We start from the raw sequence: 55,917 nt of genomic DNA, 5'->3' as shown, positions 1-55,917 counted from the left end.
CACCAAAGGATGCTCTGACCTTCAGACTTGTGAGTCGGCTTTCAGAAAGCACTGCAATAATGAAACTCTATACTGGGTGTTTTTGTGTCTAGAAACATTAATATGATACATATGAGCGAATGTAACATCTCTGGTTTGCAGAAATGAACTATGCCAGCATCTTCTTCTGGCGTCTGGGATTGAGAGGCCTGCTCAGAGTGGGCTGTCACGCAAGCAAGATTTGTTGAGGTCTTTATCGTGTTTTTGCAGCCATAGTGCACCCATACGGTGGAGATTTGATGCTGACAGTACAAAGACATACCTGCCCTCCAGCTGGGCTAAATAGACTTGAATGTCAGAGGACTAACATGGGATCAGAGAGGGGCTTGTCTACTGGAAAGTTTAATGAAGAGCAAGCAGAAATATGTGCGTCTTCCTCTGAGGGTGAAGTCCTGCAGCACCAGCAGCTCTGTGATCATGGGACAGGTGGACAGAGAAGTTACTTTGAAGTAAACATACTTGCACTGAGGATGATGAACACTGGTAATACAGATCTATCTAGACTGTTCAATGATAGGTGGACCTTAGCTGAGGCCTTTTTTAAAACAAGAGATTGTTTTATGTATTTAGACTACCAGAGTGTTAAGTATGCTACATTATTATGTCATTTTAGGGGACATGTAAATTTGTATTATACAGTTAAATTGCTTTGAAACAATGCCTGGGGTGAGCTTTGAGATGGGGACATGTAACTCTTATATAATTCCCATTTTAACTGAACAATAAGAATAAATATGCATTGTCAGTATACAGGAGTAAATATTACTGCAAACATTAGCTCAGTCTGCTGATTAGAGGATGTGATTTTAAGCTCATGATAACTGTTCAGATTTTATATGTAGACTTGACCAAAACCAAACCAAAAACAGCGCAATATTCGACTGCATTTCATCTCATCTTGTTTAATGTCATTTTGCGTCATCTCTTCTCAACATATTCCCAGCTAGTCAAAAGCAGCAATTTGATCATTGGCCCTATGTGCAAAGGAGGCAGTCAGGTGACATAGTCCGTGTGGAGATGAAGTCAAGGTGGATGGATGGGTGACACAAATACAGGACTTTGATCCAGGATGACACTGTTCGTGTCCTGTGTGAAAGTATGAAAGCTGACTTGTGTAATGCACTTAACTTACAGTGCATCATGTACTGTATTTAATTCAAGTTAGGTTACGTACCAAGTTGCCCTCATTCCCATGTCATCAAATACCCTTTAACATCCGTATCAGACGCACAGTAGTCTCCTAGGTGAAACCATAAAACATGGCTTATGTGAAATGTTGCGGTTAGGTTAAGAACAACGATAATAGTTTGGGTTAGTATGTTTATTAAGGGGTTACAGTTAGACATAATGTGATGTAAATATGTGACATGAGATGACCTAACTATGTGATGTATGAACATGGCTTAACATAACATTATGTTAAAATAAGTCAACACTGACTTTTGGTTTCACACTAGGGTTGGGAATCTCTCTGTGATAGACGATTCGATACGTATCTAGATACACGGGTTACGATACGATTCAAAAACGATATATTTTTAATATAGAACGATTCGATACAGTGTAGAACCGATACGATTCGATACGATTCTATGGTTAACATTTGTCGATGTAGACATTAATCATACATTATAAAATAAAGAAGCCAATTCTATAAAAGTGACATTCTTACAGTATTTTCAGATTTGTAAAAGACCACATCCCCAAGCATTGTTGCTGTATGGCACTAGCAAAAATAAAATAAAAAGTCAAACAACAACAAAATCACATGTCAAATGTATTTATTTTTAGACATGGACCAAAAAAAGACTTGCTGAATGAACATCATTTTGTTGGATGGGATCAATATAAAAATGAGAAGAAGTTTTAAACTTTAAGTGAAGTGAACTTTAAGTAAAATTTAAGTGTTTTAAACCTACTTGTTGTGTTGTTTTTATGGTATTGTCTGTGTTTTTGTATGTATCTTATATGGACTTGAGTCTGGAATAAAGTTTATTATAATGCTGTACAATATAAACATAAAGCAGAATAAAATAATAACATGCAATGTAGGGGCAGAATCTGACATCTCCTGTTAATAGTTGATATCATGGGCTGTGATGACTAGCAGCTTATCACTGACAGCATGTCAGACTATTTCTCTGTGTTTGCTACACTCTGTCATTTATAAAAAGATAAATGACTTTTATATAATACATCAATGATATTTCAATGGAATAAATTACTTATTGACTTATTTATACTTCAAAAACAGCATCAATAAGTGATTAACATAAGGGGGGATCAAAATAAAATAAATAAATAAAATAAAAATCAACCAGCCACCTTCCTCCTCTGACAAGTAAAGAACAGTTTCTCCTCTGACACGTCACATACCTGTGTGCTGCCAGGGCTTGGCTGGTATTTTTGGGCAGTCATGACACCGACGAAGACTTCTTGGACCTGGAGCCGGGCTTCTCGGTCGCCGGCCGGTAAGCCGTTATCATGCATCGCCATATTTGACAGGAATACGTATTTCTGTCTGTGTCTGTGACCCCGCGTTCAACCCACAACCGGCAGGATTCGCCTTTAGTTTCTGCTGCGGCTTGGCTGCTCCATGGTTTATCCAACCATCATTAGCTTCTGTTCCTCATCTCCACCGGTCAAGCTGGCGCTGATGTTTACATCCATCATCATTGTCAGTAATGCCTGCTACAGAGCATGCCACCGGGCCGGCTCTCGCGTTGTTTTCGAGTTGCAAACTGTTAAAGCCAGTCAACCGATTGCTAGTCTCGCGATACCCAAATCCATGACTCTACAATCGATTCATCTAAGGATTCATGGCTGATTCGTATCGATTGAGGAGGCTGCTACCGACGTAGCCGTATGTCTCGCTTGTCAAACCGGATATCCGGTCGTATCGGTTAATCGTTCCCAACCCTATTTCACACAGGACACAAACAGTGGTCTTCTGGGTGAAAGTTCTGTGTCCCTAAGCAGACTTTTTCACTCTTTATAGCAGTTACTCTGAGTGTCTAATATTGCCGTGATGGGTTTACACTGGAGTTAGTTGAAAGCCTGGTGTGTTTCATACAGATCCTAAAGAGATCCTTGTGTATCAGGCACCGTGTATCTGGATTTCCAGGTTAGTTGTCACCAAGATTTAAATCAGTTACATTTTATTCATAAAGCCCAATATCACAAATTACAATTTACCTGGAGGGCCTTATAGCATACAACATCCCCCTGTTTTAAGACCCTCACAGCAGACAAGGAAAAACTCACCCCCCCCAAAAACGGATGAGTTTATAGGTCCACTGTATGTACTCAGTGAAGCAGAGAATAGCAACACCGGCAGAGGATACACAGTAATTGAATTATTGACTTTTATATTCCGGTCATTATTCCTCAAGGTGCTGTCTCCGATAATGTTGTACTCCTAATTGTTGTATGTGTACTGTAACCTATGACTGTAAGAAGACAGCTGATGTGTTTTATTGTTTAATAAACCAAAATGTCAGCACTCAGAGAAATATGTGTCATCTACTTCAGAAAGGCAGAAATAAATGTGAAAGGTCATACAAATAATGAAAAACTCCAAATGACCCATGCTAGTCTGGCAAATAAAGCATAAAAACATAGATAAATGTTGGTGTAGACATTCTCCTACCAAGAGTGACACCAAAAGAGCAATGAGGTCAGATGTGATCAACAGTTATTATTACAGTTGATTAGCCAAGGCCACGATAAACTATCTATTAAATCTGTGTCCTATGGGTGAAGAGAAAATGGATTGTCTTCTCAACAGATTAAAGTCACCTTCTGGGGCTACAAATCTCCAAAAGCCATTAGTGTGTCTACCTCCAGCAATATCTCTGTCCCTGCTCCTCCATTAGGTTTACGTGTCATTTTACGTGTGATTTTCATCAAGAAGACATACGTGCCGCTTTGTTTCCCAGAGCTATTTATTGTTTGATGCCCACGCCTTTTAGCTGGCCCACACTAAGGACAATGTTAATCTCTAAACATCTGTGAGGGGCTTTTCTACTTCTAACACTCTGCACTTCATTAAATGTTAAGGAGCATATCTCAATATTGTAAATTGATTTATTTAGTTTTCATTATCCTATTCTACCTGGGGAATACAGCAGAAAATGTACTTTGGCTGAACAAAATAATAGACACTTTATATTAGATCTGCAATACTGGGGTGTGTTGATGAGCAATATTCTCATGAGCCTTCTGGTGATTAATGTGGGATTTAGATTTACAGAGAGCAACTCGACTGCAATTCAGGTAAGACTGTTATCCCTGAGGAAATGACAACTCTTTTATTGTTTCTTTGGATCGTTATAAGAAATCATTTCTGTGTTTCATATTTCAGTCGTCTGTCTCATCTGGCAGAACAGACACGCTTCAGTGCTTTGAGCTAGATACTAATGTCAGCATGCTAAGGTGTTCACATACCAGGGGCGATTCTAGGATCAGAGGTTAAGGGATGCTGAGCACCCAGAGAGCTGCCCGGCCAGGCAAGAGAAATTTCACTGTTTTGTACATTTTAACTCAATTTCATTCCCACATTTGTGAAAGAAAAACACAACACTTTTTGGGAAGGTCTGTGACTAAACCATCAAATCTGATAAAGGTTATTTAAATGCTGAGCCACAGCAAAAGAGGAATGGATTGGAATCATAAAAGAAACATATCGTAACCCTAATTTCTGGGGGAGGATAACTCATTTTGATACAGCAGCTCCTCAACATACACATAAACAGTATGTTTGTTTCTGGAGTAAACCAGCCCCCTATAGTGAGTACCAAAAATACCAAAAACGGACCTTGGACTTATTTTTTGGACTTTTATTTGAAATGCAATGCACAACATATAACATTAACATATTAACACTAATTGACTTTTTCAATGTTTGTCTCTGCCGTTTCCCTTCTTGTCTGTATTATATAATACAAATACATAAATAAAAATACACTTCAAAAAAGAAAAGTGCTTGAAATCTACAAAATAATAATAATAATAATAAATACACACAATAGGAGTTATAATGTTAATGGACATCCAGTCAGTTAGCTAGTCAGTAGCACCTTGGCTTTAATATTAACACATGCACATGACACAACAGCTAGCTTCTCTCATTCCAATTCAAACAGAGGACAGTGGTACTGACCACCTGTAACGTTTCCTAGCTAGAAAAAATGTCAGCTAACTCCTACCTAACAACATAAACAGTGACCTACGATTAAATGCAGCAAAAATGAGGACTGGTAATGATAATAATGTGTTGGTATTGAGTGGTAGAAGTTAGGAAATGTGCCACATATCCTGGTTTAAGCCAGGTACTTACACCACTACTGCACATGGAAGGCAGCGCATTGCTCTGTGCAGATAGAGCTCTCAGAGCCCGAGTCGGGGAAAGGTGGGAGGGATGGGGTGGATCAAACCATTTTTGAGGCAAGGGGTGGGGAGGGTTGCTGCTGTATTTTTGTTGTTAAAATATTACGTTGCAACCAAGTACTGTATGGTTTTGATACTTTTCTAGCTTGTTAAAAAGGGACATACTGTAAAAAAAATAAAAAAAACCCTCAAATTTTAGGGGTGCTTCAGCACCCCCAAAAATGGGCTAGAAACGTCTATGTCACATACTGATATTTAACATATATAGAGTGTTGCAGGGACAATGCTTTTTTGTAGACTGACATGTAAATCAGTATTGCCCTGGTTCCCTCGTCAAAACGCCTATGGAATTTTTCCATTTGATTTTGGATTTTTGCAGAAATAAGCTCTGTGGCAAACAAAAGTTTATGATATTAACACATTTTGTTCAGCAAGATAATCTTCACAAATTAACACCACTTTTAGGATTTTTTTTAGCATAAATGCAATTGGCAGACATTAAACGTTAAGGCTATAAACCAACTGTCTAATAGCTGCCACGTCGCCATTAGGCTTTACACACAAGGCTGTAAAGCCGTGCTGACATTCTGCAGTCTCATTTAGCCACTTCTTAGCAACTGCCTTTTTAAAGACACATAAAAGCTTCAAAATTCACGAGTGTGGTACTTACTGACGTATTTTATGTCATAAAAAAAATGTGAAAACCTTATTCAGGTATGTAACCAAAAAACGTTCAGAAACTCATTAACTTCTGGATAAAGTAACCAGGAGTGGTAAAATACTAATTGCTAGATTTTAGGACTCATTCCTGAACCTCTCTATAATGTTTAACACAATATCTGTGCATAAAGATTTATGGCATGACAGCTCCACAAAAGTGAAGCCAAAGATCGCCCCAAGTGGCTGGGTCAGACAGGAGTATGAGCGAGAACTCAATACTGCAGCTCCACTTCCCTATCATAATTGCGCAGACCCTGGTTCCATATTACAAAGATGGTACCATCACCTCTATTCGGGATGTTTTTGGCTCCATCTTTGTACAGCTTTGGTTTTGCATTTTCCACCATCTACAGACAAAGTACATCTGAGGTTAGTTTTGCATATCTTTGTGGATGGAAATGGAAATTTTGACCAGAAAATAACTAGACGAAGGGTCTTCTCACCACTAAATTTCATGGCAATCCATTTGAGTGTTGTCTAGACACTTCACAAAGAACCATAAATGTCATCATCATTGTGGTACCAAAGAAAAGTCAGGTTAAGTGGGAACCATGAATGGCTGCACAATACTTTGTGCAAGTCCATTCAGTAGATGTTAAAATATTTCTCTTAATAATTGAAGATTTGATTTGCAAGTGGCTAGGTTTGAGCAGTATCAAGGTATGAGGGTATGCGGGAGTATTTACAAATCCAGTAGATATAATTTTCAATACCGTCAAAATTATACATACTCGTCTTTTATTAACCTGATACAGAGATGCTGTATTTAGGTAACGTATTATTGCAGTGCACAGCATGCACCACCAGAAGTCAGTATATACTGCTGGAACAGGCAGCTGAGCTAAGTGATGGGGATAACATTACAGGAGTAGTAAAAAAGAAAATGCCTCTGCCCCTGTTCGGGAGAATTGCCACAAACTGAGATGACCAACTGCAGAAGCAGAAGTCTTCAGCCACTGATGTGTCGGTATCTGCAGCAACAGCTGTCCTCCTGCCATGATATTTTCACACATAAATTAATTTAATATTCTTGACCTAGACAGTTATCACATCTTCATGGATGTTTGTCTCATTTTTAAAGTTTTAAATGGTCTTGCCCCACCACCACTGAATGACTTCATCCAGAAAAAAGACAATGATAGACGAAGAACTAGAGCGCTAACTAGAGGATACTGTAATGTACCTAGGTGTAGGACTTGTGTAAGACTGTTTTGATATTGTCTGCCTGTGTCTTGTTTTGAAATTGTCTATTGTATGATTTGTAGTTGTGAGGTTTTTAAAAGTCTTACTGTGTCTGTGTTATGTAGGTACCTGCCTTGGGACTACAGATGAAATTTAGCATGTATGCTAAGTCTGGTGCATTTACATTGATGTTAATTACATTAATGTTGATTAATGTGCATTGCCCCAATTCAATAAATAAATAAATGGAATGAAATGAAAGAAGGGTGCTTATTTCCAATCAATTTATTATTCTATGGGCCGTAAGTTTTTAGACCCAGCAAGACTCGTCTAAGTAGACTCACTGCATATTAGAAACAATGCATTGTAGGCTATTACATACATGCTACAGTGACTTCAGTCACCAGTAGCTCAGCTTTTACTTTACTTTACTTTTACTGTTTTTTTTTCTTTTACACAAATACCATCATATACCGAATACCCCGGCACATGTGAATATACAGTACAGGCCAAAAGTTTGGACACACCTTCTCATTCAATGCGTTTTCTTTATTTTCATGACTATTTACATTGTAGATTCTCACTGAAGGTATCAAAACTATGAATGAACACATGTGGAGTTATGTACTTAACAAAAAAAGGTGAAATAACTGAAAACATGTTTTATATTCTAGTTTCTTCAAAATAGCCACCCTTTGCTCTGATTACTGCTTTGCACACTCTTGGCATTCTCTCGATGAGCTTCAAGAGGTAGTCACCTGAAATGGTTTCCACTTCACAGGTGTGCCTTATCAGGGTTAATTAGTGGAATTTCTTGCTTTATCAATGGGGTTGGGACCATCAGTTGTGTTGTGCAGAAGTCAGGTTAATACACAGCCGACAGCCCTATTGGACAACTGTTAAAATTCATATTATGGCAAGAACCAATCAGCTAACTAAAGAAAAACGAGTGGCCATCATTACTTTAAGAAATGAAGGTCAGTCAGTCTGGAAAATTGCAAAAACTTTAAATGTGTCCCCAAGTGGATTCGCAAAAACCATCAAGCGCTACAACGAAACTGGCACACATGAGGAAAGACCCAGGAAAGGAAGACCAAGAGTCACCTCTGCTTCTGAGGATAAGTTCATCCGAGTCACCAGCCTCAGAAATCGCAAGTTAACAGCAGCTCAGATCAGAGTTCTAGCAGCAGACCCATCTCTAGAACAACTGTTAAGAGGAGACTGCACGAATCAGGCCTTCATGGTCAAATAGCTGCTAGGAAGCCACTGCTAAGGAGAGGCAACGAGCAGAAGAGATTTGTTTGGGCCAAGAAACACAAGGAATGGACATTAGACCAGTGGAAATCTGTGCTTTGGTCTGATGAGTCCAAATTTGAGATCTTTGGTTCCAACCGCCGTGTCTTTGTGAGACGCAGAAAAGGTGAACGGATGGATTCCACATGCCTGGTTCCCACTGTGAAGCATGGAGGAGGAGATGTGATGGTGTGGGGGTGTTTTGCTGGTGACACTGTTGGGGATTTATTCAAAATTGAAGGCACACTGAACCAGCATGGCTACCACAGCATCCTGCAGCGACATGCCATCCCATCCGGTTTGCGTTTAGTTGGACGATCATTTATTTTTCAACAGGACAATGACCCCAAACACACCTCCAGGCTGTGTAAGGGCTATTTGACCAAGAAGGAGAGTGATGGAGTGCTGTGGCAGATGACCTGGCCTCCACAGTCACCGGACCTGAACCCAATCGAGATGGTTTGGGGTGAGCTGGACCGCAGAGTGAAGGCAAAGGGGCCAACAAGTGCTAAACACCTCTGGGAACTCCTTCAAGACTGTTGGAAAACCATTTCAGGTGACTACCTCTTGAAGCTCATCGAGAGAATGCCAAGAGTGTGCAAAGCAGTAATCAGAGCAAAGGGTGGCTATTTTGAAGAAACTAGAATATAAAACATGTTTTCAGTTATTTCACCTTTTTTTGTTAAGTACATAACTCCACATGTGTTCATTCATAGTTTTGATGCCTTCAGTGAGAATCTACAATGTAAATAGTCATGAAAATAAAGAAAACGCATTGAATGAGAAGGTGTGTCCAAACATTTGGCCTGTACTGTATGTATCACCCAAGTCTACTGGTGGCATTAGATAATCCACTATTATTTGTGGAACAATTTTAATCTTGACCAAAGTGGTGGACAGACCGACTGGCCCCTAGTGCAGCTAAAAGTAAATTGCAATTTACTTTACGGTAAAGAATACCTATTCTGCTTTTTCTTTCTCATTTTAAGTTGTTTCATTAAACCATTTTTAAAATAGTGGATTCTTGATGAATAAAGTATGGCAGAGTATTCCAGTGAGATATAGCTCTTTATATAACTGCCTCCCTATTACACTGGTATTTGGTTGAATTATAAAATTATAAAATATTTTTAAATTAAAGTAATATGGTTGTTTTGGTTCTGTCTGGGTAAAATGGCATTACAACAAGCTGTGTTTTACACCTTAGATGTTTTAGTGGATTGTAGGTTGTTTTAGGTCCTATCTCTTTTAGGCAAACATTGGGTTCCTTATATTTAACTGCGCTTCAAAAATATGCTCACAAAGTTACAGTGTTGTGAGCAGGCAACCCTCATGTTGGTACATTGAAGGACGCTCTGACCTCCAGACTTGTGAGTTGGCTGTCAGAAAGCACTGAGATAATGAGCTATGTTGTCAAAATTTTCTCTGTGAGATCTCTGATGTTATTTCATCCTTTTCGGTCAACTCTACAGGCTGGTGACTAAAACACTTGAACACTGTCCTGGGTGTTTTTGTGTCAGTGTAAGGTTCTACTGATGGCATATTTTAAATTTAGAGAGAAAGTTAGTGTCACGTATGCTTTTATCAATGTGAATCAGGTTGAGCGTACTTGAGTCCACTTGACACATAGTTTTACACTTAACAGACTGCTTTCATGTAAAACTGTAAGATTCAACAGTACAGGTTTGAACCCAAATGCACGACAAAGAGACAATAAAGTTGCAGGGAAAGTCAAACCAGGAAATCAGTCCAACCAGCAAACAAATCAGACAAGGGGCAGGCAAGGAATCCAGAGTCCAAAAAACAGGCAGACAGGGTCAAAAACAGGTGATGAGGCAAAAAAAAGGGAAAGCATGCTGGATAGCTTGGCAGAAACACAAGACAATCTGGCAGAGGGCAGGGGAAAATGGACTGATATATATACTGAAGGACTGATGGGAGAATGACCCACAGGTGTGGCGATGGGCGAGGAAAATCAGGTGCAGGTAGTGAGCAGACTGAATGGGCTGAGAGGGAGGCATGATCTGAACTGACAGGAGAGTTAGTGATGAGACATGAGACCAAAACCAGATGAAACCAAACTAAGAGTTGGGATTCCCAACAAAAACAGTTCTTTTTGTAGTTCAGACACTCATTTAGTTGTGTCTACAAAGATTAAACACAAACTGTATATCAGTGTTGGCTTGTGTTTGTAGCCATGACCTCATGTGATACATTAAATCATCCGGGCAATGACATCAAGATAGCATGAGATTTTAATACAAGCACACCACCACTCACTTTTGAGTGAGTTCCCTCTGTTATGTGCCTGCATGCAGATATTTGACTACATCGTATATTCAGACAGAGACATTTTTAAACCCAGTCACTAATGAAACAGCAGCAGTTTGAAGCTCCAGTGAGTGATATTATTGATATTAACAATGACTCAAATAACTCCCTGAAATGTGGAAAAGTTGTATTGACTGAGAGTCCCACAGAGAGTCAGCTCAGGCTGCCACTCTGTGCAGCTTTCATTTCAGCCCATATGGGTAAATCCACATAGCTCTGTCTTTTATGTACAGCAGAACTGTGGGGAGCAGCTCTCTGGCATGCTCACTAAAGGTCACTGCCACCTTTACAGTGAGAAACAACAGGTGGCTGCTAAAGTGTGCTGAACATTTCGGGAGCAAGTGGAAGAGATCCAGTAGGTTTTCTCAGGAGCTTGCTGACCAAACCAGGCCTAAAATGCTGTGCATAGATCAGATTATTTGAGAGCTCAGAAACAGAATTGTGTTGCCACACAGATCTAGAGAAGGCTACAAAAAATATTCTGCTACAATGAAGGTTCCCATAAGCACCATGGCCTCCGTGATTTTTAAATGGAAGAAGTCTGGAACAACCAGAACACTTCTTAAAGGTAACTTGGCCAAACTGACCTCAGACTGGGCCCAAGGTTTACCCTCCAACAGCTCAACGACCCTCAGAACAGTCTAGTCAAAGCAGGAGTTTCTTAAGGACAACTCTGTAGCCCTTTTTACAAAGATTGTTCTATAGGGTTGTTACCAAGTCCCTTTTTTATGCCATCTTCACATTTTCACACAGAACCAAATAATGGCAGCATAATGCCACCCCAGTGTGTGATTTTACATAGCTTGCCGGCAGAGGTGTGACGGGTGTGACGTAATGTAACAGTGCTGGCCTCTAGTGTGACATATAACATACACATCAGCAGTGCTTTATTAACAATAACAGGGGCATTAACATGGCAATAACAATCATTCTGTCCCTGTTTTATGACGGTTGATCTCATTCTCTGCTCTGAGGGTAAAGAGCTCTTTGACCTCACTGTCTCCCCAGTTTACCGACATTTTTGGCTATCATTCTTCTTCTTTGAGTAAGCTGCTAACTGCTTCTAGCTGCTTTATAAATCTCCGGGCGGTAGGTTGCACACATAACATGCCTTCAAAACATCACACCCATCCCATTTATGGTCCCTCCTGCTGGCTGTTCCTTTTACACAGACATTGATTCAGTGTCGTTACTACTTCTGCTGCTGGCTCAAAGGCAAGACGACTCTGTTTCCCATTCCACGGTTGTACCTTTTATAAACAATGGTAAGGTGGAATAACAGCGCAGCATTCCCGCCTTGTAAAAGGGAACCCAAAAGAACAAGTGGTACCCCCAGAAATTTTTCATGGGAATGGCTAGATAGGGCCATTGAAAGTCTTGGGGTGGCACAAAACCAAAAGCTAGAACTTATTTTCAGGGCTTTTATTATATTGTTGTAGTGTATAAGCTAGTTGACAACCAAAGGGCCCCTTTGAAAATGGCCATGCCAGTTGTTTCCTCGCCAGAATTGAGCCTAAATTTGAAAAGTTACCTACCCCTCTACCTGACAAGCAGTGTCAGCATGGTTGGTACCAATGGATGCCTTAGGTTGTCTAGTTCCACAAGATACCACTATCTAGTTTTAAAAAATGAGCGCCCCAGATTGTATGAGGCACTACTGAATTAAACCTTGCTGGAGAAAAAATAGCTATCCACTGACGTCTCCCATCCAACCTGACAGCGTTCGAGAGGATCGGCCAGACAAATTAAAAATTCCAAGATCCAGGTTTGAAAGGCTTGTTGCGTCAAACCCAGGAAGACCTCAGGCTGTAATTACTGCCGAAGGTGCTTCAAGTACTGGGTTGTTGGTCTGAATACTGTTATTGTGAGATTTAGTCATAATAAATAAGAAAAACAAAAACAAATCTAAAAACCTGCTTTTGTATCGTCATTATTGGGTTTTGACTATAGATTCATGAGAGGTAAAATTAATGTAAATGATTTCAGCATAACTGCAACATAACAACATGAAAAAAATGTAGGGTTCTGAATGCACTGTGTATAATACCACCAGTAGATCAGGTTAAACTTTTACCTAATCATTTCTCAGTAATAACCAGACATCATGGTGTTATCACAATTATTGCATATTTTCATCATACTGACTTATTAAATACTCTCATAATATAATTCAATTCAAATAAACACAAGAAGTTTGTGCTCTAATAAAAAACAAAAAAAAAAGGGATCAGCACTCAGTGAATAATCCTCCTAAGCCCTACGATAAGCTATTATGGCAAGGCTTAACTATATAGACCCGTGAGCAGTGATAACTAACATGTCTTTGGGGTCATCGGGTGGGAACCTCCTTTCACCGGTGTTTCGTCTAGTTAGTCCCACGACACCTCCAGGAGGCTAGACAGTGATCTCTGGCGTCCCAGAGACACTCCCCTAATGCCAGGTCTCACTGCTCCCCACACTAACCGAACAACCTCCTTTACCTTACCTATACTACCACAGAGGAGGTAGACCCAGGGAAGGAAGCCTTGTTAGGCTATCACACTCCCCCGCCGGGTTAGGCTGTACAGTCTACCTCCCCAGGACGAGCCCTCACAACAATGACACCTCCAGGAGGCTGGACAGTGATCTCAGCCCAAACAGCACTGCCAACTTCAACCAAGCCCAGGCTCCGTTTATGCGAGCTCCAGGCAGAAGCAATGCTGATACTAGCTTTCCTGTCACATTCACCATACTCTATTTCACACACTACATAGCATAACTACAATATAAGCTAAAGTTAAAGGAGCTAACTGGACTTACAGGATCAGCAAGCACACTCACCTTGCCGCATGGCCTCAAACAAAATGGATTCCAATAGGCCACTCCCACACTTAAATACTTCCTCTTCCTGGATTTCTCCTGACAGGAAGTGGATCTCTCCACCTGATCTCAAGGAGTTATGTGCCCTGCTTAGTAGTTCCCCCTGCTGGCCCCCAGCTGACATTATTTCTTCTGTAATAGATAAACTGGCTGCATTTAATTGCTTCATCTGACATTTCCCTCACTGTCTTCCTCAAATTCTGTCCCCGCACTCCGAGTTCCCCCAGGAGTGAGACAGTTGATCTTGCTATGAATCCCCTACACCCCACTTCCACTGGACAAATCCTAGTCTTCCATCCTCGCTGCTCAGCTTCTGCTCCTAAGTCTGCATATCTAAGCTTTTTTCTTTCATAGGCTTCTTCCACTGAGTCTTCCCAAGGAACTGTCAGCTCAATGAAATAAACTATCTGTTGACTCACTGACCACAACACTAAGTCAGGCCTCTGCCTGGTACAGACTATTTCCTGAGGAACAACAGGCTTTCCCCCTAAATCTACTTGCATTTCCCAATCACAAGCACCTTCTAGGCGGCCACACCCTTGCCTCCTCACTAACTTATCCCTTCTGTATTTCTCTCCCTCACGGACAAACTGAATTACTAAGCCCCTATCCTTAACACCTTCTGAATTCACCTGTCTTCGTTTCCCTTCGATGCCTGCAGCTAAACATTTCAACACCTGATTATGTCGCCATGTATATCGGCCTTGTGACAAGCCAACTTTACAGCCTGACAAAATATGCTTTAAAGTTGCGGTACGTGAACACAATGGGCATGATGGGTCCTCATTTACCCACAGTTTTAGGTTCTGGGGGGTTGGTAACACATCGTATGTAGCCCCTACCAGGAATCTAATACGATTCTCCTCCATACTCCACAGGTCCCTCCAACTAAGCTTCCTCTTCTCTACACTTTCCCAATTCAACCACTGTCCCTGTTTAGCCTGGGCCACTACCTTTGCACCCCTTACTATCTCTTCCTGTCTGCGTATCTGTTCGGCAACCAACTTTCTTTTATCTTTGAGGCCTGCTGTATTCCATACCGGTTTACCTGAGCCAAGCCCCAGGCCTCCCCGGCCAAACTGAACATTACCTACAATCTCTGCATGTCTAAGAGCTGCCTCTGCCTCCTGAACTGCCAATCTTGGGTTCCACTTCCTCCCCTTGGTTGGATTTGGAACCACACTCCTAACTACCACGTCCTTACTCCCAGATAACAAGAGCTCTGTCCTGACCTTGGTACATTTAAATTCCTCTGTTAAACTAGATACTGGCAGCTGAAGTATCCCTTTTCCATACAATGCAACACTACTTAGGCACCTAGGAGCGCCCAACCACTTCCTAATGTAGGAGCTAACCGACCTTTCCATTCTCTCCACAACAGATATTGGAATTTCATAAACTGACAATGGCCACATTAACCTAGGATATAGCCCAAATTGCAAACACCACAACTTCAACTTTCCTGGAAGTTCTGATTTATCTATTCTATCCAATCCTTCAGCCACATCTTTTCTAAATTTCACCACCTGTTCCTTATCATTCAACTCTACATTGTACCACCTACCTAAGCTCTTTACTGACTTTTCCCTAATTGTTGGGATTTCCTCATCATCTACGACAAACTTCCTATCACTTAACTTCCCTCTACATATCGAGATGCTTCTAGATTTACTAGGCTTGATTTTCATGCTGGCCCACTTGAGGTTCTTATTTACCTTCTCTAGTAGCCTCTTTGTACATGGCATTGTTGTGGTCACCAGTGTCATGTCATCCATGTAAGCCCTAACTGGTGGAAGATGCAACCCATTCTGCCGTCTCTCCCCACCTACCACCCACTTAGAAGCCCTGATGATTACTTCCATTGCCATAGTAAATGCTAATGGAGAAATTGTACACCCTGCCATGATGCTTATTTCTAGCCTCTGGCAACCTGTTGTGAAACCTGCTGTACTTAGACACAACCTAATATCCCGAAAATATGCTTTCACTAAGTTAACAACTACCTGTGGCACTCTGAAGTAGTCAAACGCACTCCAAATGAGGCTGTGCGGTACTGAACCAAACGCATTTGCAAGATCTAAAAATATTACATGTAGGTCCCTTTTGTTAATCTTCGCTGCCTGAATCTGGTGCCGGATCATGCTAGTATGCTCTAAACACCCTGAAAAACCTGGTATTCCTGCCTTCTGCACCATGGTATCTATTAAGCTATTCCTTTCTAAGTAGCTAGCTAGTCTCTGCGCTACTACACTAAAGAAAATCTTCCCCTCCACATTCAAGAGAGAAATCATCCGGAACTGGCTAAGGTCCACAGACTCCTTCTCCTTAGGAATGAGGACACCCCCTGCCCTACGCCATGCTCTTGGTATAATTTGTTTTTCCCAAACTATTCTTAGCTGTTTCCACAAAAATTTAAGGGTATCAGGCGCACTTTTATAAACCCGGTAGGGGACTCCATTAGCCTATATAGAGGCAAACATGGGTAGTAAATCTTGGGGTTTCATACTTTTAATTTCTCATCAAAGCTCTCACAAAACTTTATTGCATAAGTGGACTTGCAGGCAGGTTTTTAATGTTACTTGCAGGTTATAGCATGTGAAGGCTACTCATCTGTCACATATATGTACAACACTTGTGTTTGGACTGGTGCCTCTTTGCCTCTAACTGACGTAAATTAGAAGCCTTTGAGGGCTAAGTGGGCACACATTGGCAGTGACATTGCCACAAATGGGCCCTTGTGACATATGATGTACTGTAATGCAGTTCAGAGAGAGACAATCATCAAACGTCTATCAACAATTGAGTGCATGAGAACAAATTGCTGTGTAATTTATGGATGCTCATTCTCTCATGTCTTGTCTTTGATGTAAATGAGACTATTGGTGTTAGTGCAACAACTGTGTGCTTTTAACTAACTGGAAACACTGTGAGCAGGTTGGTCTAGAGTAGACTATGGTCACACAGTGGTTGTAATTAAAAAACAAAAACAAATTGGTGCTGTATCTTTGTATTTTTTGATAGGTATGTTTCTTGAAGAATTTAAATCACTTGCATTTGTGTATCATTAATGGAAATAATAGTTTGTGTCACAGCCCAGGGTTTGGTTTCATCCACAAGTGCTGTACAAAACATAATGCTCTTATCAGTTACTGTCAATTTAATAGATCAATTTCATATATAGCTAGAAATGCTGCAAAGAACTATGACAAGCGATTAAGGAAGGGTATGCGGTTACACAAGCACATGCTTATGTATGTATGGCAACCAGCAATACTGAGACGATCAAACAGTTCTCTTGCACCACCTATTGGCACATTGTCAAAAATACAAGTCACAAAGAAGGACATGCACTCTAAATGGAATAAAGCTGACTCTGATAGGCACCTTTTTCGATGTTCTTAATGCACCAGTCAATTCTGAGATTTTGGGCTATTTCACTTCCATAGTCTTTCCATAGACTTCATGTCTTCTCTCAGACTAACTGGCAAGAAAACATCCAAGCTGCACATTAAGGTGTTTATTGTAGCTCAGATAGATACCACCATGAAACTTCCCCAGTTGATAACCTAGATTAAGACAATTATTTTTGTATAAAATTCTTTTTTAAACATGCACACTAAAATTTGTGATGATTTTCATACTTTAGACCAAAGATCTGAACATTGGATAAAGCCAGGTTCACAATTCTTGTTTCATTTTGTTGACAGTCAAAATCTTTTACAAGAGGGAATCTCCCTTTATCACTCCATTATTCAGAAAATACTGTCAACAGCCATTTAAAAAAAATCTATTTTTATCATGTTTTTAGGAATACAATTTTATATAAATCAGGCTATGAATGATATATGAACAAACCTGTCTGTAAAAACCTTCAGAATACAGATAGAAATAAAAGTGAAATGTTTGGTGTATGCAAAGTACATCAGCTACTGATGTGCAGATTTCTGTCTCAGAGTTTGAGAAAAAACTCATTTTGAGAACACGGCTTTTAAAGTTATACACTGTTATAGTCTATACATCTACAGGTGACAGGGCTAAAAACAACTCATCAACAGATATCACCATGAAACTACCCCAGCTGATTACTTACATTAAGACCATTATTGTTTGTGTTACAAGTTCTATTTGTTTAAATATACAAATGAGGCATCATTTAATTAAATATGTGCTTTTTGCATACATTTCCAGAACATATATCTGAACTAAGATATAAAATGAAATGTGTATTTCGAATGTTTTCTTTCCACTTGCCTGAAAGAAGATGTATATTGGAAGCAAAATAGTCTAAAATCTCAAAGTCACCCAGATTATTTTCTTAGAATTATTCTTTTTTTCTCATACTTTGAGCCAGAGATCTCCACTTCAGTAGAACCAACACATCATTGACACAAACCTTCCAGTTTTATTTCTGTCTATATTCTGAAGATTTTTAAATGAATGAATGAAGAATTTTAATTTTGGTTACATACTTCTGAAAAAACAAAGATTATTTCACACAAATTGTCTCACAGTCTGTAACCAAAAAAGGAATAGGCTGAAGCCCCAGGCTTATTTTTGCCTATCCTATTTTAGAAAGGAAAATAAATGAATTAATCCTCAAGTATTTTACAATTTGATCATTTTACATTATAATCCATATTCATTCTACATCTTAAGACTTTTTTAAAATTCAACAGAGAGCTACACAATTTCAAATCAGCACTGAGTCTATTCCATAACTTAACTCCCAAAACTGAAACACATCTGTATTTTACATTGGTTCTCACTTTACATGTTTCATAAATTAACAACCCTTTTAAGTTATAATTACCTTCTCTTAATCTAAAGAATTTTTGAATACAGACAGGAAGGTTTCTGTTGACAACTCAAGAAAGTATTTCCAATGTTTTTAAATACACGTCTGGAAATTTTAAGGTGTAAAGATGCTATAAACAATTGATTTGTAGATTCCCGATAACCTGCTTTATGTATTATTCTGAGGGCTCTTTTCTGAAGTTTAGTTATCGGATCTATATTTGTTCTGTAAGCATTTCCCCAAATTTCAGCACAATAGGACATATATGGCATTACAAGTGAACAATACAATATATACAAACATTTCTTGTTGAACAACTCCCTTGTCTTATAAAGAACAGCAATAGATTTCGATAGTTTCCGTTTAATATATTCTCCATGTGGCTTCCAACATGGTTTATGATCTAAAATCACTCCAAAACACATCATATACTCCTTCAATTTTAACACTAATGAAGTTCAGTTTCATTTCACAATAAGCCCGAACACCACCAAACACCATACATTTTGTTTTATTTTCATTTAATGATAACTTATTAACAGCTAACCATGTTTTCAACTTGATCATTTCCCTTTTTACCCTTTTTAATAACTCTGTCATGTCGTCTCCTGAACAAAATAAACTTGTATCATCAGCAAATGTTACAAATTTCAACATATTAGATACCTTACAAATATCATGTAAATTAAGAATAAATAACTAAGGTCCCAGTACTGAAACTTGTGGAACACCATAGGTTACTCTTCTAAGATGTGATTCAGTATTATTGATTTTTTTCAAACTGATATCTGTTATTTAAGTAACTTCTTAACCAAAGATGCACGACACCTCTTATAGCATAGCGTTGAATTTCTGAAGAAGGAGGGAATGATCAATTGTGTCAAACGCTTTATGTAAATAAATAAATACACCTACAGTGTGCTGTTTTTTTATCTACTGCTGTTGCAATATTTTCTACTAAGTTCATCACTGCTAAAGATGTAGATCAATTACTCCTAAACCCATATTGATGGTCACTCAGTAACTCATATCCACGTCAGCTGTCCCTGTGGGGGTCAGTCTCCGTACATATGGAATATGTAGGGTGGAGAGATAGTCTCAACACGATAGAGAACTCATATTTCGCAACAAAGTTGTCCACTCTGTTTACAAATAATTTTTCAAGTATTTTAAGTAGAAAACTGAGGTACCAGTGACACAGGTCTATAATTTGATACCATATGTTTGTCACTATTTCTATAGATTGGAACCACTTTGGCAATTTTCATTTTATCAGGAGAAGTACCTGTGAGAAAGGATTTATTACATATACAAGTGAATGGTTTGAGAACACAGTCAATTACTTCTTTTATAACTGACATGTCAATAGTTAACACACAACACATTAACAATATCATCTATATTTTGAATAACTGAGTTGTCATTTCCAACAATGTATGTTATTATATTATTTGTATGGGTTTGTAACAAATGATCATAGTAAACTGCCCATTCATACTTAATGTTAACTTGTTGTCCATTTCCAACACTGCAAAAACAGGCAAATAATCACTTACATCAGTTACTAATAGTCCACTTTTTTTATCTTTCCATCAGTTATATTTACAAAGATATTATCAATCAATGTTGCACTATCCTTTGTTATTCTGCTAGGCTTTACAATTAATGGATAAACACTCAAACTAAACATAATATTTACAAAATCAGCAGTTTTCATATGATCATTAGATTTTAGCAAATCAATGTTGAAGTCACCACAAACCAGAATCACCTTATCATTATGTTTTTCATATAACTCAGAAATCTTCTTATTAAACTGATCAATACAGGACCCCGGTGCTCTAATTTCAATGGTAACACATTCCATTAGATTATCAATAACAGTTGTTATATTGTCCCCCCCCCCCCCCCCCCCCCCCCCCCCCGTTGGCCCTATTTTGCCAAAACATTTCGTAACCCTCTAATCCATCCTGCAGCTCTTTATTCTAGCTCTATTACACTACATCTTTGCTGAAACTGTTGAAGGTAATCTTTGATTTTGGAGAAGTTACTGTAGAGACTTCTACTATTAAAGTGGATCACAGAAAAGCCCTTTCAGGATGGAACTTGTCCTCAGAATAATACCCACAAGTCATTCTAATGTCCTGGTAGAAGTGGGTCTCTGGGTCAATGTCATTTTCTAACTCATAATGTTTGTGAACTTGAAAGTCAAAAGGCTTGAAATCATTATATTCATACATTCTCTTATACCAGATTTGTCACTCACAAACAATATTTTGCCTCATATCACAGTGATATCAAACGATTTTTACACTGGTCTTTGTTCATATGTCATTCACAGCCTTATTTTCTTATTTTTAAAGTGATAAATAGAGACATTTATGTAAGAGGTAATTCCTCTGGAAAAACTTTGACTCTTAACATGTCAGTAAAATGAAACAAGAATTTTGAACCTGGCTTTATCCAATGTTCAGATTTCTGTTCTGGACATTTACAAATCAGTGCATATTTAATTTGCATATTTTAACATAACAACTCAGAAAACTTGTAATACCAAAAATATTAGTAATCAACTGGGTGAGATCTGATCGTGATATCTATAACTGAAAAAACATCTTTAGTGTCTCCAGTTAATATAGTGGTTTATATACTGTTATGTATATTGTCATATATGTATATATATTTAAATGACTACCTCTCTGTTCTGCAGTCATCATCCATGACTTCATGACTACTGCAAGTACTACAAAAATGGCCACTATAATTACAACTAATGATAATAATGATCATAATCACCAACCAATGGGTCTTTTGGTAAAATTTATTTCTCAAGTGTTTAAGTGATACATGTTTCCAGGGATTGTCTTAACAATGATGTATTCCTCCCCCCCAACAACCAGGAGAGTAAATGAAAAGAAATTTTGTATTTAACTTACTTTTCACACAAACTGTACAATATGTGAATATACTGTAGCACAAGGGATAAAAATGTTCAACTTGAGTACCCTTGATCAGAACCAAACTTTTTTCACCAAGTACCAGAAACAGACAAAAGGATTACTATCAGTAATACTTCAGTAAGACTTCATACTTCCACTGCTTTTTAAATCAAAGATTTATCATCTCTAAAATCACATTCATTTCCTTTAAAAACATCGTCCCATGTGCTTCGATTCTCAGACCCTGAACACGTCAACATTGTCATCAGTGGGTGCTACTCTGGAGGAGCCAGCTTCAGGAGAGATACATTTCATGCTCCAAGACATATGAAGGCATTTCATACAATCAAATATACTGATTAAAAACAGTCAGTGAAACTGGTGTTTTACATAACATTTGCAGAAGCAATCACAGAGACTAAGGCAGATAAAAGGGGAGTCATAATAAAAGACCAGCTACAGTAAATGAAATGAATAGCACTATGTGCAGCAAGACGTGTTTGAGTGGCATGAGTCATCTTATGTTCCATAAGTGGCTCTCTTTGAGTGGTCCTTCCAGTTTTATTTTCCTTTCTTTTGCTCAGAAAATGGAGAAACCAATGAAAAGGAATGTGGTAGAGAATAGACATGAACCAGAATACAAAAACATGGAGGGCCCTTTAGTTCAACCTTCATCTTTTGTGGTGTTATCCTCTAGATCCTCATCACTGTCTAAATCACTGTGGAGCCTCTTGGCCATGGTATTTCTGCTTCTCTCCTCCTTATTCCCTTTCTTTAGCTGGACTGGTAATGGTTTCACTGGTTACAAAAACACAAAAAAGGATGAGTCTATTTTCAGTTCATCCAAAAGTCAAGTTTTTAAACACAAGAGCATCCAGCAAACAGTAATTATACAGATGATCATTTTTAGCCAGACAGTGTGGGTCCTCATCTTCTTTTTGCTTTCCTGTGATCATTGTAAAAACACACAACCCCTCCTGATGTTAGCGTTTTAACTCTCACCTGCTGATGGAACAAATTGGTCTTCAGCTCCACCGCCATTATCGCTGTGACTGGCGCTAACCGTCTCTTTTTGTTCCTCGTCTGTGACAATTCGCTGTCTTGCGCTCTCGAAAACAGACTTAATGACAATTGAATCCTCATAGATCTGCAGAGGTAAACAAACAAACACACACAACCCTCCACGTACATAAACTGCATGGATCCTTCACCACATCGAGATCCAACCCATTTACGACTACAATAATAAAATGGAGACTGTGAAAAATAATTTTGTTGCATTTCAATGAAGAATTTTTTGGGGCTCACCTGAGATCCCTCCAGGTTATAGGTCTGAGCATTGTGACACAGGAGGAAAATATCCTTCTCCAAATCCCCAACACTTCTGTACTTGTGGTTACGCACACGTTCCTGTGAAGCAGAGTCAGTATTAAAACCTCAATGTGACAGTCACAATAAGTAATCAGCAGAAGAAAGACAGGATTTCCCCATAAGAAAAAAACAAAAAGTACATTCCCAAAAAACAAAGACACAAACCCACACAAAGTCTCACAATAATTGAATCTCCCATTTTTAAGCAATAATTCAAAATTTGACAGTTACTCATTTGCTTCCTTGCTGACTTAGATGAGAGGATGAGGACCACTCTCATGTTCACACCTGCCCACCACATCACCACACAAAAGGAAGCGTGCACCTACTACTAGCTTACCTAGCACCATTGATCTTGGTAATGTTACAGCTCAGCTGAGGAGGACACCATCAGTGTTACATCTTGTGCTGTCACGAGCACGAACCTCTCATCAGTGAGTAGATGCACTCTTCCTTCTGCACAGTGATACAGTAGGCGGGTGTACTTTGGTAGAAAGTTAATAGTTCCTACATGAAACTGCTCACAACAAGGCCTGTGGATTACCTTGAGTAACCTGGTTATAATTTCTGGAGAGAGACACTTCTATTGAGTTTCTCGACCATATTTTTGGCACTTACAGTAAGCACCACAAGCTGAGTGCCATCTAGTTCCATTATATCAGAGAAAAGGCAAACATCTTTACAGCTGGTATCTCCAACACTCGGCATCTCACTTCTCAAAACAATCTAGACTGATAAAACGTACTACAGGTAAAAGTTAAAATATGTGTTTTTGTTTTTGGGTGAACTGTCTCTTTAAGCTGATTATCTTAGCATAAAGACTGGCAACAGAGAGAAACTGCTAGTCTGGCTTTGTCCAGAGTTAGACAAAATCTACCAACCAGCACCTCTAAAACATATTCATTAACACATATTGTTTGTTTAATCCATACAAGGGCTGAAATTTGGGTGGGGCACTATTTCTTGGCTGGGCCCAGTGACTTCCTGGAGTCTCCACTGGTTGCCTGGCAACATCGCAGTGCCAACAAAACAACTCTCTGTAGCTGCATAGTTAATACACATGAAAGTGGCAACAATGTTCTCATCGAACTCAGGCTGCATTCACACCAAATCCGGCGTCAGGGCCAAAACACCATTACCCCCGTTCATTCAGAATATGGGTAGTGAACCAAGGCTGCAGTTCTGGGCCTGAGAGGTCCTCCAGTCCACATGAACAATACTGTCACTATTTTTTAAACATTACAGTAAGTAAAAGACATTAGGTATGTTGGCTATTAACAGTGTGTACTATCCTACAAAGGAGAGCGCTTGCTTTGTTTGTGTGTGAACACAAGTTTGTCTTTGTGGCAGTAAAGATACCACAGTAACGATCATCAACAGGAATTCTACAGGTCTTTTAAACCAACATACAAACTGACTGAAGATTCAACAGACTTACTGGAGACAAATACAGAGTCGCTGAGATGGGGATATTGTTTATTTTATGGTTTGTGTCCACCCTCCACTCCCCCACACACGCCATTTAAGTGACACTCCCACACCTCCGCACAACCCTGTAGCTAAACGCCACAACATCTGATGTGGTGTAAATGAAATTTTAAACAGCAAATACATGTATTTCCCAAAGTGTTGAACCAATTAATGGAATGTAGCGGTGAGGTTGCAGATTGCAATCAACTATATACCCCTCCCCTCAGTCGGCATGTAAAGAACCTACAAAGGCCTTCAGGTGACGTAAAAATGCAAAAGGCTCTATTAAGAGTTTCAGTGCTAACTATAGTTACTTTGAAGGTTTTTTTCATACTGATACACATTTCAGAAGTACATCATCCATTTGGCACCGCACTGTAGGCTACCTAAGCACTATTTATATCATTTTCTTAATCAGTATTTATTTAATAAAAGAAGCGTTTGAATATTTAATACAGATACTAGTGTGTCTTTTGATGTATTATGTATCAGCTGGAGTTTCATCTCCCTTTATTTGAGATTCTCTCAGCAGATAAGATAACAGTGATATCTGTATGTGAGTTCTGAGGGTGTTCAGTGACACGTACCCTGATCCTTCTGAAGTCGACAGGCTTTCGGATCAGCTCGTAGTACTCAGGTACCTCCTTCTTTGAGGGGAGCTGCACAAAGCCTTTGCTGATCTGTCGACCCAACCTGGAAGTACAACGTGATAGTTCATGTGAATTCACTTTATCAAGAAAGTGTCTGAAAAGCACATCAGCATGTGATTGACATTCATGGGACTGGCAAATGTAAGCAAGATTAGCATTAAACTCCAGCACCACTGTGCATAAGTGCAGCCTCACTGAATTACTCACATGACTGTACACTCTTAGTCCTGTTACAATATTCCACCACACAGACTACTTGCTAAAGAGAAAAATCAGATTAATATTGGACATTTTGAGGAACTGTATAATCAGCTTGTTTTATCGGGATAAAAAATAAATAAATGTGAGCATGAAAAAACTGATTTTCTTCTGTATTTTGGGTTAATGATAAATTAGGCTCGGCAACGTAACAATGTTAATATTAACTCCATGATATAAGACTATCGTTTTAATTATGTGTTGTCTTTTCCTAGTGTTAAAGGCTGCATTACAGTTAAGTGATGTCATTTTTTGAACATATAAGGCTATTTTAGATGTTACATTTGCCTCTACCACAGTCATGAGTCATTATATCCACATTACTGATGAATATTTATCAAAAATATTAAGTAAGTATTTTGTGAAAGCACCAATAGTCAACCCCACAAATCATCAGAATATCACAGCCCAGTTGCCAGAAGACATGTTGGCAGAGTACGTCTTGCAAACCACGAATATGTTACATTTGTTCATTCGTTTATACGTGAAGTAGGCTATGTAAAGTGATGTAGAATATGAGCTAACTGTATCATTCGGAGCTGGCAGGGATGGTGGATGGCCAATGCATCCTCATCCCATCTTGACAAATATCGCCGCTTGTCAGTGGACTTTCACATCTACATATTACGCACTAGGTGTCCTCCTGCATCTGTTGTTGACATTCCAGGACGCTGTGTCAATTTACACTTGTTACATGCATCGTATCTTTTCAAAATAAACTTCTGTTTTCACAGGACACGTACAGTTTCTGCTTGTTAGTCTTTTTTTCAAAATAAACTTAAAATGTTAGTAAAACACTTCGTATTTACGTTTATTTCCTTGTGCAACAAAAGTATGTGGTTCAATTAAGGAAAAAAAATATAATGGTTTGGCTTTACATTCACACGTGAAGCAAACAGCGGGCTCCTGCGTGAAAGTCCGGAGTGTGTTGGACTCCTCCACTGCCCCTCACACCCAGCTGACAGGGACTTTCCAGCTCCTTATATTACCTTTTTACTGGCAGCGTTTCAAATTGCACAGTAATCTCGAACTGATGCTATTCCGGCAGCATTATACTGTAACACCACCCGGCGAGGTACAAAAAGTGCCTTTCTGTGTCAGTGCCTGACGCCCAAATCACTGACGAAACTGTGACATTTGACAACTTGGAAATTAGAGAATGGGCTGATATAAACTTGGGACCAGTGGATCGGGCAGTTTAGGTAAGCTTGTTAGAAAATATCAGACAGGCAGGTCATTAACTGACAAAGCACCATTCTGAGTTAGTTTAACTTACAGAAATATTGTGCAATAGTCCACCTTCCACCTTCTCTTCTTCTCTCTCTGTCTCTCTTAAACACACACAGCAAGCTGCTTTATAATCAGTGCTACTGCACTCAGGGTTTTTGATTTTTGACCAGGAAGTCCAAAATATTTAACTCTCTGGTCATAATGTCTGTTCAAAAATAGAATATAAATATATAAATATAGAGAATATGTAGACCTAATATCATGTCCTAGCAGCAAGCAAGCATCTCTCTGTCTGAACTGAATCTGTTATATGCATCCCTGTTATGTCATGTAAACAAACCACTGTACCTATCAGCTGTGTGCTCATGTAAACAAACCACGTTGAATATCAGCTGTGAGCTCAAGATCAAACTTAAGATGTAACCACTTAAAAGATGGGTGAGCAGGCTTCTTGTTGTCTTCCCACATTTGTACTTCCCAAACACAAAACATGTCTTATATTGTGACAGGCATTATAACCAACAGCAGTAGGTTGTTGTTAGTGATGGTCATTGACAGAAACTTTTAGCTTTGGTTTGCAGCTTTGCAAATCATGTTCAGGTGATTGATTAACACATATGTTTCTTGGTTGGGCAGGGCAGATTGGCTCTCATAACGGGCCGGGTTAGTGACAGTTTTAGAAAACCCTGACCAGCGCCTCACTAACGACCAAGCTGCAGACCACTGCAGACCGCTGTTTGAGACCAAGGAACAACACAACCAGATGTGATTTAGTGAGTCTTTGCTTTGTTCCAGTGGCTTTTTGGCACCAAACATGCTGCTTTGTAGCGACCCATTGCTGATGCTTGCTCCAATGGGAATAGTGCCACAGACAGCATTTATTTTTTTACTGAGAAGAGGCTGCTTTTCCAGCAGGGATTGTGAATTCAAAAGTTTTTTAAAGGTCCAGTGTGTAGAATATAAGGGGACCAGAATTGGAATGTAACACAATAAGTATGTCTTCTTTAGTTTTTAATTACCTGAAGAAAAAAAAATTGTTGTGCTTTCTTAACCTTAGAATGAGCCGTTTATATCTACATAGGACGCGAATCCTCTTGTACGGAGATTGCCATGTTGCATAACCATGTCTCAACAGTAGCCTATAACGTACAAACCAAACGCTGGCTCTGGGTAGGGCCAATTGCGGTTTTGGATTTGCCACCACAATTAGCGGCCCCTCTGCAATAAGAGTGTTAAAAAAACACTGATTTTTTAAATGTGAAACTGCTTTACACAGTGTTATACCAGTTTAAATCATCGGGTCTGTTTATTTTGGAGAGAAAGAGACCTCTGCAGATAATTCATCTCCTGCGAAAAACCTCCTGAACATCTGGATCTTAAATTATCATAAAAAAAGGTGAGCACACATTAGCAGGTGCTGGGCCAACAGCCCATCTCTGACATGCCAAACTTTATCAGAGAAACACTGATTTGTGACATGAAACTGCTTTATTCCGTGTTTTTACTGGTTTAAATCACCAGGTCTGTTTGTTGTGAAGAGGAGGATACCTCTATGGAGGATTCAGCTCCCGGTGAAAAACTTCTGAAAGTCTGGATCAGCAATAAGATGAACACACATAAAGTTATCAGAGAAAAAAGGTGGACGCACATTAGCATTGTGAAGCTAGCGGCTGCAACGTGCCAAACAGTGTTGGAGAAACACTGATTCGTAACATGAAACCGCTTTATTCAGTGTTTTTACTGGTTTAAATCACCAGGTCTGTTTGTTTTGGAGAGGAAGAGACCTCTGCAGATAGCTCAGTACCTGGTAAGAAACACTGAAGGGACAATAAATACTGAAGGGACTCTAACCGGGAGAAGTTTCAGCTTGTCCCAATCTGAAATCCTCACGGCTAGATCCAGCTAAATCCCCCTAAATCGTACACACTGGACCTAACCACAGCCTTGTTGAAAAGTAAAGTTTCAATATATCTACTACATAATAACATGCAACCATAACATATCCATGGTTTGCAGAAACATATGCTGCCAATATTTTGTCTGGCATCTGGGTTGAATATTGATACTGAGGTATGTGGTCAAAAATATCATTAAGTATCATCAAATATCATTATTTGATTTTCTCAATATTGCCCAGCAATACAATGAATTCATGTTCATTTGTTTGGGATAACAATAAATCTAGTTGCATAACAGTGTCATTACATGATCCAAAAAGAAGTGAGCGCCCTCACCCGTCCTTGTAGTTGATAACCATATCTACCAGTGTGCTCAGCGTTCTGGTGAGTTCAGGTGGGTTCGGAGGCAGTTTCTCAGCAGGTGGACGTCCTCGCTTCCTTTTGACTTTTTCACCAGTTTCCTGCGTGGCCTGCAGTTCTTTCTCTCCATGTTGTTCACTTTTACGTTTCTTCAGAGTGATGTCCTCTTCCATCTCCTCCAGGGTACCGTTTGCTCCTGCCTCAGGCTGCGGGAAGAGGGAGCGACACCTAACAAACTTAAACAAACTTGTAGCACTGGGGTTAGGCGAATGAAACACTGTGGTATAAAAATATGTACCGTTTATACTGAAAGCCTGTGAGGCACTTCCCTTGTTGTTCAGTTTATACCTCAGCATTACAAGGACAATAATAACTGGGGAATGGGAGGGGAAATGGAGAACTGTGACCGATTTCCATTCTAAACTCTTCCTTCCCATTTCTTGTAACTTTCATATTGACAGTTGGGACGCTCACAAACTACATGTTTTCGAACATTCATTTTCCACTGAGAGAGAAACCTGAAGCACTTCAGACAGCAAGCTATAGAATCCAATCCCAAAACCCTAAAATTAAAGCACTCACAGTCTCCAGCTAATTAGCAGTACTGGCTGGAGTTTAAGCATTCAGAATTACAGAGTATGGTTTTGTATTCAAATGAAAGAGCGTTCATTTATTTATTACAAAAGCATATGAATTTGCATGGACTGAAGCGACCCAACTGCTGTGCTGTCTCTGCAAATTTAGGACAGATTATTTTATCTGGAGGCTTTGATGTCAGATGATTATCGAAGGGAGGCAGAGTTTTTTAAAATGCACAATGGATGCGAATACGTTTGACACATTTGGAGAAGCCATGTTATACCAAAGCACAGAGTCTAAAAATGCTAATAAAGCAATAAATATTAACCCATATTTCCCTGGTTTTGCACAAAAAAGAGACAGAAACATAATTTTAGGTGCGCAGTGATCGAGAAAGGATGCCACTGCTGCATCCTGAGTTATTTTCGACCATTTCATCGCTCGTTTTCAAATATCTGCTGCAACCACTGTATTTCCCACAAAGGCAATTAGAGGCCAGAAACATGAGTATGCATGCAGCAAGAGCAGCTCCAGCAGCAGCAGCAGGAGCAGCAGCAGCAGCAGCAGCAGCAACCCGGCTGGAGAGGAGAGGGAGGAAATAGAGAAGGCATGCTGTCCAATCTGAACAGAATATTGATGCATCAATAGTACACACACTAGCATTCAAATCATATAATAAAGCATGCACTTGTGGAAATGTATTTCTCAAGGACAAAGATGAAAGCATGCTGAATGACTGTATATTGCACACAGTGGTCTGAGGAACAGGATGCAGAATTATTACTGAAAATAATTTCATCCAAGCCTAGAGAAAGAAAAGGACTGATGGTGGCAAAAAAGCAAACAAAACGCATGCCTGCACTCCCGAACCAAAAATACATGGCAGAGAATTGAGTTAGAGGAGACAACAACACTACAGAGGTAACAATAGAAATCCTGTTCATCATCGCTCGGCTCAAATGAAGGCTTTAAAAGCCCCGCTGCTCTCTCTAAGGGGCTGCAATCGTTCCAGCGGAATACAGGAGGGATAGAGGGTAATCCTCAAAGATGTCTAACACAGCTGAGAGCTGCCTGATTGACTGTACATGTGTGAGTGGAAGGGTGTCAGTGTGTGCATGTGATGCTCCATGCCTGTGCTATCTCCTAACAAGCCAGCCTCTTTCCTGACTAATCTGGCAAAGATTCCCTCTCATCTGTTACAACACACACCTACACACCCCCTCTCTCCCCCCCCCCGCTCTCAAACACACACACACACACACACACACACACGTGCGCGCGCACACGCTTACACAGACAGACGGGAATAAGCTCACAGAGATACTCGCTCTCTTTCCCTGGCTCGCGCGCACGCACACACACACACACACACACACACACACACACACATTTTATCCATCTCTTCCTCTCTTCCCATGCGATGTAGCCTGGCTGAATCCTGAGCCTGAGAAGAAAGACATGGAGGAGGATATTTACCTGAGTGCAGTCTGCAGGCTGGCTATCAGGATCGGCTGCAGCTGTGGGGGAGAGAATTAGCAAGCCAGCATAGCGGCGAGCTGCTAGTCTCTTCATCAGCTGATCACTCAGAAGCAGAGCCCAGAAGGGGGGAGAATAAAAGCGCTATGTTTTCATATACAAATCAATGGGCTGGGGGAAAATAGAAATGCCATACCCATCTCCTGGCTGCGGCTCTCCGAAGTCTTTTTCCTGACTCTGGAAGGCCCCGAGCTTGTCTCCCTCTGCATGTTTTTAATATCGACTGCTGCCAGACGGCTTTTTTTTTTCTCTTCCTACCCCGCTGTTAAAGTTATCGGGTCCATTTTTTTTTTAATTTTTTTTTAAATGCTGCGTTGCATTTCAGAGGGAACGGGATGTCAACAACTGCAGGGATCTTAGAAACACGAGTCCAGCCTGCAGCAACACGGGACGTGCATATGTGGGCACTTCATACAGCGTGCACGTGTGTGCAAGCGCGCAATCGCCACGGGAGACGGGGGTCATGTCCCCGCCAATGTATAAATATGGAAACGTTGCTCCCCCTCCTTCTCCAGTATTTATAATGACCAGACACGTCATCAGAAATAAATGTATTAGTTCACCCCCATTGTTAAACCCACTCCAAGTTTCACTCAGTCACGTGTCTTTTGGAAACTCTGCCTGCAGTTGATTTGTTACCAAACTCTGTCGCAAACCGACCATCAACTCTAAAACATGCATGTGCGTCGAGGCGCAGACTGTCTCTGGCGCATGGTCCCAATAACTCCGTGTACTTTTGCTCTGTGTTTTAATGAACATCTGACATGTAGCTGATGATCAAAGAGAAACACAAAGCGTTTGGTCGTTATTACAAAAGGTGGACTTCGCGCCAGACGTGTGCGCATTTGGATACAAACAGCCAGACTGACCAGTCAGACAGTTGGTGACTTCCAGATTCCAGATTGCGTCAGATTATCTAAAGAGCCACACCGACCTACTGATTCTGTTGTGATGAGTATAGCCAAATAACCATCACTGACACACACACACACACACACACATATATATATATATGTGTATATATATATATACACACACATACACACACACACACACACACCCTACTCGCTCCCCCAGTATTTCATGTCTAAGATTTCCTGCTTGTTTGTGTGCAGCCGCAGAATTCCAGCAGGGTGATTAATGCATTAATATGGACTCAGATTACACTCAATTTCTGTGCCAAGACAGCAACAGCAAGGAAAAATGTCTCTGTAACACTGAGCTGCTGAGCTGTAACAATTGCAGCAATAACAGTGGACTTTTTCTAGTTTGGGCTGAAGTTCAAACACATCTGGTTTCTGTAAATCAATTAGGGTTTTCTTTCCCTCAACATAAGCTAGAAAACAGCACACAAAGTCAGAACTCACACCACAGGAAATTAAAGATAGACAAGAAAACAGGATAGAAATAAAAGATCCTGTTGCATGTTCTTCAAATGAGATCAAACTCACAATGAAGAGCGCCGCCCCTTTGTAGGATGCAGAGGCTTGTGTGGCTGGAATTCTGTAGAAGCAAGAGAAATCATGATACACATGAGTTGAACAGGCGGTCCACAGCCGTGCTGTCATACCAGGCAGCTAAGTCAGTCTTGTAGCAGCTGGCCAAGGCTATTTGTCATACTTAAATTTAGCAAAGTGTGTTTCTTACTCTTTAAGCCCTACAGGTCTTCATGCCGAAATAAAAACAGCTTTCAATTTAACTGTATTAAACACGTTGAACCTTTTTTATATTAAAGCCCCTGAAAATGTGCTTTCACTTCCTAGGTATTTCTTTATAACTGAATAAGCATCAAAGGTAAGGGGGGGGGGGGGGGGGGGGGGGGGGGTGGGGGGGGGGGGGGGGGGGGTGGGGGGGGGGGGGGGGATCACAACATTTGATTTTTTCCAACTGAGCTCCACCCATTTCAAAGAGAAATAACCAAAATTGTTCCTGCACTGGCAGAAAATAGTGTTTTCTTGTAGGACAACATTGCTCATTGTAAGATCCTGCATGAAAAATTTTCAGAGCCTTTAAGTGACTCTGGCAATACATCTTATGGTGGCCACTTGCTGCAGTTGAGCAAGTTCATTGTAAATCTAAAGCTCACATTAAATGACTCTCTCTCACACTCTGTTGGTATGACCTCATTTACCAGTTGATAACACGTCAAAGATACAGCAAACATGATTTAATCAATAGAGATGAAGTCTGTAATGAACAATTAAAGGTCTAACTGAGATCACATTAAGTCATCTGCTTTTGCAGTAAAAATAATGTCAAAATCTTTTTTTAAATGCATTATTATTTTACATGGACGAAAAGAAAGGTCTGGGGAAATATTAGCAATGCACTTCCAAACTTTTTTTCTTAAAGCAGAACACACAATATGTGATTTACAGAGCAGATACGTATGCTGGTGTGGACAAAAAAAAACTACAATACACAGTAAGCTGTAATGGGATATGACAGGATGATACATCATGTCTTTTATTATATGGAAGACATTTGTGTATTCATAACTTCATAACAAAAAAATGTAAGTTTTTCTCGCATGCCTCCACGGTGAAATGAGAATCCAAAAAGGCAAACTTTCTTAATGAATTGAAGTAGAATGAATCTGCCTTTAACAACTCCCAAACTATAAGTCTCAGTTATCCAGTCGTAGTCTCAGCATTTAAAATACTTCTGAATAAACTGTCTCGCATATGGGCGAGAAGTGTGCCTGCGCAGTTTATGTGTAAACGTTTTAAATCGTAGGGTTTAAACACAAATGCTTATTTGGAAAGTACTGGTACCCTGGCTGGATAAATGAGACTTGGATTACACTGCACGAGTTGTGTGAATGTTTGTAGATTGATGTTTCTATATAGTTTTGCCATTGTTAAATGTGGACCCCTTTCACTCCAAGTCATCAAGAATTTTCTCAGTGTTGGGACTCTCCGTCTACCATAGAATAGAGGCACGCAAGGAAAACACCCCCCCCCCAAATTCAGTGTAACATTAGTAACTGATATACACATGATCATTTGGGGGGTTAGGTGTTCCTTTAAGGTGGGACATGATGTACAGCAGAGGAATTAGACACAAACCTTGACATATTCACAGAGACAGGGAGCACCACTTCTAGGCTTGAAATAATAAATGATTGGCCAACAAATTAATCATTAGCCAGCAAACGTCAAGAACATGCAACATGCTGTACTGTAAACAGGAGCGCTGTGCACACTGAAACAACACTGTTTGTGGATGGTATTTCTTGGCTCAGTGTACACAAGGATTTCCCTTGCATGCCACCAGTATCACATGACAGTTGTAATTGTTTTAAATAATGAAAAATGAAGGGTGCCTTCATTATCTTTTTATTTTTTTGCTTTTGAAGATGACTTATATGAAAATCTATTCTTGCATGTAATAAGGTGTTGTGAAGTTTCGACTCAAAGAGCGTGCTAATGTAAAGTGACTGGATTAGATGAAACAGAGATATCATTTCAGTGTTATGTTCCCAAGAACCACTTGCTCAAAACTGCTGCTCGTTACCATGGCAACAGCAAATTTTGATGGTGGACCTTGTATATTGTATTTTATTGCTGTTGCTGGGAAATGACTCAGAGTGCTCTCAGTCACACATGCTCTCAGTAATGGGACACAGTAACATGCTGGGGGGGGGGGATCATGAGGAATGACAACATAATTTCATACATCTACTCCGTCTTTTCATGGAAGCTTTCTATCTTCTACACCCAATTACAGCTTTCAAAACCTTTGCGAAGGAGGCAAAATGTAAATCGTGCAGAAAACAAGAGCAAAGGGATGGAAACCCATCTCACTATGTCACTGCATGTTTTACACACACTTTGGAATAAATACAGGAAAAATTCAAAAACTGGTCTATGTCTTATTTAAAGATTTCTTATAATTTATACCTTATCACATATTCATTCACCATCAGTGTTCTTATGTAAAATTGAACATAGTGATAATCTCCATTGCAGGGCTGATACAGAACCAAATTACTGTTCCACATTTAATTCTAACATCACCCCACAAACTCTTTTCTCTGGCTAGCTCCTATGGAATATTCATTACAGCAGCCTGCACTGCACCATGGCACAGGTTATTCTGAAAGTTTGATAAATTCTTTATAGCTGATTCAAAGCTGAAATTCAGTTTTAATTTGCAGTGGTGTGAACACAGATGGAGCCAAGCCTACTTTGATCAGGCTGTGATTTCAAGACACAAAGCCAACTAACAATGAGCCGGTCGTTTATATCCGCCTTCTGAAAAGATGCTTAAAATATAAAGTATGCTTGCTGTGCTGTCCTTATGAGATAGTCAATAAAAGCTTACTGAAAGAATAATGGTCAAACAAGTGGGGACAGGATGGAAACAGAGGGGAGGTGAAAGAAAAAGAGCGGCAAGAGAGGCAAGGAGTTTCTGTCTTACAGGAGGAGCAGAGAGCTGTGTGTCAAGGGATGAATCAAACTGGTGTCTGCCCGACTAAAAATAGGAGAAAGTTTCAAGAGCCATGTTTTTCCAACTGGTTGAGTCACTAAGTATGAGCAATGTGAGAAAACATCCATCAAGAAACCTGCTGAAATCAAAACCTGTTGAATGTAGAGAGAAAGAATAAGTGCTCCACAAAAAGCTTTAACACACTTTTCAGAGTCTCTGTGTACCTTTTTTGGAGCTGTCTTTGCTTCACTTGATCAGCAGCCAACATTAGAACAGGTAAGAAATAAACCGAATAAAACAATCCTGAGGTCACCTTACTCAGTGTAGCACAATGTCAAGAGTTTTGTTAATTAACATCTCTTCTTGAAATTGATATAATAGATGCATTACTTACATAAAATGTGATTTAACAGAAGTCACTGTAAATGTTTAACACATTAACTACTACATTTTAAATTGAAGATTGTTTCAAATTCAACAGAGAGAGAGAAAGAGTTGCAGTCAGTGATGAGAAATCACTTTATTCATAGCAGAGAAGACACTCAGCTGGCTCAGCCTCCATCAGGGTCAGAGCTATCCATAGTAATGTAGGCTCCACTTAAAGAACAAGTTTGACATTTTATGAATTACACTTATTCACTTTCTTGCTAGATGAGAAGATGAGATTGATACCAGCGGCCCATTAGCTTAGCTTAGCTTAGCATTAAGACAGGAAAAAGGCAGAAACAGCGAGCCTAGTTCATTCTAAAGGTAAAAAGAAATCTGCTTACTGGCACCTCTAAAGCTAAGACACTATATATCATTTGCCCGATCTGTACCGAACCAAGCTAGCTTCATGTTTAACAGCCCTATATGAGCAATATCAATCTTATCGTCTAAGCAAGAAAGCAAAGACATGCATTTCCCAAAATGCTGAAAATTGCTTTACAGTACATGCCATCAGCAACACAACCTCCTATGTGTGGCACTGTTTACACCTGGTATTGACATGTGTCTGATCAGATCACAGGTGGACAGCTCTGAGTACAGGTGTGAATCATAAACTATGAAAATAATGGAGGCAGCTACTGTGATGTAACCAATAGGTTACATCAATAGGTTACATCACAGTAGCTACCTGGCCTTCCCTTTATTATGCATAACTTACAGCTTTAATAAAATGTCAACAGGGGAGCTGTAATAAGAATTACTTCCTGTGCCGCTGTCATGAATGAGGAAATTAGCTTTAAGGACCAAAACTGTAGCATGGGGGTCTATGGGGATTTACTGACTTCTGGAGCCAACCCCTGAGAAAATGAATGAGAAAATCAATGCCCTGCATGTAGCCCTGTGATGAAATAAGATTTTATCCATTTTGAATAGTAAAAAATATAACATAAAATGATAATATGGGACAGTCAATGTTGGCATAGTGGCAGACTGTCGTAGAGAATTCAATGTATGAGAAACACTGCACAATCTCCTGCAGTTCGTCCCATTGAACCAAACTATAACTGGCGCTTAAAGGCTAGTTCACATTACACGATTTTCAACCCGATTTTGACGTCGCAGAGGAACTTGAGAGCCACCTTGGGTTGGAGGTGAGTTGGCAGATAGTCTGCCACAACTAGTCCTCATGTGTCAACAAGCCTACGAGCAAGTCGCCCCCTTGTCTGTGACTGGGACTGGATATCTGGCATGCTAGAAAACTGGAGAAGTCTGACACGACTGACAAAGAGCATCAGCCAATGAGAGGCGGGATACATCCCAAGTCAGCACCCAGGAGGACGGAAGAAATGTGAGGAGGACAAGCAAGCAGGCAAGCAACAGCAACAATGGCGGCATCCACAGGATCACGGGGAGAGCGTTGTATTTGGACCCAGGCCCTGGAGGCAGATCTGATTCAACACTGGGAAGAATATCCATGCCTTTACGATGTGTTGTCTCCAAGTTAAAAAACGTAGTTTGGTGACGTCACCACATTATCTGGGGCTCTATCGGCGAGGGCTTGGTGGAGAAATCTTGTGGTGTGCACACACAGGTCATAACGCAGTTGGCGAGACTCCCGATGACAGAAACACACGTTGCCAGATATGAACACTCAAAAGATTATGATAGTCTCCGTGACGCAAAATCGGGGTGAAAATCATGAAATGTGTACTAGCCTTAAGTGTGTGTATAGCATGACAAACCTCCCGTAGATTACAAAAAAACAAAGCATTTGGTCTTTGCAAACATAAATAATGTACATGTTCAGTTGTGTTTAGAGTGAGGAATTGAGATCTGATCACAACTGGTCACTCACGCATGTGGAGATGCATTCTAATGCCAGGTGTGAACAGACAGATTTAGAGCTGTCCACTTGTGATCAGATCACACAAGACACATGTTGGTACCAGGTGTAAACAGGGCCCTAGAAAGAGAAGTGCTGCAGTTATGTGTACTTGTATGTAGCAGTAGATTTGGTGTTTGGTAAAATGACAAAGTGAAACATTCAAAATATCAACATCATGCTTCATAATTTTTCTAATTAAGCAGCACAGATACAGCAAAAGTATCTACTTATAAATACATACTTTTTTATATTACAATAAAAATATGAATGTACAAAATTTACCTATTTTAAGGTTTAATGTTTTTTTTTCTCAGAACAATTGACAAAATCAAGATTATTTGCAGATATTTATGATCTTTTTTAAATTGATTTACATATTTACTCACACATCTTTATGAGTTTGATGCTATTGTATACTTTTTGTATTTTCTTATTTTCTTTTGGAATTATTAATATTTCCAAAAATTTGAGAAACTTTGAGATGACAATATACTGTATAATATATGATTGCAGGGTGCATCAATAACTATTAACGCTTATGAATAAAGAATAGAAATATACTCTGCCATGCATATATTACCTACTTAGCTACAATATACATTAATACACACTATGTAATGTTATACTATGCAGATGCTAGACTAGAAGATGCAGATCATTGGAGAATATCTAGCATTCTGTCAAATGGAAAAAGGAATCAGTTTGACGAATTTGGTATCCAACTATAAGTTCAAAACTGATCCTATTAAAATTCTTCAAAACTGAATCACCTCATGAATAAGATTCAAGACGCAATTATTCAGGCTTTGGGGCATCACCTCATTCAAGGAAATTTCTGCCACCAGAAGAGGAGAGGGACTTGCCACTGTGACGAGCAGCTGCCTGTTAAGACACACAAACATAATAAACAAGTTTTTGGAAAACTATGCACATGTATACTTAGTTTAAGTGTTAGTGTGAAAATGTTGATCCACATACTCCTGTCTGTCCTTTGGAGAAGTTAGCATGTGCATAAAGGAGCACAGCGATGTCATTATGTCCTGCCTCCAGTGCAATGGACAGGGCTGTGCTTTCATCCTGTAAACACATATGCATAAACACATTTTCAGAGTTTTTGTTGTTTATTGTACATTTACAAATGGACAAAGTATATTGCACATATTTAACTGACTGTATGTCTCCAAAATACAACCACATAGGTCATTTTTACATGCAAAAATTACAACTTACATTTATGTTTTTTGTCAAGTGCTGACCTCTTGTGGTCATGGTAATTATTACAGGAGCAAAGGAGAAAGTCAGGTGATGTAGGTGGGTGGAACAAAGGGGAGGTAGATGGGTCAAACAAGCAAAGGACTTCCATCCAGGAGATCAGTATTCATGTCTCGTGTTAAACCAAGAGTCAGAGTGGAGTGATTTTACCATTCTAACGTGGTATGTTGTAGTGTGTGTAACATGATGTTTGTGATGTGATGTGTGTGATGTACGTCACGTAAAATGTCACCCTACGTTACATTACGTTACGTTAGGAACAAACGTATTCATAGATATGGATTTCGGGGGCTACAGGGGACACTTGCACTTTGAACCACCCCTAATAAAGTCATGGGAGATGAACTTTTATTTTGACAAAATTGGAAACATTTACACCATAAACTGGTGCAGAAAAGGCATGGCACAAATTGGTGTGCATAAAAATTCACCAAGGGATTTCGTTGCCTTACCCCAACCACGTAGGTTTTATGCAGCTGCAACTGTTTCACATCATCAATCATGTTAAAAGCTGCGACCGTTCACAGTCACATATGAGCTATTCTGTCGTTCACCTGTAGGTCCGCTAATTTAGGAAACACTGGTGGGTTGGAGGACTTGTTGATTTAATTATACTATGTCTTCGCCTTTGTTTCCTTGACATATTAAATGGAAAATGTTCACTCTCAGCTTTCATAAATATGTGAGACAAAGTTGGAATGCTTCAGTTTCACAGCTTGAAGCCACCACATTTACAGAAGCTGCACAGAGGGGCAGTAATGACTCACGTACGCTATCAGTCAGGGTGGCATCACAGTCTGGCTGTGCCAGCAGTAGTCTAACAATGTCGGCATGGCCATGCTCGCTCGCACACATCAGCGCTGTGGAGCCCTCGTCGTCCTGGAGGTTGACCTCCGCCCCCTGTGCCAAGAGCGCCTGCACCATGTCCATCCTGCCGTGGCTCACAGCCAGCATCAGAGCTGTCTGACCTGCCTGGGTGGCAGAAGACAGAGGCGAAACACAGGACATAGGGTTAATGATGGTGAGTCAAATATAGAATCATAACTTTGTGGAATCAGGCAGGTCACTCTTTCTCCCTTCTCCACTTACTGAATACAATTTTGGAAAAAAACATGTAATTTAGAACTTATAATTGGTTAGATTAATTTATGTCTATGCAGGCAATTCCAATCAACCACAGCCTGCTATCTATATTTTCAAATTTAAGATTTGATTTAAGATTTTTAGCAAATCAGCAACAGCAATTATGTAGTTATTTCCCACAGCAAAATGTAGACACAATTTAGAGAATTGCAGGACATCACAATCACTACCATTACCTGGGAACAGACTGACCTGGCTGGCCTTGGCATTGACATCTCCTTTTGTGAAGAGCTGCTCCACAACTCTCATGTCCTCTGGACTGTCTACTGCTGCGAGTGCAGCCAACATGATGGGTGTGTAGCCTGCTTTGTTCTGCTGATTGACATTACACACCTCTGTAGCAATGGTGGTCAATCAGGTTGAACAGAGGAAACAGGAGAGAGGACAGCAGAAAAATGTCACGCAGTTAAAGGTTTTTATCTTCATTTATGTACTGCCATTATTTGCAAACTCTTTCCACCTACACTGACTGAATCAACTTTTATACTGAAATACCTTCACAAAAAAAAACTCTATGTGAAAATGTCAAAATAAATGGTCCTACACCAAAGGTCATTCATTGTGTAGACTCATAGACATGGACGAATGTTAGCACTTTCAAAAGCCATGCTTTAATTGCACAACAGCAATGATACAAATACATTTTAGCCTTGTTCCAAGTGTCCTCAAATTACTGTGGCTGCATTGCTGTGTGCAATTAAAAGTTCTCAAAGGCATGTTTTTTTTTGAAAGCTAAAATTCCACATAGTTAAAATTCCAGCTTGACTCTGCGAATGAGCAGTTTAAAACACTCACTCAAGGCATCCTGTGAATTCATTTAATGCATTCCCTTTCTCTTTCAAATGGGATTCAATTATTTGTTAATTTTTTTATTCTCAGTTATAGTGTACACAGATGTTTTGGATATAGTTAAACTTGCTTTTTAGGATGGGGTAATAGTAGCCCAGTCCTCATTTTGAGCAACATAATAAAATAGTTATGCTTCTTCCATCATTAACATTGCAAACATAACAATATTCATCATCATCATTCATCATTCTGTGACACAGAGGATTAGAATTTTGCTGATTATATGCTTTTATTCCACTTGTCTTAGACCAGACAGAGGTAGATCCAATCTCCTCTGAAAGCTGTAGCAATGCTTTTGGATAAAAATAAGAAAGAATACTTTATCTCCTCCATTAGGACACTTATTCAATGTCTGCCTGTTCAATTTATATTGATTAAGCCTCTGAATGGCCTGGACCTGAATTATATTTCCAAACCTTTGATCCCTTTTAGACCTGTGCAATAAGCTAGAGAAAAGGTTGGAACAGTACATTATGGTTTTAGAAGTGGAAAGCACGTCTTTACTTCTAATTTTAAAAAGAACTGTGTTTGGAAAAATTATACCACCTGCAGTAGAGGTTAGTGAAGTTTCAGGCACTGTGGTAGGAGTGCAGAACTTCTAAGGATCAATAACACATTTTACCAAGTACAAGCTGGATGAAGTGCATGCACTTTTTAAGTGTGGTGTATTTATTGTTTTGTCAATAAAACATCTGTTTTGACTGGTTATGCAACAGTCAACAAAATATTCCTCCTACTGTTGTAACAAGCCATTATCCTTATTATCCTTCAGAGTTTAAAATTAATGCTCTTAGGTTAGACAGCAGCATTAAAGAAGACCTATTATGCTTTTCCTTATTTTCTCTCACATATAATATTACAATGATGGATGTTCCCATTAGATGTGGCCAAAGTTTCAAATAATGAGGTAAGCTAATGTAAAAGTATCCCTGTGAGCAAAAAACCTCAAGCTTCAGGCAATTCTGAATAAATTGTAATATAATGTAATATGACAGATTTCTTTATATGGTCATGTGCTCCAGGCATACCACTTCATTACGTAGCCTACACTGCTATATGTACCAATAAGCTAACATCAAGGATACCTGTAATCTTGGTTGCTGATGTTGTTAATTTCTCCCCAATTTTTGATCATAACTGTACTGGAAAATTTCTGGTTTTGCTTTTATTATTTCATTTCAATGGGAGAAAGTCCCGCCTTACACATGCAAACATCAGAGAAACGTGTAAACTTGGTTGCTGATGTTGTTTATTTTTATCTGATTTTGGATCAGGTTCCTGTTGGGACGTGTCTAGCTGTGTTTTGAAGCTTTTATTGGTGATTTTCATGGTAGAAAGGGCTGTTATTCTCCATTAGAGTCAGTCCCCTAGCTGCAATGATGGTGTAGAGACAAGATGCAAAAGACCTGGAAATGCTGCCCGATCAGAGCAGACTGCACTTTTTTTGAAGGGCAGCTTAAAGAGACAGGCGCCAAAACGGAGCATTCTCAGACAGAGGGTGAATTTGGGAGTTCCAGCACAGACAGTTTGAGGAAAATTCAGTATTTTTGACCATCAAAGCATGTAATCATTTATTTTGGGCTTGTACTAGCACAAGTATAAACCTGAAAATTAGCATAAAAGGTCCTCTTCAAGATAAAAGAAAAAAAGAACAGTCTATTAAGTCAATAGTGTACACATATTTTTTTAGATACAAAAGGACCTCATGATCCAGATAGAAGAGTAAGATGGGGGATGATTCCCCCCTTGAGAACAAAGTCAATTTGTTACATGATGGTGATGCATAAACCAACACACTATTGGGAGAAATAAATAGATACAGTAGCCAATTTTGTTGTTGAAGTTAAAAAAATGAGTATCTTGTATCTGGGTATATATACATATATACAGTACAGGCCAAAAGTTTGGACACACCTTCTCATTCAATGCGTTTTCTTTATTTTCATGACTACTTACATTGTAGATTCTCACTGAAGGCATCAAAACTATGAATGAACACATGTGGAGTTATGTACTTAACAAAAAAAGGTGAAATAACTGAAAACATGTTTTATATTCTAGTTTCTTCAAAATAGCCACCCTTTGCTCTGATTACTGCTTTGCACACTCTTGGCATTCTCTTGATGAGCTTCAAGAGGTAGTCACCTGAAATGGTTTCCACTTCACAGGTGTGCCTTATCAGGGTTAATTAGTGGAATTTCTTGCTTTATCAATGGGGTTGGGACCATCAGTTGTGTTGTGCAGAAGTCAGGTTAATACACAGCCGACAGCCCTATTGGACAACTGTTAAAATTCATATTATGGCAAGAACCAATCAGCTAACTAAAGAAAAACGAGTGGCCATCATTACTTTAAGAAATGAAGGTCAGTCAGTCCGGAAAATTGCAAAAACTTTAAATGTGTCCCCAAGTGGAGTCGCTAAAACCATCAAGCGCTACAACGAAACTGGCACACATGAGGACCGACCCAGGAAAGGAAGACCAAGAGTCACCTCTGCTTCTGAGGATAAGTTCATCCGAGTCACCAGCCTCAGAAATCGCAAGTTAACAGCAGCTCAGATCAGAGACCAGATGAATGCCACACAGAGTTCTAGCAGCAGACCCATCTCTAGAACAACTGTTAAGAGGAGACTGCGCCAATCAGGCCTTCATGGTCAAATAGCTGCTAGGAAACCACTGCTAAGGAGAGGCAACAAGCAGAAGAGATTTGTTTGGGCCAAGAAACACAAGGAATGGACATTAGACCAGTGGAAATCTGTGCTTTGGTCTGATGAGTCCAAATTTGAGATCTTTGGTTCCAACCGCCGTGTCTTTGTGAGACGCAGAAAAGGTGAACGGATGGATTCCACATGCCTGGTTCCCACTGTGAAGCATGGAGGAGGAGATGTGATGGTGTGGGGGTGTTTTGCTGGTGACACTGTTGGGGATTTATTCAAAATTGAAGGCACACTGAACCAGCACGGCTACCACAGCATCCTGCAGCGACATGCCATCCCATCCGGTTTGCGTTTAGTTGGACGATCATTTATTTTTCAACAGGACAATGACCCCAAACACACCTCCAGGCTGTGTAAGGGCTATTTGACCAAGAAGGAGAGTGATGGAGTGCTGCGGCAGATGACCTGGCCTCCACAGTCACCGGACCTGAACCCAATCGAGATGGTTTGGGGTGAGCTGGACCGCAGAGTGAAGGCAAAGGGGCCAACAAGTGCTAAACACCTCTGGGAACTCCTTCAAGACTGTTGGAAAACCATTTCAGGTGACTACCTCTTGAAGCTCATCGAGAGAATGCCAAGAGTGTGCAAAGCAGTAATCAGAGCAAAGGGTAGCTATTTTGAAGAAACTAGAATATAAAACATGTTTTCAGTTATTTCACCTTTTTTTGTTAAGTACATAACTCCACATGTGTTCATTCATAGTTTTGATGCCTTCAGTGAGAATCTACAATGTAAATAGTCATGAAAATAAAGAAAACGCATTGAATGAGAAGGTGTGTCCAAACTTTTGGCCTGTACTGTATATATAATATATATATATATATATATATATATATATATGTACATATGTTTATATGTATGTATATCATAACTTTTTATGTACAACTTAATATAAATACATAGATCACTATTTTACTGTGACAAAAATTTGACTAGTTTACCCTAAAACAGTTCAGGTGGAATAAATTATAAAAATGCAGCATTTCAGATGAAATGTCGCCACTCACTATTGCATACCCATTTAATGCATCTTACCCTATCTTACCCAACCCAGTTGTTCAATTCAGCCTATTTGCCCCCTAGTGGCTATAGGGGAGCATAGTATGTCTACTACTGATGACACACTGAAGCAGAACACCAAGCCAGAATGTTGTTAGAATACATAATGACCTCTAGTTTCTCTGGAACGATTACTTTACCTGCATCAAGCAATTTCTTGACAATGCCAAAGTTGGAGTGAGACACACTGTAGTGCAGAGCCGTGTTTCCATTGCCATCAGCCATATTTGCTACATGTTGTAGTACCAAAGGTGAAATGACCCGAAATGTAGACAAGTAGTCTCCCATAGTGTCTGGAGCTGCTGACTTGTGGCTGGATACGGAGAACCACTCTTGCTGGATTGTTTGTAGACAGTCATGCTGCAAGAGACAAAAGAATGTAAAAAACATCAATGTGTTTGTATGGATCCATATATGCCTTGCAAGTTGCCATAATTCACAGTGTGCAGAGCAATTCTGGCTTTGAATAGGAAGGATGTGACTGAAAGAGTGAAGACAAAGAGCATAACAAAGCAACAAGTCACTGTTAAAATGTTCAACACAATATCACAAAGGAAGAGGCTTAGGAATCTGTCTTCATATAATCCATAAAAAGTTTGAGAGCTGTGTTTGTCAGCATGTCTCATTATTAAATCTGTCTTGATTTCTTCTTTTCAATTAGTTCTTTTGAACTCCCTTTCTCTCTATTTGTTTACCAAATTATCATGGCAGTGAGGAGTCACTTTTGCTTGCAATTTTTTTCAAGTTAAGGAAAACTGCAGTGACAGAAAATTACAGAGCTGACACATTCCTTAGCTTCTTACATTCAATGCCAAAGCCATTTCTTTTTAAATGACATACTTAAACACACCCTGCCCCTGCAACTCTCCACACCCAACCAGTGACATACAGTACAGGCCAAAAGTTTGGACACACCTTCTCATTCAATGCATTTTCTTTATTTTCATGACTATTTACATTGTAGATTCTCACTGAAGGCATCAAAACTATGAATGAACACATGTGGAGTTATGTACTTAACAAAAAAAGGTGAAATAACTGAAAACATGTTTTATATTCTAGTTTCTTCAAAATAGCCACCCTTTGCTCTGATTACTGCTTTGCACACTCTTGGCATTCTCTCGATGAGCTTCAAGAGGTAGTCACCTGAAATGGTTTTCCAACAGTCTTGAAGGAGTTCCCAGAGGTGTTTAGCACTTGTTGGCCCCTTTGCCTTCACTCTGCGGTCCAGCTCACCCCAAACCATCTCGATTGGGTTCAGGTCCGGTGACTGTGGAGGCCAGGTCATCTGCCGCAGCACTCCATCACTCTCCTTCTTGGTCAAATAGCCCTTACACAGCCTGGAGGTGTGTTTGGGGTCATTGTCCTGTTGAAAAATAAATGATCGTCCAACTAAACGCAAACCGGATGGGATGGCATGTCGCTGCAGGATGCTGTGGTAGCCATGCTGGTTCAGTGTGCCTTCAATTTTGAATAAATCCCCAACAGTGTCACCAGCAAAACACCCCCACACCATCACACCTCCTCCTCCATGCTTCACAGTGGGAACCAGGCATGTGGAATCCATCCGTTCACCTTTTCTGCGTCTCACAAAGACACGACGGTTGGAACCAAAGATCTCAAATTTGGACTCATCAGACCAAAGCACAGATTTCCACTGGTCTAATGTCCATTCCTTGTGTTTCTTGGCCCAAACAAATCTCTTCTGCTTGTTGCCTCTCCTTAGCAGTGGTTTCCTAGCAGCTATTTGACCGTGAAGGCCTGATTCGCGCAGTCTCGTCTTAACAGTTGTTCTAGAGATGGGTCTGCTGCTAGAACTCTGTGTGGCATTCATCTGGTCTCTGATCTGAGCTGCTGTTAACTTGCGATTTCTGAGGCTGGTGACTCGGATGAACTTATCCTCAGAAGCAGAGGTGACTCTTGGTCTTCCTTTCCTGGGTCGGTCCTCATGTGTGCCAGTTTCGTTGTAGCGCTTGATGGTTTTTGCGACTCCACTTGGGGACACATTTAAAGTTTTTGCAATTTTCCGGACTGACTGACCTTCATTTCTTAAAGTAATGATGGCCACTCGTTTTTCTTTAGTTAGCTGATTGGTTCTTGCCATAATATGAATTTTAACAGTTGTCCAATAGGGCTGTCGGCTGTGTATTAACCTGACTTCTGCACAACACAACTGATGGTCCCAACCCCATTGATAAAGCAAGAAATTCCACTAATTAACCCTGATAAGGCACACCTGTGAAGTGGAAACCATTTCAGGTGACTACCTCTTGAAGCTCATCAAGAGAATGCCAAGAGTGTGCAAAGCAGTAATCAGAGCAAAGGGTGGCTATTTTGAAGAAACTAGAATATAAAACATGTTTTCAGTTATTTCACCTTTTTTTGTTAAGTACATAACTCCACATGTGTTCATTCATAGTTTTGATGCCTTCAGTGAGAATCTACAATGTAAGTAGTCATGAAAATAAAGAAAACGCATTGAATGAGAAGGTGTGTCCAAACTTTTGGCCTGTACTGTACCATAAACCGTGCACACACACACACACACACACACAAAGTGACCTTCACGGGCTCTCTGAATATAACAAAACATACCAATTCCCTGCTGGATAAAGCCGTGTCATCACTCAGGTGCATCTTTAAGGCTTGACAAGCAGAAAACATCTTTTCACTTAACTTACATCTGAAAGGAATAAAATGCTACAGATTACACAGTGTGAGTTCAAAACTGAGCGTACCCTTCAAATGTTAGACTGACACAGTGAAATATCAAGACTGATGGGTTATAATCTTACTCTACTGAGATTTTGGGGCTTAACACTTTCTGGACTACATTACCTCTGTGTATGTGATTTTGCAGACCCTTTAGATCCCTTGTTGGATCCAACTTTGCCCTTTCTTCCTTGAGTTCCATCTTGAGAAGCCTCTCTTGATTTTTTATTACCTTGCTTTTCCGCTTCTTCAGAGTTAGCCTTCTCAGTGGCGGAGTGCTCATAAGATGACATGGGGTCCAATCTAAGGACAGAGCACAGGAGTTAAAAGAATTAATTTTGGTATTTTTCAACCACCCATGTTTTTATGCCTAAGCCAACAATGGCAACAACAACTTTTGAAATTGGCCCAGTATTGAGCAAGACGGCTGCAGACAGCAGGGGCAAACCAGGTTGCAATGTTACCATTTGAGGCATTTGTGCACCTTCAGTGTACATCTGCTAAAAGTGCTAGTTTTTGCCACTGACATGTTAAGATTATTATTTCAAGTTTCTGACAACATTAAGGAAAGGATCCCTATAGAGACAGACCTTCTTGTTAAAGATTAAGATCTTTTTTTAAAGATAATTTTTGCCTTTAACTGGAGATGGTGGGTGGTGGGGGGGCTGCAGGCTGGAATCAAGCCCCCAGCCGCTGCGGCAAGGACACTGCTGTTGTACATGGAACACCTGCTCTACCCATCGAGCTACTGTGTGCCCCAAGTGTAAGATCCTTTTTGTTTAACCAGAAACAGCCCCAAAATTGCTGACGAAAAAGTCACCAGATTCCATTTAAATACTCATACTTCATTCAAAGACGAAAGAAACAAAATAAAACTCACAAAAACAGACAGGGTTCATCTTTCCACTAACCCAACAATCACCAACTTTGGTTTGGTTGAAATAAACCTGTAATTCACCCAGTTAGATGTGAAAATACGCTGGCTCTATACATGCTTAAATTATTATTTATCCAAGCAGAGTCTGGTGGGTTTGGCGATAGCAGTTTAGGGCTGTTTCTTGTTAAACAAAATAGATCTTACTCTTATATGAAAAGAAGGAATTCTTACCATAAATTGTCAGACAATTCAAATAATAATCTGAGCCTGTCAGTGGCAAAAACAAGCACCACTACTAGACATACACTGGCAGTGCGAACATGCCCTGAATGATTACATTGCAGCCTGTTTTCTGCTGCCGGCTGCAGCCCTGTCACTCAATACTGGACCAATTTCAAAACTTGTTGTTCTATCAGTCATTACTTTGTTAGGTCAGGGATGTCTGAGGAACAGCTGCTGGGCTCAAAACATTGCACAGCATTAAAATTCTTCTAAGACGAGTTACTTAGTGTACGGATCTATTTCTGTCTACTTTCCCAGTAGCCATTTAGACACAAAAAACAGGGGGAAAAGGGCTCAGGTTGAAAAATACCGAACTTACTCTTAAATGCACTGAAATGATTAAGATATTGAGTTCTAAAGTGTTGTTGTAAAATATTTGTTCAGACATGAGATATTTACCCTGTGGTCACCCTCATAAACTTCATGCTCTTCCTGTTGCTGCTACAGCCTTGGTCTCCATTTTGTTTCTTCATTACAGATCGCAGCACACCGGCTTTAGTTGATCTGTCTGGAAACAATAATGCAGCAATCTTAACATATTATGCATTTTATTAAATACAACACATTCACAGAAACATAGACACCAACTCGGTCATTCTGGGCAGGACTTGGTGAGGACATATTCCTGATGCTTTGTATATTATTAGAAATCTGAAGGCATTATAAAAAGAGAAAGCTTTCGCTGACACCAGCTCCTCCTATGAAGCCATTCAATTTTAGACCCTCGGCCACAAACTGGTATGTGGTATGAAACGCCCTCCAAAACCAGATATCATTCCAAACATTACAAGTGTATCCCTCAGAGAGTCAACTTGCCAAGCCAAAGGCAGCCACTTCCTCTAAACCTAACACAAGTAAACAAGGCCTTGGGAGCGGTCTGGAAGTCAAATATTTTTAAACTAGAGAACTTCCGCACAGACAGTATTCTTACATATCTTGTGTTCACTGTATTTCAGTATTTCGCATGAAGATGAACTTTAGCACACACCACACACACACACACACACTTTACCTTGCAGAGCTGAGGATGCCTGTTGTTCCAACATCTGTATCATTCTTTTCACCTCTGAATCACTGCCACCCTGGTGGCAGGTTCCTGGGTTTGTTTTGTCAACTAATAGTTGAGATGGGGACTGAAGCGTTCTGCTGACTGTGACAAGAAGAGGATATAAGTTTAGTACAAGCATGACATTACAAATATTGCATACAGTATATTATATCATAATATTCCAACATTAAAGGTACCTGTTAGAGTTTCTCACCACTAATGGCACTATGGAGCAACTGATCGGTAAGCCCCAATTTCTTTGCAAGTGCATGAATGATGTGTGGCATATTTCATTGTCAGCATTCCAATAATGCAAAGGTTAAGCAAGCTATATGGTGTACCTTATGCTATTCTACTGATCTGGTGGCATTAATATGCCAATAAATGAGAGGGATACACGCAATGCTTTTATTTTTAAGAAAACTCCCCAAGTACCTTTAACACTAACCAAATCTAAAGGGCTACCTGGAGGTCGAGAATCTACAGGATGGACTTCTGTTCCTTCTTGTGCTGTAGCTTTGTTATTGCAGAGCAGCTTGGAGCTGGCACTTCCTTGGCTGCTGTGTCGTTGGACAAGCCCTTCCCTCTGCTGAGTGTAGTTCTCTGTGAGCAGGTCTCCGTGCTCCCTGAGGAGCCAATGCATCTTCTCTATGTAATGGTTCAGTTCGGGGTCCCACTGGGACTGAGAAGATTGCTGGATAATCTGGCCAGGGGTACTGGATGAAACTGACAAATCTCGTATCCTCCCCTCCCCTACCCCGATGCTCCTTGTTGTGATGGGGTCAGGTAGATGGGAGGGTCCAGAGGCCATGTTTCGGGTTTTCAGTCCCACCAGGAAATTCTCATTAATGTTCGTGAATCCAACACCAGCATCTCGGGTGACCTTGGCGAGTGTCCCTATTGTTCGTTTTAGGGCACTTCCTGGCAGATCTGTAGTTCCTACACCAATCGTGCAGGTCTTTAGGGTGCATTTTATGTCTTTGACCCTGTGGCCCACTGACACTGTCCTAGTGACAATCTGAGTGGTGTTGCTGTGCTTGTCTTGCGTATTTAGGATAGTGTTAGTGCTGGAGTCTGCACTGAAGGCATGTCTGGTGTTGGTAAAGCGAGACACTGAACTGGATACAGTGTTGGTACGCTGAGAAGCTGTCTGAGGAGATGCCATGATTCCCAGATCCACTCCTCTGACTTGATCTGTGGCAATACCTTGAGAGACCACTTCCTTTGCCTCGCAGATGATCACATCAACAGAACAGTCCCCACAACCCACTGAATGATAATTAATCTGTCCTTTCTTAGACCCCAGATTCTCCACTGGTACCACTGTGTTGGTTTCTGCATCACATAATTTTATCTCCATCCCAACTCCTTGTGTGTTTGTTAAAATTTGGATACCAACGCCCTTTTCCGCGGTCTCCACTCGCTCCCTGACCTCCCAGTGGCTCATGGGTACATCTGGTCCTATACAAACATTCTTCAGCTCAGGTCTACAACAAGATACTCCCACAGTCTTCACCTCTGTCACCTCCCCTGTGCTGGCATCTCGGAGCTCTGTGTGATTACCTACTCCCTGGCTTGCGGTGTGAGGTCTCGCCTCAATGCCTGTACTCACAGTGGAGGGCCTCGCAAATGAGGCTTTATCAGCTCGGTTCCTAGCTCCTGCAGCCTGTAGCTCCAGTTTCAGCCGACTCATCTCTGTCTGAAGAGCTGATTCTTTCAACTCTGCTTCTAACTGACAAATTCTCTCCTTCAAGGCGCCAATTATTAGTTGTTGGGCATCAAGCTCTGCTTCCCGTTCTGTGTAAATTCCAAGATTAACTTCAGACACTTCAGTTGCAATGGACCTTGTCTCTACTTGATCAGTGTACACACATTTGTTTTCTTTTGTGGGTTTAGACAAGGTGATATCTACATCTTTATCAGTTCCAACTGCAACTGACTTGGTAGCCTTTTCAAACAGAGGGCCTTTTCCATGCCATGCTTGCAAATGTCTGCCCTTAATGGTTCTTTCCAATGCCTGCATCTCTTCTGTCAGTTGCCTAAACTCCCTGAGGTTGGTGCAGTCACTTCTCATAATGCTCTCAAGTGTTTCTTCTTTATTCACCTTGTTTTCAATGTCAGACTTTTCCATGCTATATGCTCTCTTCCAGATCTCATCATTTATGTCCTCATTGTCACTATGGTTCTTGAGCTGAGACACCAGTTGCCTCTTTTCCTCCTGAAGGACTGAGATTTTTACCTGGAGGATAGGGATGATTGTCACCTGTTCCTCTAGTTCTTTCAGCCTCTGCAGAGCTACCACCATCTGGTCACGGACATGCTGCAGGTGTGTGGGGCCGAGACCTGTAACTGGGGTGGTTCTTCCAGAGCTCTGTGGGCTCAGCCTAAGGCATCCTGTGCTGCCTCTACTACCCAGGGACGAGCTAAGATGTAGATGCATATCACTTCCTGTGCCAGTAGGCTTGTTCCCATTGTTGTTGTGATTATATGCACCCAGGCCAGTGAAGGGGGAGAGCGACCCATGGGAGCTTACCCCTCCAAAGCTGGCCAGTCGACGACGGGGATGGGGCTGAGGTGGAGGCTGGCTCGTCCCCTCCTGATCTAAGTGTTTAAGGGTCTCCATTATGTTCTTTTCCACCACGGGGCTTTGTCTTTGTAAAGCAAGTGATCTTGCAGCAGGCTGAGGCTTTGACTCATTAGGTATCAGAGAGGTTGCCGGCCCTTCATTCCTGGAGGGTTTGTTATCCAATGAGGAACCATGAGGTGGAGGAAGAGGAGGTCGACCTCTGGTTGTGGAAGACATGTCCAGTAGTCTTGTATCATCACTGCTAGATGATGACAAGGATTCTGCAGAATGCCACTGGCTGGATGAAATGCCACTTGGTGTTTTATCCACAATATTGACGGCCACTCTGGGCCTCCTCTTAAGGCTTAGCCGCTTAATGGTGGTGCTGTTTTGGAAACTGTCCACACAGTTGAGGTAGTCCTCGTTTGACTGATAGCTGTAGTCAATCTCCAGGTAGTGAGGAACACACTCCTCAGTGCTTTGAGCTGTTAGACCAACAGTGGAATAAACATAGTTTATTTCAGAGTAAAAACAAATCCAAAAAATGTACCTAATTGCATGTGATGAAAAATAAGTTAAGAAAATTTCCTGAATTGTGAGCTTAGGTTTAAAACTACAAAACTAGACAGTAAATGTACAACAGAACCCCCATGATATTTCAGAAACTGTTTTTAACTCTTCAAAACAAAAATATTACTCAGGCAAAAACTAAATATGCAATGGAAAATACAACCTTCAAGGCTTTGTACATTGTTTTTCATTGCTATAAACTCTCTGCCCTTAGTTTCTCCTTAGTTTCTCTTTTTTTTTCCTTACCTCAGTATTGTACGCTCATCAGTGACCGTTTGTATTCCAGTCTGGAGTCTTCCTTCTATCACTGAAATGTTTTTGACTATAAACTCTCTGAGTCTGTCCCACAAGAAGAGGAGGGACGGAAGAGGATTTACCAATTGTGTAGACACTCTGTTTTCAGTAGTCACTTCTCTCTAAATGGTATGTCTCTCTACATAGACTGAACCCACTCTATAATTACCATGCAAGTCTCCCTCAAAATGCCTGACCATATTCTTGGCAGGTTTTTTCAACCACAGACATCTCCCAAGTATTTTAGCCAGTAAACACAAAAATAAAAGTCACAGAAATCTTTTTCATTTATCAAATACTTGACACAAAAAATGTATTTCATGAAATAGGTATAACTGTATTTAAATTGTAAAGGAATGTGTGTTTACATTGATGGAGACATTTCAGTCTATGCAATTTTTAAATTCCATTATAACCCCTATAAACAAACCGCTAGACATATTTTGTGTATTAGATATAACACTGAAGATATGAAATGAAAAACTAGCATTTCAGCTATTTGGAAAGTAATGGTAATAGTTACCTGACACATTTCTCAAGATGTAACTGCCTTGAGCCATGAATGCGATTCAAAAAGTATCAATAATGGAGCAATCCCTTCATATCCAGTTGGAACTTTGAAATAGTCTGTGAAAAAAATTAGAAAGTTATGCATACTTTACTTCTTGATAATAAGCTTTTACTGTATGTATCATCCTACTGCATCAGTCGTTCACTCTCCCTCTTTCACAGCCCAGGTCCAGCAGTCAATAACAGCTAACCTTACAGTGCTTACATAAAGGAAATGCTATACTAGGCCATGACATATTATAGTTAATTCTGCAAAAAGTACAGTGAGCAAAAGGCTAAGCCTCAGTGCACAACAGTGACTCACCACATTACAATGCCATATCACTTTCTCATTAGTAAGCACCTTTTGTTCTCAGCACATGGAGGTTTTAAGGAGAGCAAAGAATGCACAACGGCTTTAGTTCTCAGAGAAAAGAACATTTAATTCATACACAAAAGGAAAATATAAGAGAAAAATATATACATATGTAATACTAAGGATATGTATGCATGGTATGTCTGTAACCGCTTATCCTATTCAGGGTCACAGGAGTGCTGGAGCCTATCCCAGCTGACATTGGGCAAGAGGCGGGATACACCCTGGAGAGGTCGCCAGACTATCACAGGGCTGACACATAAAGACAGACAACCATTCAAAATCAGGCTGTCTCCACACTGACATTTTCATCTGAAGCCCGACTGAACACATGACATCAAGCCTCAGGCAGTAAATCCAATAAGTTTAGCAAGCTCTCTTTAGAGTCAGCCACAGTGACCGAAAGTACTATTTCTGCTGCTCTCAGATGAATGTTACAGAGTGACTTGGGAAAAGTCATTGTAGGGAAGCAGAGTTGAGTTTGTAGTTAAAGAGACAGAATAAATGCTTGGGGAACAAAAACAGAATCTGGAGTGAACGGATAAGGCATAAATGGGTTAGAGAGATCAGGAAAGACACAAAGAAATATAATTTCAATAGGCCTATATGGTTTAAAATGTATGCATGCTTTATGCCTTTTTGATTAATCTACATCAAAACATTGCATTGCTTGCATAAACAAAACTATTCAAATATATTTTCCATACTCACATAGCCTCATCCAGTCACTCATTACACACAGACTGCCACCCAGAGGCCATGGGGATGTGTGTTATCGCTTCTGTTGGCACATAACTAAACACAGTATGCTTCACTTTTAGACTCAAACAACCATAACCATTTGGCACTCAATGCTATTTGTTGTGTATCTTACTATTATTTGTGTTTTCCTACCAAAAGGAGTTGTTTCAGTGGCCATCAATGCTTTTTGTAACATTATTTATGAGACTCAAGGTGACTGGATTTTGCAGTTAAACTTTTTTTTGTGTGTGGATGTGAAGTAGAAATAAATGTAAATAGTCTACAAGAGGGTTCAGCAAATACATAATGTTTTCAGGCTTTCATCATTCAATATTTTCTTTTCTCCTTGTTAATCATTAGTTAATTAAAACACTAAAAATTATTAAAATATGAAAAGGAAAGAGAAAATAACTCGTGGTAGTGAAAATATAGGCCTTAAACTTCCGGTTTGTCTTAAGGGGTCACAAGACAGAATGGTTTGGTCTAAGAAGTGTGTTTTTCCTGTTTCCTGGAATAGTCCAAAAGTTTTCCCCCTCCCTTTCTCTATTTAGCAGGTGGTTTTAAAGTCCTCATTATCATTTAGCTTATAGTAGATGCAGTTCACCAAGGAATCCCCTCTTGACACTCACAGAAAATGCTGAAACAGGTATGTGTTCCTGAAATTAACAAAGGTCTATTCTGTAGTTAAAGATGTCATAAATGCAAAATGTCTCCTAAAAATGGACAACTGACTCTCGACCACCCCAAAACAATAGTTAGCAAAGCTTGGTTTTGCTTAAGCCTGACGCCTTGTGGTCACGGTGAGAGAAGATGACAATGATACTATGAAACTACGCTATGATGCTGGTGCAAAACTCTTAGCTGACTTTCTTATGGTGAACATTATGTTTCATTTTTCTCTGTTTAAACTGAGCTAATTGAGTCAGTGCGCGTTCACCTGTTAGCCTGCGTTAGCGAGTTAGCAAAGTGATGGGATGCCACTCACCTGAACAAGAGGAGACGGTAATAAGTTCAGGTGATGTAGAGGTTAAAAATAAGGCCGCAAAGTATCAGTTTGAAAATGTCGAAAAGCCTTTGTAGGCTTAAATGCGGTCGCAAGATTACCTTTTGTCCTTTACACTCCTTTATTTATACCCTTTTAACTGCGAAACGCAGTAAGTTTTCACTGAGCAGCAGTAGGACAGCTACTACGCATGTGCACAGGGCTGTGAACATGCACA

The 55,917-nt window shown here is 40.1% G+C and overlaps 2 protein-coding genes across 6 annotated transcripts; both read right to left on the bottom strand.

Moving 5' to 3' along the window:
- Positions 1-21,416: 21,416 nt before the first annotated feature.
- On the bottom strand, positions 21,417-32,401 carry LOC117269243 (SWI/SNF-related matrix-associated actin-dependent regulator of chromatin subfamily A member 2). Of its 4 annotated transcripts, XM_078162245.1 has the most exons (7): positions 31,035-31,618; positions 30,839-30,879; positions 28,760-28,989; positions 24,975-25,080; positions 22,855-22,956; positions 22,549-22,693; positions 21,417-22,344 (listed from the first exon to the last, which is right to left on the bottom strand). In XM_078162245.1, exons 1-7 carry the CDS (start codon positions 31,105-31,107, stop codon positions 22,211-22,213), a joined length of 831 nt encoding a protein of 276 aa, XP_078018371.1. In that variant the 5' UTR covers positions 31,108-31,618; the 3' UTR covers positions 21,417-22,210. The 4 variants fall into 4 exon arrangements, with proteins under 4 accessions (XP_078018371.1, XP_078018370.1, XP_033502033.1 ...); XM_078162244.1 differs by lacking the exons at positions 30,839-30,879; positions 31,035-31,618 and adding an exon at positions 32,350-32,401; XM_033646142.2 differs by lacking the exon at positions 30,839-30,879 and having other exon boundaries at positions 31,035-31,607.
- LOC117269923 (KN motif and ankyrin repeat domain-containing protein 1-like) lies at positions 32,357-52,552 on the bottom strand. Of its 2 annotated transcripts, XM_078162243.1 has the most exons (11): positions 50,067-52,552; positions 49,566-49,703; positions 48,953-49,061; positions 47,521-47,697; positions 47,278-47,365; positions 44,823-45,042; positions 40,251-40,393; positions 39,687-39,887; positions 38,622-38,720; positions 38,462-38,525; positions 32,357-32,401 (listed from the first exon to the last, which is right to left on the bottom strand). In XM_078162243.1, exons 1-10 carry the CDS (start codon positions 52,402-52,404, stop codon positions 38,463-38,465), a joined length of 3,576 nt encoding a protein of 1,191 aa, XP_078018369.1. In that variant the 5' UTR covers positions 52,405-52,552; the 3' UTR covers positions 32,357-32,401; position 38,462. The 2 variants fall into 2 exon arrangements, with proteins under 2 accessions (XP_078018369.1, XP_033503176.2); XM_033647285.2 differs by lacking the exon at positions 32,357-32,401 and having other exon boundaries at positions 35,830-38,525.
- Between the last annotated feature and the right edge of the window lie 3,365 nt (positions 52,553-55,917).

Source organism: Epinephelus lanceolatus, chromosome 19, assembly GCF_041903045.1.
Source record: "Epinephelus lanceolatus isolate andai-2023 chromosome 19, ASM4190304v1, whole genome shotgun sequence".
NCBI lineage: Eukaryota > Metazoa > Chordata > Actinopteri > Perciformes > Serranidae > Epinephelus > Epinephelus lanceolatus.
The sequence above is the reverse complement of the archived record's forward strand: the minus strand, read 5'-3'. Positions and strand labels throughout refer to the sequence as shown.

Coding starts and splice junctions, on each gene's coding strand:
- LOC117269243 (XM_078162245.1), bottom strand. CDS start 31,107: ATGCAGAGGGAGACAAGCTCGGGGCCTTCCAGAGTCAGGAAAAAGACT. Junction 25,081..28,759: donor GTTATCAACTACAAGGACGG/GTGAGGGCGCTC, acceptor TTGTACTTCCAG/GTTGGGTCGACAGATCAGCA. Junction 22,345..22,548: donor CCAATTTGTTCCATCAGCAG/GTGAGAGTTAAA, acceptor TTTTGTAACCAG/TGAAACCATTACCAGTCCAG.
- LOC117269923 (XM_078162243.1), bottom strand. CDS start 52,404: ATGTCTTCCACAACCAGAGGTCGACCTCCTCTTCCTCCACCTCATGGT. Junction 38,721..39,686: donor ATGCCACCCTGACTGATAGC/GTACGTGAGTCA, acceptor ATGTGTTTACAG/GATGAAAGCACAGCCCTGTC. Junction 38,526..38,621: donor TCTCCAAAGGACAGACAGGA/GTATGTGGATCA, acceptor GTGTCTTAACAG/GCAGCTGCTCGTCACAGTGG.